Source organism: Sphaerodactylus townsendi, linkage group LG03 (assembly GCF_021028975.2).
Source record: "Sphaerodactylus townsendi isolate TG3544 linkage group LG03, MPM_Stown_v2.3, whole genome shotgun sequence".
NCBI lineage: Eukaryota > Metazoa > Chordata > Lepidosauria > Squamata > Sphaerodactylidae > Sphaerodactylus > Sphaerodactylus townsendi.
Window position 1 is genome coordinate 125188293 of NC_059427.1, and position 70008 is coordinate 125258300.

At 42.8% G+C, this 70008-nt stretch overlaps 4 protein-coding genes and 1 long non-coding RNA gene across 10 annotated transcripts in view; 4 read left to right on the top strand and 1 right to left on the bottom strand.

The window, feature by feature from the left end:
• Positions 1-4235: 4235 nt before the first annotated feature.
• ANAPC11 (anaphase promoting complex subunit 11) lies at positions 4236-7121 on the bottom strand. Of its 5 annotated transcripts, none has more exons than XM_048488085.1 (3): positions 7003-7121; positions 5324-5467; positions 4236-5229 (listed from the first exon to the last, which is right to left on the bottom strand). In XM_048488085.1, the coding sequence occupies exons 2-3, from the start codon at positions 5430-5432 to the stop codon at positions 5084-5086; spliced, it is 255 nt and encodes an 84-aa protein (XP_048344042.1). In that variant the 5' UTR covers positions 5433-5467; positions 7003-7121; the 3' UTR covers positions 4236-5083. The 5 variants fall into 5 exon arrangements, with proteins under 5 accessions (XP_048344042.1, XP_048344041.1, XP_048344038.1 ...); XM_048488084.1 differs by lacking the exon at positions 7003-7121 and adding an exon at positions 6921-6949; XM_048488081.1 differs by lacking the exon at positions 7003-7121 and adding an exon at positions 6884-6948.
• ALYREF (Aly/REF export factor) lies at positions 7043-13077 on the top strand. Its single transcript, XM_048488079.1, has 6 exons — positions 7043-7386; positions 7730-7861; positions 10370-10517; positions 10615-10678; positions 11219-11369; positions 12262-13077. The coding sequence occupies exons 1-6, from the start codon at positions 7159-7161 to the stop codon at positions 12274-12276; spliced, it is 738 nt and encodes a 245-aa protein (XP_048344036.1). The 5' UTR covers positions 7043-7158; the 3' UTR covers positions 12277-13077.
• A 4324-nt stretch (positions 13078-17401) lies between these two features.
• ARHGDIA (Rho GDP dissociation inhibitor alpha) lies at positions 17402-36364 on the top strand. 2 transcript variants are annotated; one of them, XM_048491024.1, is made up of 7 exons: positions 17439-17537; positions 30601-30658; positions 32047-32257; positions 33200-33283; positions 34203-34279; positions 34403-34466; positions 34802-36364. In XM_048491024.1, exons 3-7 carry the CDS (start codon positions 32068-32070, stop codon positions 34999-35001), a joined length of 615 nt encoding a protein of 204 aa, XP_048346981.1. In that variant the 5' UTR covers positions 17439-17537; positions 30601-30658; positions 32047-32067; the 3' UTR covers positions 35002-36364. The 2 variants fall into 2 exon arrangements, with proteins under 2 accessions (XP_048346980.1, XP_048346981.1); XM_048491023.1 differs by lacking the exon at positions 30601-30658 and having other exon boundaries at positions 17402-17537.
• Positions 36365-40372: 4008 nt separating this feature from the next.
• LOC125429936 lies at positions 40373-44773 on the top strand. The gene is made up of 3 exons (XR_007244068.1): positions 40373-40411; positions 41978-42160; positions 44390-44773. It is a non-coding gene; the product is annotated as an uncharacterized LOC125429936 (long non-coding RNA).
• An 8659-nt stretch (positions 44774-53432) lies between these two features.
• The window catches only part of P4HB (prolyl 4-hydroxylase subunit beta), a 24019-nt gene continuing 7443 nt past the window's right edge, over positions 53433-70008 (top strand). Inside the window, exons 1-7 of the mRNA XM_048489847.1 lie at positions 53433-53696; positions 55301-55507; positions 59873-60006; positions 60186-60323; positions 67658-67762; positions 67991-68116; positions 68969-69169. Of these exons, the coding sequence (XP_048345804.1) occupies positions 53537-53696; positions 55301-55507; positions 59873-60006; positions 60186-60323; positions 67658-67762; positions 67991-68116; positions 68969-69169 (1071 nt within the window). The 5' untranslated portion in view covers positions 53433-53536. The remainder of the gene's footprint in view (positions 53697-55300; positions 55508-59872; positions 60007-60185; positions 60324-67657; positions 67763-67990; positions 68117-68968; positions 69170-70008) is intronic.

Consider the following 70008-nt stretch of genomic DNA (forward strand, 5'->3'; position numbering starts at 1 on the left):
GGATAATGCACAGAACCTTTGTTGCTGTGCATATATCAAATTAGTTGAAACCTTTTGGTAAATGAAAACAGTGAGAACCAGTCTCTAGGTTATATTGAACTTCTCTTCAAAGCTATATACTCACAAAGACAGAAGTTGCTTAGGACCAAAGCAGATGTGATGGATTTAGAAAGATGCAACTGTGAATCACTGAGCTGTTTTTTCTTTGCTTCATAACAGCCAAAGAGATTGCTCATCTGATAATTGTCTAAATGGTTTTTACACCCCAAACCTCATTATTAGCCCTGAGAGAAAGTGTCTTTTCTTCTGCAAATCTTTTCTCCTACTTTGAAGTAAAGAAATTGTTGGGATCGTAGATCTCCCCCATCTATATATATATAAATCTAAACGTGTGTTTTTGTCCCTGATGGTCTCCCTCAGAAGCTGCTGGACGGATTGTCCCCAAATTTTCACAGGACGTCCCTCCCTGTTGCAGGCAGGTAATCAGACCTTCAAATCACTGAAAGTTAATACCTGAGCCAGGTAAAACGTCTTTTTCCTGGCGCACTAGGCCATGAAGCTGCTGTGTTTAACTGTCACCCTTAGAATGTTTGTGCAGCCCAGGGGTCCCCAAACTACGGCCTGGGGGCCAGATGTGGCCCCCTGAAGGCATTTATCTGGCCCGCCAGGCATGGCAGCGATTGCTCCATTCATGTGCAGTGGGGGCTCGAGGGAGAGGAGGAACTGGCCCCAACGGCTGTTGATTGCAGTTACATGATGGCACCCCCAAATCTCCATGCATTTTCTGACCCAGAGTTGGAAACCTTACATGTGGCAATGCCTGCTCCGCCCTTCCCTCTCGGCTACTCCATGTGTTGCTCTCAGGCTTTCTGTTCCGCCTCACTCCCATTGGCATCAGCCAGGCTGGCGAATCGCTCACTGGCTGCTAGGGAGGAAAGAACCCAGGAAGATACCTGATCCTGGGTTAGATGGAATGCTTCATTGGGAAAGTTCTGCATTTTTTTTTTTTTACAGTGGAAGATATTCCACAGCCTCCCCAACAATATTTGGAGCCCACCCTGTACTTGACATACTTTGGTCACTGTTCTAAAAATAGACCATGACAGAAAGGCTGAAAGGTGAAATCAAACATTTTACCATCATTTGTGCATAGGAATTTGTTCATAGTTTTTTTTAGTCTGGCCCTCCAACAGTCTGAGGGTCAGTGAACTGGCCCCGTTTAAAAAGTTTGGGGACCCCTGGTGCAGCCTGTTTGTCTGTGGCCCGAGGGCTTAGAATGTTCGTGCAGATGGGCAGAGATGAGCAGTGGAAACAGTACATAGGTAATACTGTTAGGTAATACAAGTGGAAGTGAAACACATACACACTTTGCCGTGTGAGATGTCAGGTGGGGTTCCTCCCCCCACATGCAGGTAACTTTCACTCTCTGTGCCTCACCCACTGCTACCACACAATACTCATCCAGCTCATCCTCACACACCTCACTCTGCCCTCCCTCACATCCAACCACCACTTACCCACTTCCTCACCCATATTCGCCACAGCTCTCTTACTAAAAACGAGCTGGAGTTTGCCTTTTTCTTCTAAGACAATCCGCAGGGTGGGGGCGAACCAACACTACTGGCTCCGCTTCTTTTGCACATGGCCCTTTAAGAACCCAGGGAGCTGGCCTCGATCTGAGCGCCTCACCACCCTGCCTCTGCTGCCTGACTGGGATAGCCTGCTTGCCCCAGTTCTGCCTTACCCAAGCCAGGACTGTGCGTGTCAACCAGCCTCATGGACAGCGGGATTCGAACTCTGGACAGTTCTGTTGTGGAATGGAAAGGGTTACCTTATAAAACAAGACCGCACCATACAACAATGTGCATTGAAAAGGGAAAGAGGAATTCCATTTGACCATCCCAAAAGGCTATGCAGGGTAGTATTGGACCTGCATGGACATCTGTGTGGGTTGCGGACTGTGATGAGGACAATTGCCACAGCAACGTGTGGCCGGGCCCGCTAGTTGATATTTATGTCGCTTTCCAGCAGAAATGGGAGAGAGGCTTTATCAGGCAGTGCTGATTAGATTACACGTCACAGATTGCAATTTTCCTGAAATCTCTTGAAACATTTGAGAATCCCAGAATGCTTGAAAGGTACATAAAAAGAAAACATATTTCATACACATAACATGATGCAGGTGGCATGGGGAGGCGCAAATGCCAGAAACTCCCCAGCCACCTGAAAGTCCTTCATCGGCCAAAACAGCACCTAACACCACAGGCTGGGATGATACTATCCTAAGATTTGAACCTGGCTTTTTTTTTAGCTGTAGGAAATAGCAAGGATCCAGTAGCACCTTCAAGACTTAACAACATTTTAAATGTTTTGTTGCTTCCAGCCTGATAAAGAGTCCTGGCGAGGTGTGCACAATGTTTTGTTTTATGTCATTTGGTCTGTCCTCTAAACATATTACATGATTGTGTTTCTTTTTCTGGATTTTTCATGGCCAACACAACCAATCACACCTTTAAAAAAAACAACCTCAGGTCAGCAACACAACACAACACTCTTGTAGATCAAAATGTTCTGTACCTTTCTGAATACTGCCATTTTTGATGTGGACCATGTATCCTTTTCCTGCTTGTCTTACCTGCTTGTCAGAAGGGCATTTTTGATGGTATACGAATACATAGATAACATATATATTTCTTTCACCTTTATGATGGAGAAAATTTTCCTTTAATAATGGTCAGAAAATCCTGTTCCTATTGTCAGAATCTAATAAGATCTCCAAGGTCCTGCAAGATCTCCAATGGAGGTGGGCAGGAGATCTCTCCACCCTGCTCCTCACTCCCCCTGCCATGGCAGCTAGAGCTAGGTTTCTGCAAGGCTTTGACAGCTCCTTCACTTCCTTCCATAGCAGGGGAACATGTAGGAAGGGAAACCAGAGCCCAGGGCAAAATAGTACACAGGCCTGTCTGCAGCAGCTTCACTTCATGCATGTGATGAAGTAGGCTATAATCGGTGGAAGGTTAAGCTTCAATAAATGTGTTCGTCTTTAATGTGCTGTAAGACTTTTGTAGCACCTTAAAGACCAATATAATTTCCAGGGTGTAAGCTTTTGAGAGTCAAAGCCCACTTTGTCATATCTGATGATGATAGCTTTGACTCTTGAAAGCTTACACTCTAGAAATCTTGTGCTACTGGACATCAGTTTTACTCTTCTACTACAGACAAACACAGCTTCCTAACCAATACAAGACTTTTGTTTTCCTAAAACAGATTAACGTGGCGACCGTACTAAAATCTGCAAGTAGTTAGAATAATAACTCCCAAACTGTGAGCCAGGGTACACTTGAGTGCCATGAGAATAAATAAAGGATTCTGTGATCTAAAGATTCCTATTCACTCACCCACTGTGTCTTTTCTAGCCTTTCCAGCCCTCAGCTGGGGAAGGGTAATTCTGTAGAATCTTTGTTTTGGATGTGAATTCACTGTTGGATGTTGGAGATGTTACTCATTGTAACTCTGCCTGAGTCACTAGTCTGGACCTGCTTCCCTTCAATTATGCGTATACAGAAAAGTGACTCATGTAAAAATACATGGAGGTAGACTACTCCAAGGACATGCAAGTCTTATTCCCTCATACCCTAAAAGCAAACTTCAGGTGTAAAAGTAAAGTCTTGCCACTTCTGTGCCTCTGCTATCGCAAGTTTGGGAGGCAATTAAGTTAAGGATAATGGCATTACTTAACTAATATTGTCTTCATATTTCAGTGATGGGCAGGGCTTTGAAAACACTCTTGTCCTTCTAGATTCACCTGTATAACCTTCCCCTTTGCAGGGTCATCTTTGTTAGCATTATTATTGTATGTTGGAAAGGTCACAGACAATAATAATTTATTAAGAACGTCTCATTTGGTGTTTCAAAGGGTTTCCAATAACACATAGCAGGCGGGGGAGGCAGAAAGGACTGGGCACTCAATAGCCAGGATGAAGCATCAAAAACAGCTGGTCTGTGGGCTGTGAGGCTACATAGCAAAGCTATGGCAAAAACCCTTTTGCTATTGGAGATGGGGATAGAACCCTTACAGATATAATTTAAACAGGACTATTTCTTTACAGGTCACACCTTTCTATCTCACTGTGGATCTAAAGAGCATATGGGCACTGATAAGAATATTGTGCTCTTGGCAATAATCTTTGCAGAGGCTCTGTGTAGGTGAAATACACAGGGGGCATTACAAACGATGAATCACATCACTTATTTATTGGAACCTCCCTGTGTCCTCATTTACACTGTGGGCAACTGCTTGGCAATATGAGAGATCTGGCATTACTGCTTTTGGGAAACCAACACATTGTATTACTAGCCAAGTGTGCAAGAAGATGCAGGCACAAATTTGCAGTTATTCACTCCTCCCTCCTGCCCCTTTCCCCTAATATTCTCTAATACAACGTTTATACTGAAAGGTCACAGATCTGAACCATATAATGCCCGAACTTTGCCAATAACAACAAAGTAGGTTTCAAGATTGTTGCCCACAGGCTTAAGGTCTAAACAGAGGAACTGAGATAACAGGAATACAACTCACAAATGAGATACAGAATGGAAGGGAAAGGTTACCTCAGTTCCCCAGAACATAAATGGCTGAGAATGTGCACTGAATGGGAACATAAATGATTCCCAACTCTTAGTGCATATGAGGCATGGCCTAGGGTATTTCAGGCATTGCGAGAGATGTCTGAGTTTTGGAAAACATGAAAAAGGTATTTATCTACTTCTTTAGCTTTTCCCACCAACTATCATACACAGTGTTAAGTCTGGAAGTCACACAGTGTGTAATATTGCAGAAAGGCATAGAAACCAGAACCACAGAGGGTCAAAGTCCTGATTACACATGGTTGGCAGCATTAGCTATCAATGTGCCAGCAGTACTTCCACTTTCCCCATCTTCCTTCAGTTTTCCTTTCAACAACACTGGAAAGGTAGGAGGTATCTTCTATATTGTGTTCCAGGAGCAGGCAGAAATTCACTCCTTAGCAAGTGAGCCATCCATAGAATCCAAAAGGGGAACAGAGAAAGAAAATTGTCACAATCATTCTTTGAATTTCCATTCCTGCCGGCACATTGGGCAGTGCTGCTGAAGTTGCTGGGAGTTGAGCCACTTCAAAATACAATGCATATGAAAACAGTGGGAACACTGACCCCATACCAGAGGGCAGTCATCTCCGGGCACCTTACCTGCAAAATATAAGCTTAATTAGGAGAAAGCTGTCAAAAGATCATATACATATGTAAATATGAATATCAGTGGGCACACGGCCTTACTACTCACAGTCTGGGCAGCAGCCATTGAAGGCCATCCGGCAAATTCCACAATTCTCATCATTGGCAACCCAGAGCCAAGAAGCAACTCCATGCCAGCACTTGATTTTCACTTTCATTATGTCCAGACCACACACTAAGCTTAAGATGGAATCTGACAGAATAAGAAAGAAGCTGGATGGAAAGTAGGTTCATTTCTATAGATCCTCCAATCCTTAAACAAAGCCGAATGTTGCATTTCTCTATAAAGCTCACTAAAATATCTTAGAACTTTTTTTGATATTAAATAGTGTAAAACATGCTAAAATCAGTACTCAACATTTACAAATAACTAGACTGTGTGCGAAGGCTTGGGAAAACAGTCAAGTATGCTAACAGTTCTTCACTGTTTCTTTAATTCCAGCATCCTCACAGGGAAGGCTGAACAGGGAAGAAACAAAATATTTGTAGAAGCAGCCAATTCAGTTTAAGATGAGCATTTCCACTTTGGTCACTGGGCAGAATGTCAAAAAAGGGCTAAGATCAGCAATAACCATTCCAACCAGCACAGAAATCAGAATTTCTTTGACACATAAAACACAGAGTATTAAAACTTTTAGCACCACAGTAATCCAAGAGTTTCATGCAAGATACTAGCAGTCATGCAGCAGTAAAGCCCTAAATTAGTGAAGGGCAAAAAGATACCCTGTACAAGGGTCTCACAAAAGCACACCTGACTGTCTCTAACAAGTGGCTGCTGCATACATTTAGATCTCCATTATTTATGCAGGAGCATAACTTCACAACAATATAAATAAACACAACATGTTAAAAGTCCACATTTCAGAAGGAGGGAAAAATCAGAAGAGAGACGGCAAAAGAGAAGCCAGGGGAAATCTCAGCAAAAGCAACCAAGTCTTGACAAGGCTAAGACCTGGTTTCCTCATGCCAGAGGACAAGGTGATAAAATGGAACGCTATGGCAGAATGGCATTTCCTATAGTTTAAACAGAAAATGTCTATGTTGTTGCTCCTCCACAGACCTGGTCCAGGCAGCTCGAGTTGGACTGCAAATGACAGTCTGAATGTTAATAAAACAAAACACTCCACACAACTAGAAAACTAGCACATCAGATGAGAAGATGAAGATGCAAGCCACAGATGCAGGTGAAACGTCAGGAGAGAATGCTCCTAGAACACGGACATACAGCCCGGAAACCACACAGCACCCCATTTTCAAGTTGTGTTGATTCGTTAAATGCAGAGAGCTTTTTTTTAACACAGATCACTGCACTAAAAAGTAATCCCTCATGTGCAGCATGTAGTCATTTTTGTACCCCATTCTCCCGCATACACGAGGCATGCCTAAAATGAGTGCCTTGGACTGTCTGAGAGGCAGAGGAGAACCAGACAAACGGAACATCGGATAAACTAACGGGGAGATCTTAATGAAACTACGGATATTAAATAGTCTTTTCCTGAGGAGAAAAACAAAAATCACTCCCTATCGCCCGTCCCAGAAAAGAAACACGCTCCTCTCTCATTTCTGCCTCCCATCCCTCCCTCTTCACAGCTCGCTCAATTGCCCCAACCTTTGCGGCGAAACTCAACTGTTTCTTCCTCTCCTACCTCCTCTCCGTTTCGCCGCCCCCCCGGAAGTCCCGCCCCTCTACTTTCCCAACCTCCCTCACGCGCCCAACTCCCATAAAACCTCGCGTGTCGACGACGGACGCGCCTTTCGTTCACATAAATCGAAGTTTCCACGTGCGCGCTCTTTGCTCTCATTCCGTCTCCACCCTATCCGGTTCCGGACCCGGTGTAGCGCGGCCGGAAGCGTAGGCCCCTGGAGCCGGAGGGAGCCGCCATCATGGGCGACAAAATGGATATGTCTTTGGACGATATTATCAAGCTGAACCGGAGCCAACGTGGCGGAGGTGGCCGAGGTGGCGGCGGTCGAGGCCGGGGAAGAGGCGCCTCTGGTCGCGGTGGCGCCGGCCGAGGTGGTGCCGGGCGGGCAGGAGGAGGCGGACCCCTGCGGAACAGGGCCGCCCTCACCCGGGGAGGCGGCAGAAACAGGCCTGCGCCTTACAGTCGGGTAAGTTCGTGAGCTAAGATGGAGCCCAGTTACAGTGGGAGGCAAGTTAAGCTCTTTTTTTTAGCGGAGCGGGATTCGTTCCCGCCACTTTCTTTTAAAATACTGCTTTAGGGAAAGGATAAGCTTTTTGGTATGCCCGGATCTTTGGGGTAGGTTTTTTTTTTAATGGTGTGATTGTGAGTGAGGGGGCGGGGAGGTTAAGAGCTTTGGTTTTGCATTGAAATACCGCGGCTTTCGTGGGCGGCCCGCCAAGGGAGAGGAAGGATCGAGAAACGGTGGGATGTGGTGAAGAGTTGTTTCGTGTGTTGGGATCTACGTCCTGAGTATGTTGTTTCGCTTACAGCCTAAGCAACTCCCTGAGAAGTGGCAACATGATTTGTTTGAATGTGGCTTTGGTGCTGGCGCTGGTGTAGAGACAGGAGGGAAGCTGCTTGTCTCTAATTTGGATTTTGGTGTGTCGGATGCAGATATACAGGTAAGTGTTAACTTTAGCTTATAACTGGAGTGGTCATGACTTCACAACTATTACAGCTGATGTGGTGGATTTTCCTTGTTGTGCCTAAAAGCGTCTCTTTTTGCTTAGTGCAAATCATATAATAAAGCAATAGATAGATTTAGTTAGGGTCTGCATTCTCGGTTTATTTGTGAAAGTTTACGAGAAAGCAGTGGTTAGTGACTGATAGGTTCTTCCAAAACAACTATGGTTCTTATTTTAATTAACGTGCTTTAAGAGCAGGGATGAAATTGGGAACTTATAAGCAAGGTGGATTTGATTTACATCATGGTTTTCTACAGAAAGACTCATATTTGTTGGTATAATCTTAACATTTGACAATCAGATGAAGGCTTCATTTTTAGAATAATTACTTTTCAGATTAGTTTTGCAGTTATATCAAAATATTGATGTGGTTATACTATTAGAAATACACAGATAGATAATTATGAAATTATTGTGAAACAATTCAGGCCACCAGGCCTTGCATTTCTTTGTTGCATTGTTTGCATTTTGTACACATACCTGTCTTACTTATAGGTAGAGGAAGTTCATTAAAATATCCCTAAACTGGATCTCTTTTATGCTCTGCTGCCTTTATAGAGTTGCTTCTTCAAAGAAAAAAAATAAAGAATCTCGGCCTACACACACAAAGATCCCAAGACTTTTGGAGTATTCTGTTAAAAATATTCTACTTTCATTTTTACTGCTTGCTTCTCCTCCCTCACACTTAGCTCTATGTGCAGAACGATTCCATTCTAATTTTCTATTCATTGCACTTTTTGAAACTCAGTACTTAGGGGGTTAGTTCTACGTACATGCGTTCACAAAGGAACAATGACATTCAGGTCTTTTTCTCAAGTCTAGGTATTTATATTGTAACATTTTTGTGGGGAGAGGAGTCTTTTCAGACTCAAATTCAGTTTTCAGAACTCCAGACCCAAACATTGTAACAATATCTTCTAGAAGGAAAAATCCCCCAAAATAATCATAAAGAAACCTTTGGAAAAGGATGGCATTATAAATGTACTAATGGAATTCATTTAATAAAATAAAATATTGCATGAATATACAGCCTCATTCTACATAATTACAAACTGATCCTTATTTCATCATGAATAATCCTTGGACTACTGTTATCTTAAACCGAAAACTATCTTTATATTTTTCCTCATAAAGCATTTTATTTTTTAAAATCCACTTTAAATTTAAAAATCCAATTTTAATAAAATCTTTGATTTTATCCACCCTGCATATTATTGTTATTGTTATTATTATTCGATTTATTAGACCGCCCTACCCCCCAAAGGGCTCATTTTTGCCTCAGTCTGATAACATTTAAAAATAAACATTCAGTTCTGTTAGAATTGGTTTCAAGATGCTAAGATGCCTTTGCTTTTTTCCCCTATGGCTGTAAAACCACTGGCTGTAAAATAAAACATTTTGTGATGTCATAATTAGAGGTGCTATGTTCTTCTGCATTGTTTCTTCTCCGAGTATTAATTCTCTTGTGTGATAGCAATAAAATTATTGCTTTATAGCATCTTTGGAGAAAGGAATGCTGTAGCATTTCTCTGTATTTTATTTAATGCTTGAATTAATTGAGCATTTTCTTGCAAAGGAATCATGAACATGTAATGAAGGTTCATTAATCCCCATTTTTCATGGTAGTGCTGTAATCTGAATTTTTAAGTGAGTCTTAAAGCAATTTCACACTGTAGGTCTGTATTCTTGAGATTTTTGTATCCCTTTGAAAACTCTATAGATCTAAAAGTACTTTTTCAGTATGTGAATTGCTTGGGGTGGCAGTTCTGGAGAAAACTAGATGTCCATTGGTTGCTTCATCGCTCTGAAACAAATTTTGGTGAAGAGAGGATGATTAAATACTAACAATGTAAAAAAAAATCCCTGCCATCTACCTTACCTCAGGTAGGTCGAAGTTCCTCCATAGGAGGAAGAGTCATTTAACTTGATAGAAAGTTCTTATCCTGGTGGATACATCATACATTGCTTCGCAAGGTGATAGCATACATATCTGTGTTTTTGTAGATTAAAGCCTGTGGTTATATATTTTCACTTCACTACCATCCTTAATTTGGTTGCATCACTTGTCATTCAGAGGTGGTAGTTTGTTTGGGAGGGTATATAATGGTAGGCAATGACCATTACGTACAGAGCATATTTCACTTTAACCCCAGGCTATAAATTCAACAGAGGAGGAAATAAAGATGATTTGACTGCTGCCATTTTGTTTAATCTAGCCCCCTAACAAATAGGATTCTGTTTTCTAAATGGCAGAATTTGGCAAATGCTGTTTTGTATACTTAAAGGGAGAAATGGGCTATATAGGTAACATACCATAACAGTATGGCACAAGGTTAGATTCTGCAGTGTAAAAGACCGCTTATGTACTTGTATGACTGCATTAGTTAATTTTGTAAGACCTTAACACTATTCAGGCTGTATGATGTACCTTTATTCCCTTTTCAGGAGCTTTTTGCGGAATTCGGGACATTGAAGAAGGCAGCAGTGCACTATGATCGTTCTGGTCGTAGTCTAGGTACAGCAGATGTACATTTTGAGAGAAAAGCAGATGCTCTGAAAGCTATGAAACAGTACAATGGAGTCCCCCTGGATGGTATGTACATACTTTTCATCAAGGTATTTTCTCCATGGCTGGGAGATGGTCTGACTCAGTCATGATTATTGACAGAAATTCTTTTAATTTTTTCTAGGACGTCCCATGAACATCCAGCTGGTTACATCACAAATCGATACACAGAGGAGACCAATACAGAGGTAGGAGAGTTATTTTTGATGACTGCAATTGTATCGCAAGGGCTAATTTTAGCTTTTCTTATTAAGAATTATCACATGCTTGCATCCTTGATTAAGAGTATATAAAGCTTGACGAGAAGTCTTTGATCCAGTATCCATGTGGGTTTTTGAAGTTTGAATTTTTAATTTTGACAGATTTATTTTCATAAATTTTGACCAGTTGTTTAAAAAATTGTGATTGCAACTGATGCGTTTAGATTGTTTTTCTGTGTTCCAAAAGGCTGGATATTGTCGAATGACATGCAGTGCTCAGAGCACATCTAATAAACATCTGATGTCCTTGCATAAAAATATTGCTGGTTTCTGATTGTCTCCAAACTCAGCAGAGTTCTCACCTTTCCCTTGGGTCTGGAGAAAGGCAGAGACTCTCCCTGATGCTGTGTTCTTGCCAAGTGACAAGATGTGTGGGCCCTTGCACCTCAACAGTCATGCTTAGTTTGTAGAGAGGGTTTTTGGAGTTACTTGTCATGTAGCTTACTGGGTTTTTTCTTTTGATTTTAGCGTAAACAGAGGAGGTATGACAAGAAACCGTGGTGGCAACAGACGAGGTAGCCGTGGCAACAGAGGCAGAGGCAGAGGTGCTGGCAGGAGTTCCAAGCAGCAGCTCTCTGCAGAAGAATTGGATGCACAGTTGGATGCTTATAATGCCAGAGTACGTAATAGTTGGTGGCCTTTTCCAGTCTGCCGTAAGATTGAAATAAATTATTGCTTTGCTATAATATAAGGAAATTGTCATATCTACGTTTATCTGCATGACTTCTAACAATGCAAGCCTGAGCATGCTTACCCAGAAGCTTGTTCGTGATCGAAGCCTAAAATTGCTTACTACATTAATTCTGTTTTAGGTTCTGGTTCCTGAATATAAAATGCAGCTTTGACATATATTTTTGCCTTCCCTTACCTGACTTACTACAGAATGTGAAGTAGTATTGAATGGAAACTTTTCTACGTGCCATGTTTATATAAAGCCCTTCACCCTCAACTTTTAATTAGCGGTGTGGCATAGGCCCTTTCCGCACAGGCGGAAAAGAGCGTCCCTGGGATGCTAAAAACAGCGTCCCTGGAGAGGGGTTTGCATGGCGGCTGCTGCTGCCAGCCTCGCAACCCCCAAGCGGCGCGAAGATGCTGCTTCCAAACTTTGCTCCCTGAGCGAGGTTTTTTGGAAGCAGCGTCTTCGCAGCGGCTGGAAGGCACCATTCCCCCCCCTTCCCGAACACGTCCGGCGCGTCGCACAGGCCAGGGAGCATGCCCCCCTGACTCAGGAGCGGTCACGCAGGGCAAGGGCGGCATGTCCCCTGGCTTCGGCGACGTGCCGGACGGTCGCAGAGATGGCAGACATTCAGGAGACGATCACTACCATCAAATGGGGAGTCGTGAAATGATATCGAAGGTATTGTGGTAGGCTACAGAAATACCCCCAGGCATGTATTAAACCACCTTATAAAACACATGTTTTTAAAGAACTATGTATAACAGATGTTAAGTAGTGACAACAGGTTGCACTGCCAATGGTTAACCAAATAACTCCTTTTCTTTTCTTCTAGATGGATACCAGTTAAACCAGTTGGCGCGTTTTGTGCATGGAAAGGACTGCAGACATCTCATTCCATGCTCCCCAGGGGGAGGGGAAGGGTGTATGGCGGCTATTAATATCAAGGATGGGATTTGTTTTACTTTTAAGTTTTTGGAATAGGTTTTAAACTCATGTAAAGGTTTCTTTCTTTTTTTTTAAATTCTGAAACAGATCTGTTTTGTACCGAGTTATTTTTGGGAAAAATTTAACTGGTTGCCTGTTGGGCCTTGGTGGCTTTTTCACCTTGGCAGTAATAAAATAGAAATGTGTCTAGAGCTGTAAATGTCTGCTTCCTGTTGCAGCTGGAGCCTAGCGTTGGGGCTGCAGCCAATATGTGTTAGGGAAGCAGGTATCTGCCTGCAGGCCCCCTAGCAACAGAGTTGGTGCTGAGTTGCCCTTCCCATGAGGAGGGATTCTGCTCTCTCTCAGGTCTCTCTCCTCCACTGTGTCCCAGTAGGGGCTTGTGAACTTGTGCATCCCCCTATCTCCTTTGTGCCGACTCTTCTCTTTTTGTCTGTGCTAAAGCCAGCCAGTGTGACTACTTTTTGCAGGGAAGTGGTGTTGGGGTTCTGCAGTAAAATAGCTCCACCCTCTGTTATGGAGAGGGAATTAATTTCTTGTTGAATTCATTTTTGTATTTAAAACTTGATCCCAAAGTTCAGTGCTGGTCCCACTTCAGTATTTTTACTGTACAATAGTTGCTGTGAATTCAGTGACTCCAACATGCCAAGTAAAGATTTAGTCTTTCAACTTGCAATTCCATAATGAATTCCTTTTTTGAAGTAAATCTGTTTGATGGCATTTTTTTTACAGTGCACACTGTTCTCACAATTTCCTGTGCTTTGGAATAAAATTATTTTTAGGTTTTTCCGTAATGGGGAGGATGGGAATGTGCGTCACAGTAATATGGCCACGGTTTTTAACTTGTGTTGGGATAAATCCAAAGCTGATGTTAGAAAAGTAGTGCCAGTCAGTCCCATCCAAGAGCATATCCCATATTCTAGTACTCCAGTCCATTAAATAATTTTTCCAGTGGGAAAAAACTTTCAATTTCAAAGACGCAAACGAGTTTTTCATGGTGGTTGGGGCAGAGAGAATAAGAAAACTTCAATACCTTGAAAAAAAGCGGATGTAGCAAAATACCAAAGTTTGTTCCATACAATGACCAGCATATTATTATTAAACTTGTACTCTGCTCATCCCTGGCCACAATGTATGAGGTGATGTATCTGGTAATAATTTTTATACAGCAGTGAAACAAACATAAGATACTTGCTGGATAATGGCAGCTATCAGTAACTTGATATTGACAATTTGTTTGCTTTCATATCAGTTTTTATAAACATTAATATCATTGTGACAATTAGTGGATAGACTTCTTTTATGTGAGAACCTTGCATTGTTCCACTGAAACCCTGTAATTATGATTTTGTATGTGGAAGACGTGACAGGGTGTGTAAAGTATTATGTCTGATTCCATACCAAATAAGAGGTAGTGCGCCATTAGATATTATCCTCATAATATTTAATACTTAACCTTTTTGTGACAGTTAAAACTTTCAGAAGAAAACCTGTTCCCATTAGGCAAAATACCTCTATTTCAATTAGTTTTCAGATCTATTTCTTTGTGACAGGTATTCCATATTGCTAATAGTGTGGAGTCTGTTTCCAAAATTAATGCTCTACACAGATGTCCATTAGCTATGTTTGCTGACAGCTGGGAAACTGTGAAACTTATTTTAAAAATTCTCTTCTGCCATAGTTTGTAGTGGTTAATACAGAAAGTGCTGTTAAAACAGACCAGAAGGATTTTAAAAATTTAACTGTAGCAGAACACTAAACAATATGTTCAATAAAATCAAGAATTTGACTAAAAGCCTAGCTGGAAAAGAATGTTTGGGAAAATTGGAATCTTCACTTTCTTCCTGGATAACACTAAATTAAATTCTTGGTCTTAAAGGAAAAAATATTCACTGTGTAGAAATCTGTAAGTGTTGTAAGTAAGCTTTTGAAATATTCTTCCAATAGAAAAGCTTTTTTTTAAATAGCTATCAGTATATTTGAAAACCTTAGCACTAGCTTCTGCAGGGTGCTCTGTATTGCTTCCCCTTGGTACTATTCTATGTTTTCCTAGAAATCAAAAATATAGCAAACTGTCACTTAACATGTCACCAAAGGAAGAATGGGTAATATCTGTGTGCATCATTTGGTATGTATGAGTGGATATATACCTTAAACTGCTCTTTCTTCCATCTTTAGTAGTCTTAATTGAAAACAGATACATGGATATGGTCAATGGAAACTTACAAAATATGTAAAATATAGAAACTGCAAATCAGCCATAAGTAACAATGCACCAAGTATAGCTGTAGTAAATAACTGATTAGGTTAACAAAAATATTATTAATTGGAGGTCATACAGTCTAGAGAACAAATATGACAGGCTGTAGCAATTACCTAGTTTGTATAGTTCAGTTAGTCAAGAAATCAGACAGCAACCTAAATACTGAATTCCACGCCTATGTTCAGTGGTCTCAAGAACAAACTATGGAATGTTACCGTTTGTGTGCTGATTTAAAAGTGATGAATGGAGGTTCTTTTCCTTACCTCTTTTTGGAACAGCAATTTGCCATGGGTATATCCTCACATAAGCTACTTTTGCTCAAGATTTCCAAAGCATATTTATTAGGAAGCAAACACCATTGAACAGTGCAAGGAAGTATACTGCATCTCTGCATTAGTATCAGCTCACCAGTGGAGCAGCAAAGTTTATTTGATCTGAATCCTTGAGTCGTTACAGTTGGATGAAGTATCCCATGTTGAAATTCTGGAATGCCATCTCACTGGGTGACCCTGGGTCAATCTCTCTACCCAGCTGAAGAAATGGATTGGGAGAGCCACAGTTGTATCCAAAAATTCTACAAGAGAAGACACAGAAGTAACTACCCATGGTCGTTGCCTGCAAGCTCAAATTGGTACAATGCCCCCATAATGATCTGCATCCCCATCCGAATAATATTTCTTAAAATCCTTATGAGGCCAACCTTCCTTTGGTTTAAAACACCCCTAACATAAGCTTCTAACCAACAATGGGTCACCTAATGAAGACAAATATCAAAATACCCTGCAACAAATTAAGAGGTTAACTTAGCATTCATGTACAGTTAGGCAATGTTATAGGATCCACTAACAGCTGAATGAAAGTTGGACTCATTCACCTCATTATCCAGGATATATAGGCTGTTCTGTTAACAGTGCCTCTCTGCTGTCTATATATAGGTCAAACTATTTAGTCTGGAAAAGAAACTGATCCAAATCTGACATTAACAAAATAATGACATTGGTTCACATATTTCACACTACGGCCCCCCAATCTGTTCCATCTCCTTATGAGTGTGTTGTACATTAGCAAAATCTGGATTTCCCCTTGTTTAACTAGCTTATTGAAACTAAGGCTTTATTCACTAGGTTTGAATTTCACATTATTTCAAGGCCTCTTGACCCTTCTCTTCATGCATAAAATGTCTATGTTGTGAAACTTCACATAACTAAGAATTGGGCTTCACAAAACTGTGCCATCAAGTTGCAGCTGCTATAGAGTTTGAGGCAAGTGGGTAAGCAAAGGTGGTTTGCAGTTGTCTACATCAAAAGTATCTGGTAGTCTTCCATCTGAATACTGACACTTGGCTTCCTAATCTGTCTGTATTATACCATTCCACATATCCATAAAAGGTTCAACAATAAAATTTTGTTAGTCTCTAAAGTGTCCTGTTTATTTCAGCATCACAAACTTGTGTGGATTACATGGGAGGGACTATAAGAAGGCCATCCTGAGGTTGGAGAAAAGGTGCAGAAATATAGATGGCTGTGTTGAAGGGATGTACCAATGACAAGATTGCCAACTTGATTTCCAAGGGTTGTGCTGAAATACAAGTTAAAAGTATTGTCGAAGGTGCCAGCCACAGATGCAGGCGAAACGTCAGGAGAGAATGCTGCTAGAACACGGCCATACAGCCCGGAAACCACACAGCACCCAAGTTAAAAGTAGTTGTGTTAAAAAATGTGGAACAGATTTAGAGACCTGCTGTGCACCTGGAATGTTAGCCCCCAGGGTGGAATAAAAGTCCTTGAATTCAGAAAAACTGCAGGGAATGTAATGACAGTTCCTGAGAGTGAAATCTGCTCTTGGATGGGAACATCAGATTCCAGAATAGAGTAACAGTCCCTGGGACTGGTCCTAGGGACTAACATTCCTCTTCAAGAGCAGTTTACCTTGTCACAGGGACCCCCCCCCCCCATTCTACTGGGGGGAGCTATCATTCCAGCAGCAGAATACTAATGCTTATTTCACGGGACGTCATTCCACTCTGGAGGCCGTCTTTTCACTCTATATATGTATAGATCTATAGGCCTTCAGGTATTCATTTTATGGTATTGGTGCTAACCGTACTCCTCTGGCTGATGGCATCTGTTAGCCTACGATAGCTCTTTTATTATTTTGGGTACTCAGAATAAATGGGCAATTTCACTGTTCCCAGTGGGCATCGCTGTCATCAGTTTTAGAACATTTTGGTATTGAACCAAGACCTAATTTACATAGTTAACCCATAAATGAACTTAACTCCTGCAGTTACAGCAGGCTCGACTGGCGGCGGGGGGGGGGGGGGCTGAACTATTATTATGCCCCGCTTTCTGCGACGGTTCTAGAAGCGGAGGTCTCCATTACCTCCCCGCCTTTACGGAGGAAGCTTGACCCGCCCTATAATCGCAGGGGTAAAAAAGCCATCCCCGTTCCAAGATGGCTGCCGGGCGGGTAAAAGGCAACGAGAGATACTCTAGCCGTAGAATGTGTTGTCTATGGTCAACTCCCGCCTGTTTCGGTTCCCTCTTCCTCCGCCCCCTGAGTAGAAAGTGCCTCGGTACTGGAAAAGAGATGGATGGACTCAAGGAAGCCAGGGTCCTCCATTTTGCAAGCTGTGAAAAAGCGGACGGTTTGAAGAACGTTAATAGGCAAGAGCTCCATCAGTCGGAACTTGTAGCCCGACGGCAAGCATACAGCATACAAATGAATCACAGAGCATACGAACGAAACGGTCCGCTCACCGGAAGTGACGTGCCGCTGGACTGTAACCCCGCCCTTCTGCCTAGGGGAGTCGCGGAAGTGCGGGGGCGCGCGTGGGGTGGATCTGGGCGGTGGCGGGCGGCAATTGTCACTGGTGGCGGCAACAGCAGCGTTAGAGCAGCGAGGTAAAGTGGAAGCCCGGGCTCGGGAGCGGTCCTTTCGGTTCTTGCCGGCCGGAAGGTTGCAGCTCGGGGGCGGGGTGGGGGGCTCGCTTTTTGTATGTTGGGTTCTCTCTTGCTCTTTTCTGCTTCTTCCGTGGCCGCCGCCCTCTGTCGGTTGTGCTTTAAGACGGCTTCCCTACCTTTCCCTCTCGCCCGCCCCGCTTCCTTCTCAGTTCTTTACACAGCTCCGTTATTTGATACATCTTTTTTTTCTTTTCGACCGTTTCCTCGTTTGAAGAGCTGTGAACTTTACTCGCCTTCATTCTCGTGGCAAAGCTGCTACTTCCTTGCTCCGCTCTTATCTCGTTTCCTTTCCTTTGCTTGGCATTCTCGCTGTTAGAGACGCTGTCGTTTCTCCTTTGGGTCGCTGCCCTCGCATATGCAATCGTGTAGTCGTTATTTTGAGTATATAATGGTTTTTTTGTCATTGGTGGAGAGTTCCTGTTCCCCTGTCTTGACTTCTTTAGTATCTATGGCTTTGGGAATGTAGTATAACGGTGTGGCTGTTGAAGTCCTTGCACGCTTTTCTGTTCTTCCTAAACAACTAAATATGTAGGACATACCAAACCACACAAATCACTTCACGCTGTGCCATGGAGAGAAACACAACTGACCACGACATGCCTCTGAAAAAGACAGACAAAGATATGGGTGAAACGCTAGGACAGGAGTCTGCAACCTGCGGCTCTCCAGATGTTCATGAACTACAAATCCCATCAGCCCCTGCCAGCGCGGGGGCTGATGAGATTTGTAGTCCATGAGCATCTGGAGAGCCGCAGGCTGCAGACCCCTGCGCTAGGAGCTAAAACCACCAGGCTGCCACCGTGCAGCCTGGAAAGCCCACAATGGCCAGTTTATTCTTGCTGTGAAAACCTTCTACAATGCTGTGTACTGTATCAATTGTAAGTGGCTCACTTACAGTCAGATTCTCAAGTGTGTCCTCCATACGTTCCTCTTTGGGAAATGTGTCTGGATAGTTCATAGTTTAATCTGCAAATCTTCATTTCTGTGCCATGGGCTGTCTCTGAGCATATTCAGAGTGTGTTTTTTCCATGACAAAATAAATTACATGCCCAGGATTAGAATGAGGGAGGTTTCTGGGATAGAGGAAATGATGTCAAAGCAGTTCAGACTATCTTGCTATTAAAGCTTGGTGTGCTTGATGTTAAAAGAAAGCACAGATCGTTTCTTAAACTGAGTTACACGCTGGTAAGGGGTGTGCAAGGCTAGAAATCATGTGTGCTGAATTCAAGAGAAACTAATAATGTGTAAGTTTTAAATGAACCCCCCCCCCCAAGGATAGCTATATATTGTATTGTTCTTAAAAATAGTATGTCAAGGTAGCCCATGTGTAGTATAGCCATAAGTAGCAATCCTGTTAAGCTTCCTAGTAAGTTTTAAAAGTGTGTAAAAATGACCCTCACTTGGGGAAGTTACTAGAAGAGCTTGTAACTTTGTTCCATACTTTTATACAAATCTTTTATTGAGCATATTTGTAGGCTTTTAGCTTGTCTTGACATGAGCTAGGCAATTACTTTCAAGTTGGCTGTCATAGTATTCTTTTGGGCATATACTGGCTACACTTCTAGAGAAAGGTTAGAGGATACGCTAGAGCCGTGGTGGCGAACCTTTGGCACTCCAGATGTTATGGACTACAATTCCCATCAGCCCCTGCCAGCATGGCCAATTGTAGGGGTTGATGGGAATTGTAGTCCATAACATCTGGAGTGCCAAAGGTTCGCCACCACTGCGCTGGAGGGTGGGAACTGGACAGCATGCAATACTAGTAGGCCTGCAGTATAAACTGTTTTGGGTCTGATTAGAGAGAAAAATTGCATATAAATTAAGGAATGAGAAAGTATAATGTGTAGCATGTTATGGATAACAGCAAGAAAACTTGTTCATGTCATGTTGTTTTCCTGGGATATTTATTTATTTATTCAGTTTATAAACTGTCCTTCCTGTTGCCACGTTTCTGGCTGGGGGCTACTGAATACAAGAGGCGGGGAAATATATTTTCTCTTTTGTGTGAGGCTTTCCTTGTTTCAGTCTTTCTTTGACCATCAGATTAATGATGGGGAAAATTGGAATAAGATGACTGGGGGGTATATGTAGCTTGTCATACCACCAGTTGAAAAGATGTGTGGACCACTACTTAAACTAAAAGTATTGTGAGGCAGAATAATTTTAGTGACTGGTAGAAGCAGAGAGGGGAGGAAAAATACAGCTTCTGCATTTACATTATTTACTAGACTTGCATAAATTGGTCAGAAATTAACACTTGTATGTGAAGGGGGAACCCTTATACTTAACATAAAACATGGGCTCTAAAACAGTATTCTTTAGTTCTGTGTTTAATAAAGGAAAGCAACTTAAATTCGTTATGTGTCTTGTCTGTATCCTTGGTCTAGGTGTACTGATAACCTTTCGTATCCTTAACAATCTACATGCTCAGTGTGTTTCTTCCAGTATCTTAATTGCCTAGCCAAGGTTTGGTTAGCCAAGTCTTGTATTGAACCTGTCCTTCAGGATAGATGTACAAAAAGTAAAAGTTGTTATCAAATAGGAGAAAAGTCAGTTGCAATGGATTAGGAAATGGTTACAAATTAAGCCTGTACATGAATATGCCATGTTAATTGAATGCATAATATGAAACTAATCTCACCCGAAGCTTTGAAGAACAGGATCTGTTTTGTTGTTTAAATGAGAACATAAATCATGACAAGTGGATGACTTCCACAGGGAGCACAGCCATAGAAAAATGTCCAAAATTGTGAGCTCCCAGAGGAGACCTTCAGTGACTATCAGCCTGGTGGGCAGTTTCATAGGTAGCGAAAGTGGTTTCTCAGAGCATTTAGGATGTTAAAGGTCAAAACCCCCACTTTGGATTGTGCCCGGAAACCAACGTGGAGGCCAGTTAATGTTTATAAGTAGTTGAACCATTGCTGCAAATTCTAGTTAATAAATTGGCTACCATTTCAGACACAGGGACATCTTGAAAAGTCTTGATGGTGCTGGGTGAGCTTCTCAGTGTAGCATAATTGTGTGGTAGAAATGCTGCACTGAGAAAGCCCTTCTGAGACTGGTGACTGGGGATGTCTTACGCTTTGGGGGAAGGTACCCATTGTTGCCTGAAAGCATTGGGAGAATTAAAGGAACTTAGTAAAAGGATGAGTTGGTCATGTAGCTTAACTATAATAGCCTAACTGCTACCGGGCCACGAACTGGTAACCTATTGACTTAGAAATGGATTTCTTCCATTGTGTCCCAGACTTGTAGCTCTATTGGTAAGTATCTGTGCTCCTGCAAACTCATTCCTGTCTCCTTCACCCTTCAAAGCTGTGCCACTGCTGAATACTCACCTTTATCTCGAATGATTTCTTGGCTCAACTGCTCTTAGTAGCCCAGCCTAGATAGGCATTGTAGTACTTCCAGTAACAGCTCCAGTAGGGTTCCTGGTGGCCCGTCCTTTTTTAGCATTTAAGAACATAAGAACATAAGAACTAGCCTGCTGGATCAGACCAGAGTCCATCTAGTCTAGCATTCTGCTACTCGCAGTGGCCCACCAGGTGCCTTTGGGAGCTCACATGCAGGATGTGAAAGCAATGGCCTGCTGCTGCTGCTGCTCCTGAGCACCTGGTCTGCTAAGGCATTTGCAATCTGAGATCAAGGAGGATCAAGATTGGTAGCCATAGATTGACTTCTCCTCCATAAATCTGTCCAAGCCCCTTTTAAAGCTATCCAGGTTAGTGGCCATCACCACCTCCTGTGGCAGCATATTCCAAACACCAATCACACGATGCGTGAAGAAGTGTTTCCTTTTATTAGTCCTAATTCTTCCCCCCAGCATTTTCAATGAATGCCCCCTGGTTCTAGTATTGTGAGAAAGAGAGAAAAATTTCTCTCTGTCAACATTCTCTACCCCATGCATAATTTTATAGACTTCAATCATATCCCCCCTCAGACGTCTCCTCTCCAAACTAAAGAGTCCCAAATGCTGCAGCCTCTCCTTATAAGGAAGGTGCTCCAATCCTTCAATCATCCTCGTTGCCCTTCTCTGCACTTTTTCTATCTCTTCGATATCCTTTTTGAGATGTGGCGACCAGAACTGAACACAGTACTCCAAGTGCGGTCGCACCACTGCTTTATATAAGGGCAAGACAATCCTTGCAGTTTTATTATCAACTCCTTTCCTAATGATCCCCAGCATAGAGTTTGCCTTTTTCACAGCTGCCATGCATTGAGTTGACATTCCCATGGAACTATCCACTAAGATGCCCAAATCCCTTTCCTGGTCTGTGACTAATAGCACTGATCCCTGTAGCATGTATGTGAAGTTTGGATTTTTTGCCCCTATGTGCATCATTTGTAGCTGGGTTTCCAAGGTGAGCGTTTGTATACACTGCAGCTTAGCCAACACGTACTGCCAGTTCACACAGTGGTAGGGCCAATTATTCAGCAGGTAAATGCAGACCAGACATAAAACTCTCTCACTTTTTCTGTCAGATTAAGGGCCTCGATTTATTACCTGGCTTCCCACCAGTAGCATTCTTGCAAAGATAGGCAGTAGTTAGAAGTTACAGAATATTAACCAGGAAAGTCTGTGAAAGGATCTATGCCACTTAAAAAAAAATCTTGCCCATCCTCTTAAGGAGTTTTGAGCTCAAATTCTGAAGGCTAATGATTCTCAGCAAAATATTTGCTACTGTGTAGGACAAGCAGCATATGTTGACAAAAAGCATGTGTACCAAGGCTAAGTCCAGACTCCCCACTGGTCCTGAGCTCCCTGGTTGCAGCACACTGCATTATCTCTAGGCTAATGGGATCTCCAGTTTGTTCTGATGAAACCTTCTGCTAAAGTGAATTAGTGGTTTAGCCTTGGGGACCATTCATATGAGAAGCTTCTGTTTTTGCCTTCTTTCAGTTGCAGATGATGATCTCCCTGGTGGCAAAGCCTTATGCATTCCCTCCCGTGCTGAATATTCTTCTGGTGGCAGTGCAGTCTGATTTCTCAGAAGACTTTCACGCTTAATTTCCAGTGGAATGCCACCTTCAGAGATCTACATATAATGAACATATTCCCTGAATGTAATGTTTAGGGAAGCAGAAACGGTCTGACAATAGAGAATGGAAAGGAAGCTGCCCTAATGCAGCAGAAAGTGGTCTTGTTTACATGGCAGACCCAGGCCAATTTTCTTCATGTCAGATGAATGACTGCTTGGTGTGAGGGTTTCTTGTAGCGTGGTATCCTGTGCAGGAATGTTTTGTTTTACATCTTTACATATACACAGAATGGGCACATACAAGCTGTCTGATGGACGTGTCAGCAAAGGTACTTGGACAACATATTGTAACTGTGTTGCACAGTAAATTCCTATGGGTTGGGTCCAGATTAAGTTGTTAAATTGCCACAGATTCCCTTCCTGCTGCAGACTCCAAGCCCCCTGTCCACCAGAAGCAAGATTTTGTAAACATCAGAGGCATGGAGGAATGCAGGAAAGTTTTATCCTACAGAACATTTAGTCAAGATGCTTGAATACAAATGTGTTCAGGAGCTCCAGTCTGTTGAATTGATACTGGTAAGGCCAGAGTGGTATAGTGGTTAGTGTGAGACAAGGATCTGGGAAACCCAGGTTTAGATCTTCAAACTGTCATGGAAGCTTACTGGGAGACCTTGGGCCAGTTACACTCTGTCAGCCTAACCTACCTCACAGGATTGTTGTGAGGATAAAAGGGAAGAGAGAACAATGTTAGCTGCTATGGGTCCTAATTGCGGAGAAAGGCAGGATATAAATAAAGTCAACAAAATAAATTGTCTGACCAGTATACTTGTTCAGTTGTATGCGAGAGGCTTATTTGGTCTGTCCTTTATCTGTCTGCCTCGGTGAATAAAATTATGGGTTAATGCTGCATGGAATACATAGCTATCCACTGCAAGGCCAAGTGGGAATTGAACGGTCATCCTTTATGGATGTAGAGTGTATCCTAATTACTTAGGGGCAGGCAAGCTTTTCTGTGCATTGGCATTTTTTCCTAGAGTACCATAGTTGCTGCCTTGAAGCTTTGGATTCAAAGTGGGTTAAGATCATAGCTTTTGGGAGTTAGCCATATTAATTCAGTAGCTGATCTTAGATTAGGTGTGCGAGGGAACATTCACAGGATTTCCTGTACTGTTATGCCCCTGCTCCTTGAGAATTTGTGTGTCAGTTCTATATTAGTACAAAAATAGTCCTGGGAGGTACAGTTCTAATTAATCTGCTCTTCCTGAACCTTCTTTCCCCCCACCCATGGGTACTAAGCAATGTTAGGTGGTTTTGCAGGCTTTCCAGTTCAGCCAGGACAGAACTGTAGTGTTACATAATTCACTGTGAATGTCTCTAACATTGTATTTCTTCTAGAAGGTGTGGGATTACTGCAGTTTTAGGGAAGAACTAGCTGATTTTTGAAAGGGAACACTTGTGAGAACTGGATAAAAACTCATTGGCTCTGTGTAGTCCAATACAGCAAATACATGCGTATATTATTAAAAAAAAATTTTTTGCACAGTATGTCTGTACTCTAGTAGTTTGTGGTTGATTCTTGAAACTAATATGCTTTGTTGATACTTTTGGTTGAGCAATGTGGTGCCCACAAGAGTAAGTGTGAGGAAATGACTTTCCAATAGTTTCTTCTTGCAAAGTCACTTTGCTAGCAAGTGATTGAATCACATACAGGAAATGCGGCCTGTCAGACAAGCAGGGGCAAACTTAGAAATGTAACTGCTGGCTGTTTGGAAGGCCATATCTGTAGGCAAGGAAGTTGTGGTCATTGTGCTACATTAGATATGAGTCTACCCCATATGAGATGGCTGTTTTCTTTCAAATCTGTGCTAAGAAAACATGCCTCAGATCAGGAAATACAGCAGCATTTTCTTTCTTTCAAGAGCTAGAATTATTAAGCAGTTGGGATAAAATAGGGTGTAGGAGCCATAGCAAGTTGAACTTTGAAGATGGTGAGAAGGAACAAACGTTAGGAACAAGATCCACCAGACCACGGCCACACAGCCTGGAAAACCCACCAGAACTAGAACACCTATATTGTTTGGTGGTGGAGAGACACAGCTGACTTAACGGTGATCCTGTAGGCTTTTCAAGGCTAGAGAGAAGCAGAGGTGGTTTGCCGTCGCCTGTCTCTGCATCGTGTTCCTGCTACTTTTTGGTGGTCTGCCATCCAAGAACTAACCAGGATCAATTCTGCTTAGCTTCTAAAAAGTGGCAAGATTGGTCTAGCCTGGACCATCCAGGTCTGGGTTATGAAAACTATGCATCCTCTTGAAATCTTGCTTCCATACACAAATTCAGAGCTATTTCTTGTAGCTAAGTTGAAACATTTTTTTGAAATGAGAACTGTGATTCTCAGGTTGCTCCTTCTGAGTGGGACATATCTAATAGTAAGGTGTATTTTTATAGGATTAATATTGTTACCCTTGGCTTGCTCCTCATGTGAATTTTGCCTGTCCATATTCTAGAATATTGGTATTGTGTACTAGAACATCTTCCTCTGGATAAGCGCTTTAGTTACTGTATATACTCGCAAATGTCGAATTTTTCAGCACATTTTTTGTGCTGAAAAAGCCCTCCTCAACTTATACGCGAGTGAGGTGTATTTTTAAAAATATTTTAGGATTTTTACTTTGTCGGCCGCCAGGGGGCGCAGTTTTTAAGCTAGTGGCATCAAAATTTCAGGGTATCATCAGGTGACACTCCTGATGATATTAGCCAGGTTTGGTGAAGTTTGGTTCAGGGGGTCCAAAGTTATTCACCCCCAAAGGGAGTGCCCCATCCCCCATTGTTTCCAATGGGAGCCAATAGTAGATGGGGCTACATTTTGAGGGTCCATAACTTTGGACCCCCTGAACCAAACTTCACAAAACCTGGGTGGTATCATCAGGATAATCTCTTGCTGATACCAGCCAGGTTTGGTGATGTTTGGTTCTGGGGATCCAAAGTTATGGATCCCCAAAGGGGTGCTCCCATCCCTCATTGTTTCCAATGGAAGCTAATAGCAGATGGGGCTACCCCCTTTTGAAGGTCCATAACTTTGGACCCCCTGAACCAAACTTCACCAAACCTGACTGGTATCATCAGGAGGGTCTCCTAAAGATACTCTGAAATGTTGGTACTGCTAACATAAACATTCCTCCCCTGACAGGCACCCTCAACTTTTCCCAAGATTCTCCCTTTAAATCACCCCCCCCCTTCTGAGTGGATTTAAAGGGAGAATCAGGGCTTACAGAGCTAGTTTACTGTTTTTCTTTGAAATAAATGTTCAAAAACATTTAACTTACTGATGCCTCAATTAATGTAATTTCATTGGTATCTTTTTATTTTTGAAATTTATCAGTAGCTGCTGCATTTCCCACCCTCAACTTATATGCAAGTCAATAAGTTTTCCCAGTTTTTTGTGGTAAAATTAGGTGCCTCGACTTATATGCAGGTCGACTTATACACGAGTATATAAGGTAAATTTGTTTTCAAAATTTCCTGGAAATGCTGACCACCAAAGAATAGCAGGAACACAATGCAGAGACAGGCAATGCCACATGGTTGTTTTTTGTGGTCTCTTCTTCCCTAACTTCTTCCCTAGCCTGTGTCTTGCAAGAATTCACATGTTCTTGGCTCCCCTCTAGTATCTTGAAGAATCTATCAAACTATACAGTCCCCTATAAGTGTCTTCTGGGTTGAGCCCACAGAATTTCTTTTTCCACTTCAGATATTGTGAGCAGAGCCTCAAAGAGTGATTCAGATCATTCCACTAATGTTTTATTTCCCTACGACCTGTAAATGGGGGTGGGGACCACGACCACAATAAAACGTCTTTTGTTCTCTCCAGCCAAATTTTATCCTACTGATTCTTAATAAACTAGACCAGAGGTGTAGCTCCGGGGGGAGGGGGGGGTGCACCGGGCGTGCGCCCCTGTGGGGGTGTGGCAAGGGCATGGCAGGGGCGGGGGCAGAGGATGCACCAGTGCACCAGGCGCTTTCCCCCCTTGCTACGTCTCTGAAATAGACGCTTCAAAGACATTTAGGAGATTGGGGTAAGGAAAATAGGCTTCCTCTGGCTTTGAAGCTGATCCTGGACTTGCAGCTTGCATGTGAAAGAAGGCTGTTCCCTGCTTTTCTGCTGAAGTCTACCTCCCAAAGGCTGCTACAGTATGTTACGGCTACACAACTTGATTGGCTTTCTGCATACAGAATGGCCACTACAGATCTGCCTGTTCTGCGATCAGCAAAGCAGCTGTAGCTCAACTTCCTAGACCGAAGCACTCCTTCATAATCTGTGGGGACAAGTTGTGGTGCCGGCCTTCCTTGGGAATCTTGGCAGTCAAAGAGGCTTTCTAGGCTGCAGTTAACAACAGTCTTTAGAGGATTAGTGTCTTAGCCTGGGGGTGTGAGAGTTGTGGATTCTGATCCCTTGCACCGGTGATCCTCATTCCATGGTACATCTATTGAAGAAATTGATTGTGACTTCTGTTGTCTTATACATCATGTGAAGAAGAAAAATTTGGATTTATATCCCCCTCTTCTCTCCTATAGGAGACTCAAAGGGGCTTACAATCTCCTTGCCCTTCCCGCCTCACAACAAACACTCTGTGAGGCGGGTGGGACTGAGAGAACTCTGAGAAGCTGTGACTCGCCCAAGGTCACCCAGCTGGCATGTGTGGGAGTGCACAGGCTAATCTGAATTCCCCAGATAAGCCTCTACAGCTCAAGCAATAGAGCAGGGAATCAAACCCAGTTCCTCCAGATTAGAATGCACCTGCTCTTAACCACTACGCCACTGCTGCTCCTGTGTGCAGAGTACTCTCTGTATTTCTGTCACTGTTCTAGTTGCTTCATTTTGCAGAACAGTAAACAGGTGTTTGGCTCTCTAGACTAGCAATTTTGTTCCAGCATGTAAACATTTTGTACATACTCATTGCAGTAAACTAACACCAATGGTATTCTGGAATCATTTTGTGGAGTGTGTCACTTTCCAGAGTCCTTTCCAATACTTGATGCATGGGTGCATTGCAAAGTGGGAAGTGGAATTGATGAAGCCATGCCCAGTCATTCATCTGAGTACTACTTTGCTGCGTGGGTGTGGGGGAGGGAGGCAGCACTGAGCCTAGTGATGCAGCTTGAGGCCACAAGATGGTGGTGTAATAACTGTGTTTCCTAATGGCCAAAGTAGAGTGCTGCCTTCAGGATATAAGGAACAGGCAGGGATCTGGTAGGCAGCCTGATTCGGAGGAGAAAACAGTGGAGCTGTGCCAGCGGCTGCTGCTTTTCAGTGTCATGTCCAAGGCATGTGGCCACACCCTTGGAAAATGAGCCAACTTCTTGCTGAGGGGAGGAGACTTTTGCTGCTTTCTAAAGGAGTGGGGCTGGGCTGCATCTTGTTATCCTTCTAGTCACAAGAGCAGGGCACTCCCTTCGGTAGGAGAAGAATATTGTTTGCTGAAGGTTCCCCTTTCAGGACCCAGAAGAATTGGTGCCACCTTACACACCAGAAAACACTTCTGGATGAATGACAAATGGTTCCTTATTCTGTGTTTAACTGGACACTACATGGGAACTCTCTCTCTCCCCCTCCCCCCAAGTGTTCTGGTAATTTTGAAGCTGGTGCCAGCTCAGTGAGTTCTGGGAAGAGTTTTTGCTAGGGGCAAAGAAGGGCTAGTGGTAAACTGCTGTGGGTTAATGGGCTGATGCTGCATACAGTCTGCCTTGTAAGTAATGGGAAGTGTGCCAGTTTACCAGGGCCTTCCCATTCCTGGAAAGCTCCTGGCTTCTTATCGCCAGGCAGTTCCTGTTTTGCTTTAGGATGAGTGGGGCTATGTTACCCTCCCATGTCTTTATAACTAGCTGGATTCAGAAGCAACTGGCATTTACTACTGTAAAGGAAACTGCTTCTCCTCTGGGCTCACCCTGTCTGCCAGAAAAGGGTGTATGTGTATCCTAAACATGCTTCACTTCATGTGAGACTGCAGTTGAAAATACTGGTATTAATGCAGAAGCCTTGTAAACTACTTGCTTCTTCGTAACACAACTCAGCTGCAGATGGGGTGAGTAGGAGTTCATGAAAAGCTTGAATGAATGGTTTTGTAGTAGTAGGTAACCTCTGCCTAAATAAGTTTGATTTGCCTTCGTGTGCAAATATATATATATATATAAAAAACAACCCTAAATTGACCATGGCAGCCATCTCTTTAAGAAACTTTTATTTTAAAGAGAAGAGTGTTAGAAGGGAGTGTCTCTTTATGCTATGTCTCTCTGCCTATGTCTTGTGGCTGCTTCCAGCCTCCTCAAGTTGCAAGAGCAATTAAGCATTTTTGATGAGGAGAAGCAAGTGAGTTAGTGTGCCCTACCAAACTTTCAGGACCACTGTCACCTCTACTTCCTTTTTCCTAGGGAAGCCAAAGTTTCATCCTGTGTGGTTTGTGCCCTTCTCCTTGTCAAAGGATCTATATATTAGCTATGTGTAGTTCTTTTTGTCAGCAGGAGTTAAGAGTTCAAAGCTACATAATGTAATTTTGCTCTTAAAGGACACGCGAGGAGAGTTGGGGTTATAGTCATTCAGTTCTTCTTTACTCATTTAAACAGATGTAACACAGCCAAGATAAGGAATAAAAACGAGAGTTATCACAAAATCACTGCTGCCTGCTTTCTAATTGAATAGCCGTCTGTGGCAAAGCTCCTTTTGGTCTGTCAGTTCATTTTCTCTGCCTCCTACTTTTCTCTCATTAGTTACCTGTCAAATACTTTAAATAAATAAAATTCCAGTCTTCCTAATGTCCTATTTTCTGCAGCTGTTACTACTACAAATTTCTTTGAGCTTTTCCCAAATATTTCATGTTTGCTTCAGTTGCCCTGTAAGCTACCTTGTAATATATTGGAATAGACCCGTGGTGGCGAACCTATGACACTCCAAATATTCATGGACTACAATTCCCATCAGCCTCTGCCAGCATGGCCAATTGACAGAGGCTGATGGGAATTGTAGTCCATGAACATCTGGAGTGCCATAGGTTTGCCACCACGGGAATAGACCCTATAACCGTTTGCTTCCTGATTTAGCAAGTAGGGGAACAACAACGCGTGTAGATTTTTTTCCTTAACTTTATGACTTTGTGGGCTTCTGCTCAGTTTGAAAACTGCTACTTCAAAGTGTAAGGTTTACATCAGGGGTAGGGAACCTGCGGCTCTCCAGATGTTCAGGAACTACAATTCCCATCAGCCTCTGTCAGCATGGCCAATTGGCCATGCTTGTAGGGGCTGATGGGAATTGTAGTTCCTGAACATCTGGAGAGCCGCAGGTTCCCTACCCCTGGTTTACATGTTTTAAGTTACTTCTGAAGTGGTATGTGAATTTTTGGGTTTTTTAAATTGTAAGCTGCCTTAGAGGCTAACAAGTAGAAATACAACTAATTATTCTCGTCTGAAATGTGGGGGGAAACCCACTTATTTATATCATTTATGCCTTCCATCTCTCTTAAATGGGGATCAAATCAGCTTACATTATTCTCTACTCCATTTTATTTTCACAACCACCCTGTGAGGGCTAAGAGTGAATGGCCCAGTGTCACCAGCAAGCTTCTATGGCAAAGTGGGGGATTCAAACTTGGGTCCCCAAAATCCAAACCTCTACCACATTGGCTTGCAAACTATGAACTTCTATAAAATGAGTCTGGACATCCTAAGGAATTTAGTTCTATAATTTGGTAACTTCTGGTTTTCTAGTACTCCTAAGTCCTTTTCAGATATTACTAGAAGCCTGCCAACCAAACATATTGAGAACACATTCTGCCTGTAAGTCCTTCTAATACATGCAGTTGCCATGTTGTGAACTGGGGCAACATGCATGCTCAGCATGGGTGTAGAAGTATTTGTACATATGAACACAACCTATTGGTTCATGCTCACTGCATCTCTACGACCACAGTAAATTTATATTTTGCCCCTGTTAATGCAGTATGGTGATAGTGCTTTTTCTCTCTCAACACATATAGATGATGGTAGGTTCCTGGTCCCTGCAGTGATGTCTGAAAAGGTCCCAAGAGATAGGAGGTATGCAAACTACCTGTGCTTTAGATCCAGGAGGACTATTGGCAGCACTAGACTCAAAAGGCTCAAGAGTAAGAGAAGTCCTATGTTGGAATCTCAGTTCAGTGTTAGGTTATAAGACAAAACGTCTCCAATACTTCAGATTGCTGAAGTTACTGGGATTCGTGTAGCATTCCCCAGCATCTTTCCATTCCATAAAGGAACTGGTTCTGCTTTACTTTGAGTCATGTGTGTTTCTCCCTGTTTGATCTTGTTTCCTCTTAGTTGTGTAAATGAGAAGTTAGTACTTCGGAAGCAGATTCAGGTGGGTAGCCATGTTGGTCCGAAAAAACCAAAAAAAGTTCAGAAGCACCTTTTAGCAAAGTTTTATTCTTGGTATAAACGTTTATGTTCATGCGCACTAAGTCGTTGGTCTTAGAGGTGCAACTGGACTTAAAACTTTTCTCTACGTTGGAAGCAGTCAGTATTTTATCCAAGATCTGGTGACTTCTAGAATTCAGTTGTTCCATGCTTTGCCATCCACTAATGTTGGCAGCATTTTAACCCTTTTCTGACCTTCTTAGAGCTACTTTGCAAAATTATACACAGGAAAAGCACAAGAAGTAGCATTGGAGGGCAGAGGAAGCAGGGGAGAGCAGCTATCTCCCTGCACAGCATCCTTGTAAAAACGGGTTTGCTTTCTGCCACCACCTTGACAAGGAAATTCTAAAGCCTTTGAAAACTGGAGAACACAACCTCAGATTCTTTTTCAGAAAACCCCCTGGAATACAGTGACTTCAGATATAGTTTGCAGCGTGTGGAGGAGTTGGGAGGGTGTAGGGTTTATAAGAGCAGCAGACTTTCTTAACTGTTATTACTTTTGCTTAGCCACATAATAGCTTCCTATTCATAATTTTTAGTACCTGCAGCTTATTACCTCTCCCCCCTAGCTAACAGCAGCTGCATTAGCTAGTCTCATTTAGCCTTGGATGTTCAAAAGGGGCTCAGCAGTCAGCTAGGACAGCTAGTGCACCCCTCTGGCAGCTGCTAATACTAACCTGCCTTCTTTGTACGTCTTGGAACACTTTTTGTTGGATGAGATAGTGTGTAGTATAGAGCAGACCTGGAAGCAGCGGGCATGTTGCTGCTCAGTTGGCTGCCATTAGAACTTGATAGGGGGCCAGGACTCAGCTAGCAAAAGAAATATTTGCTCTAGCCGCAGCAGGAGGGATGAGAGTGTTTGAGCTGGGAACACTGCTATCTTGCTCTCTTCCCATGGATGGGCCATATTTCAAGCTGACCCCTTGAAACTGAAAAACAGTATCTTGAGAGGTTTCTCCATTAAGGAAACTTCACGGTCAGGGCTGCTAGTGCTCACAGGTGACAATTCATGTTCTTGTGTTTTCCTCTAGACATAGGTTGATCTTGCAGAGATGGCTGAGCAAGAACCTACCCCTGAGCAACTGGCGCAGATTGCAGCTGAAAATGAAGAGGACGAGCACTCTATCAATTACAAGCCCCCTGCCCAGAAGAGCATCCAGGAGATTCAGGATCTAGACAAAGATGATGAGAGTTTACGAAAGTACAAAGAGGCCCTGCTGGGAAATGTAAACGTTGCTGCTGGTGAGTTCCTTCAGAGTATATCTTCCTGTTGTTAAAAAGTAGAACTCTTTAGATTTGCCCCCCCCCCCTCCAGTTTATCTTTAAGGCGGGCTTTCATTTCCCATCTGGATGTAGGTGAGCAATCCAGCTGGCTAAAGTTGAGCATTAGGGTCTTGAAGACTTGCAGATGGTTCTGGCCGAAACAGATCCATCTGAGAGAGATTAGCTGCTTAGTACATGTAATCTGCTTTTGAATCAGTGGTGTATATCAAGCAGGCTTACAATTATTTATTTTATTTCTATTCTGCCCTTTCCCGATGAAGTTAGGCTCAGGACCGCTAACAGTACATTTGTATGCTTTGTAAATATAATCATAAAACCAAAGTATACAATGTAACAGAAACGTAGTTCCTTAAAACTACTTAAAGAGCAGCTTCCTAAGCAAAATTTCCCCTTAATAATAAGCTTTATTATTATTTCTAGCCAAGGTGAACCATATTCCTATGAGTGAAGAATGTGCCAACAGTTGGGGAAGGAAACACTTTGTTAGGATCCAGCAGGGGAGGCCATTTGGCATAAGACTGTCGCTGACCCCAGCCATAGGCAAAAGGAATCTTAATGTAATCTTTGTCCTTGTGGAAGATCCTGAAATGGTAGGACTGGCAGAATGGCGGCTAAGCGGGTCATAAAAGCTATCAAAGGAATAAAAGATCTGTGACTTGACAACCAATTGAATTTCCTATCCTCTGATTTTGATATCATTTAATGCTTCTCCACAATCCAATTCTGGAATGTAGGATTTTTTTAAATGAAGGTAGAGGATTCCCAGGTTTACCAGTCTTGCATATCACAAAGAGGCCATGCCGTAATCGAAGAAGCTGATTTTACCTGCAGTGATCAGTTGAGTGAACAGGGTATTGGTTTGCAAAGCTGCAAGTGCTTTTCATTCCTTTTCTGTTTTAGATCCCAGCATTCCAAATGTGGTGGTAACAAAACTGACTCTGGTTTGTGCCACTGCCCCTGGCCCATTGGAGTTGAATCTCAGAGGTGAGTGGGTTATGTCCAAATAGAGGTCAGTCCCGTGAAGGTACAGTAGGCTGCTTTACTCTGTTTTTTTGCACCCATGCTAGCTTTTCTGGCCCTTGCTAGGAGATAGGAGAAATAGGAGTGGCCTTCTTCAGAGTTAAGCTTCTGAAGAGACCCCCTCCCCCCCAGCAGAGTTGCAGTTGGTATAGTTTAAGACTCATCTTGTTTCATACAGAGCAGGCTTGTGTGCAGGCTACTTATAGAGGCCAGGATACTTCCATTGGCATAGTGAAATAACTGTCATATCTAACCATTTCAATTTGAGCCTGCCTGCCTGCCCCCCCAGTAGTCTTTCATGTAAAAAAAACCCAACAAAACCTCAGATAGCGCTGATCATGTTGTCTGTTCTGTGGGTGGAACATCTCTTGTTACGGTAATTATGTCTGCTGTGGTATTGAGACGAGAATTTCGCAGCAGCAGTGGCGTAGCGGTTAAGAGCAGATGCATTCTAATATGGAGGAACTGGGTTTGATTCCCTGCTCTGCCGCTTGAGCTGTGGAGGCTTGTCTGGGGAATTCAGATTAGCCTGTGCACTCTCTCAGACGCCAGCTGGGTGACCTTGGACTAGACACAGCTCTTCTGAGCTCTCTCAGCCCCATCCACCTCACAGAGTGTTTGTTGTGAGTGGGGAAGGGCAAGGAGATTGTAAGCCCCTTTTAGTCTCCTACAGGAGAGAAAAGGGGGATATAAATCCAAACTCTTCTTCTAAATCTCCATTATGTTGTCTGTGGCCTTGTTGTAACAGTTTCCAAGATTTAGACTACTACTGAAAGCAGAAGAGTAATAATGCCTGCTTAATAGAGATGAGGCTGAAATTGAAGGGACTGTCTTGCTCAATGGGCAGCAGTTTCTCTCACTCCTGCCATCTTTTGCCATCCAGGTGACTTGGAGAGTTTCAAGAAGCAGTCCTTTGTGCTGAAGGAAGGTGTGGAGTACCGGATAAAGATCTCATTTCTGGTAAGGTCTCGTGAATGGATAGTTAAACAAATATTAGAAGATGGGATCCTTCACTGGCTCTGGCTGTGTGAAAGATGCTTGTCAGTTAAGTTCATGTTGGCTGACCTCTTCTGTCTGTTTTAGGTGAACCACGAGATCGTTTCAGGGTTGAAGTACATTCAACATACATTCAGGAAAGGAGTAAAAAGTGAGTGCGTGCAAAGGGGGAAGCAGCCTTATACTGTAGATCTCTTACCTCTTCTGCCACTTTCAGGCAAGAAAGTGCCGCCCTTGCAGCAAAGTCTGTTTGCAAAGGAGCTTTTCCTCCTTGTCCTGAAAGCAGACGGCTTAAAAACAGAATTTGGGGCTAACCTAATGTAGTGAGAGTGTAATTTTTTTGTGAGTACCAACTTCAGTGGAGGCAGAACAGCAATGAGCTGATCATTTGAGAAGGCTCAAATGTTGCTGTTGATGGAGATGTATTGACTTGTTTCAAGAGTCTGTTTTTGGTGGTTTACTGTCCCTGTTTTTGTCTTCTTCCAGTTGACAAGACTGATTACATGGTTGGGAGTTATGGGCCACGTGCTGAGGAATATGAGTTCTTAACACCTATGGAAGAAGCCCCCAAGGGTATGCTGGCCCGGGGCAGCTACAACATCAAATCGAAATTTACAGATGATGACAAGTCAGACCATCTGTCCTGGGAGTGGAACCTGACCATCAAGAAGGAGTGGAAGGATTAGTCTTTCCAATGCCAAATCCTAAATGTTGTTCAGACAGTGGCTACAGTAGAAACCCCACCCTGTACCAAAGTGCTGGCATTGGATACCCTTCCCTTCCCCCTTCCCCTTTAGCTCACCAAGGAGACTTCTTGGCTCAACGCCCCCATATTCCCTTTGAGAATCACAAAGAAATTGACCAAACCTACCCCGTCTGTCCCTGAGTACAGAGCAGGCATGCTTCATGTCCGTCACCTGGGCTCGTTTCATTGCTGCTTCTTACCCATTGGAATATATTTCATGCAGGTTCTAAAAGGAAAGCAGTGTCCCTACTTGTTGCGGGGGGAAGGGGGATTTGGAAGCATTCCTGTCTCTCGACAAGAGGTGAAGTGCTGAGGAATCATGAATCCATGCAGAGCTGGCAACTGCCTGCTGCCCCAATTGTTTCCAGGCTCAATCATGTTCATGGCCTGCCTTCTCCCTTCCCTCTGGGGTGGGGCATAGGCTGGCTTTCCATTTGTGATGGTTTCTGTAACCATGATGCCTTAAAGTGTGTAACATACATCCCCCAGGGAGGGGCCCCCAGACCTTGTTACACTTTTTTATATGTGCTCCAGTTCTGTCCATACACATAGTTCCTTCCCTTCTGATTTGCATCTTCTGGCTACACCATAATCCTGCTGAAGCTGATTTCCCCAAGGCCTTAAGCAGGGTTCTGGCTGCTACACTCTCCCCATGGTCAGAGAAGCATTTGCTTCCAGCCAGCGGGAATGGGCTTAGAAGTTACTAGTTCCACTGTCATTTCCTTGTCAGTTCTGTCACATCTGTTGCAAAGTATTGAAGCCCTTGGGGCAGCCTCTGGGTTTCTGGGCTGGAAGATGGATTGGCCTAGCTCAGCTGCTCCTCCTCTGATCTGAACAAAGAGCTTGCGATGGACAAATGCTGAAGAGCAGTGAATGCCTTATGTATCTGTTCTGCCTTTGAAATTTTGTGCCTGGCCTGTCAGTATTTATTATTGCCTTGATTAGATTCCTTTTCTTCATGATACCTGAGCAGCCCCAGAAAAACCTCAGTGACCTGGCAGTGGAGGAAGCAGGAGGTTTGCAGAATCTGAAAATCTCTGCTTGCCAGGCAGGCGTGTTCCCCCACCTCGGCAGTCCAGCTCAGTGGGCTGCTTTGAGTCCCCAAACTGTGCTAGAACTGGGACCAAGTGTGTGGTTCTTTCATAGCTATGTCTCTGCCCGTACATCCTCCTCCCTGCTCCTTTCCTTACAGGAGATTTTTGTTTGATTTGGCACATTTTTGTCTGTAAATCTTAGACACGGTTTAACAGATTTGGAACCATCAGCTTCCCCTTCTGACAGTTACAATAAAATCTTGAAACTTATCATGGGTTTGGCCTTGTGAAGTTATTAGTAGTCAAAGTAGAATTGGCACCCGAATGTTCTGTGAAACAGTAGATGTGCTGGGGGTTTAAAAATCTCACTCTACAAATGCCATCTTCTAGTTCCACCTGTCCTTGATCCTTCAACCACTTCTGCATTTATCTAGCACAGTAGTCTGTAACCTGCAGCTCTCCAGATGTTCATGGACTACAATTCCCATCAGCCCCCGCCAGCACAGTCAATTGGCCATGCTGGCAGGGGCTGATGGGATTTGAAGTCCATGAACATCTGGAGAGCCGCAGGTTGCAGACCCCTGATCTAGCAAGTGCTCTTTTCGGATGGTCATTGCTGTCTGACACATGCCTGTTGTCACTTCTGCATCTGGATCAATGTCTTCCTAACCCATTTCACAGATGAATATCTGCTAGATAACCACAACTCCCTTGTGGCTTTATCAGATAATGTCTTCCGCCAGGGATGGTTTCTGCACATGTTAACAGCTACCGTGTGCTTGACTGAAGTGATTACTTCATGAAGCAGTTACAGTATTTGAAGCTTTTAGAATCATTGGGATATGGCATAGAAACTCTGCGTACTACATTTATTTTGCTGTTCCTCCAGAGAGCTGAGTGCTGACAAATGATTCTCCCCTTTATCTTGCATTCACAAACAACCTCTGGGGTTTTGTCGAAGGCTTTCACGGCTGGAATCACTGGGGTGCTGTGTGGTTTCCGGGCTGTATGACCGTGTTCTCTGAAGATGCCAGCCGAGAACTTCTGAAGATGCCAGCCACAGATGCAGGCGAAACGTTAGGAGAGAATGCTGCTAGAACACGGCCATACAGCCCGGAAACCACACAGCACCCCAACCTCTGGGGTTGCTTGTATGTTGAATTGAGTGTAACTGACCAGAGGCCACCCAGCAATCTCAGGCTTTGAACCTGAGTCTTGCTAATCCTACTCCAGTTCACTAGCCTCAGTATTTTGTGGCGACTCCAAAAACTTTCAAATAGAAGTCCATCCTGGACATGGCACATGCAAATGAAGAATTCGTGCTTCTGGAGTGCTCTGAGCAAAGTGAGAATGGCAGCCTTTCTGGGTGGTATCCCTGGCAAATTAAGTAAGCCTCGCTGGAATTTTCAGCTACTTGTTTGTAATAGGGACCAGCCAACAATCCTATGTATGTTTTGCATACCAGTACCTAACATTGAGAGAGAGAGTGGTATGGACCATGGCTTAGCATTTCTGCAGGGGACTTCCAAGGAACAGGATTTTAGGGGGTCTTTTAGGCTGTTGGGGAGGAATTCTTGCACCTCTGGGTTCGAGCTTCTGCATTTGAACATAGGGACTTCATTAAGTTGCAACAAATTTGCTCTCCATGAGTATCAAATGCTAGACACGTACATCAGAAGTGATATCATAGCTCTTGGGTATACAAAAGCAGGGCATCTGACGAGCTACTGATAGAAATGGTAGTCAGAACTTTATTGGACTAGAACATTTTCTAGGCTGTCAGAAAATACCTACCATGGCAGTCTTATAACCAGCCATGGATAGTAGCCTACAGATTGGAAACTCCTTGTGAATACCACTATGTCCTGCATTTGGCACGGTTGGCTGCAACCACTTATTTGTATGAATAGTTCCATATTGTTCCTAATAACTCAGATAATTGGCAAGTTGTAAATACAAGAACTTAAAATTCTTTATAAATGGGTAGGTGAGAGCCATGCCTCCTATTGGTTAGACTGCATGTAGATGGGAATAAGTTTAAGATCGGAAGCAGGATGAGAGAGAGTTAATGGAATGGGGGGTAGCACAACAAATGAGGGAGGACTTTGATTTCTCTGTAAAAGAAAGGGAAAGAGCAATCTCTAGTGCAGAAATATGAACTCTTGGAGATGGCTCTGGAAAAATATAGTCAGGGTTAGGAAGGAAACAATTTCTGTGCCAAGTAGTGAGATTTAGAATACACTATGCATATTACATTAGCATAATTAGTTACACTTATTATAAATTCTTTGTTGTTTCCAAAGATGGGATGCCTGGGAGTCAAAAGGTCACATATGCCAAAAGAGTGCACATAAATACAGAGAGGGAAGGCAAACAGTGCAGTTGATGGAAGCTCAGCTTGCTGGGTCTGAACTATGAGCCTTCAGTAGGTAACCAGTTGTGAAACATGCTACATTTTTCTACAGGTATGCGTAATGTAGGGCTGGTTATGAGTTTGGAGGATTTCTTCCCCTTGCCCACCGGGCCTTGCTCATGCTTCCCTTCCCACCCACTGCTGCCTATGCATCATTCCCATGCCCACTTGCAAGCCTTTCCGCCTGCCTGTGTGCCTTTCCTGCAGCTTTGCTGCATATTGTACGTGGCTGGAAATTCTGCAGTAGCAACTGCTAGGTAGCAGATGCAACTAGGAACATTGGTGGCAAAGCAATCACAAATGAGTGGGCTGTAGAAATTATGCTGTATGACTTGGGAGGGGGGCATACAATATCTTGGATGGGATGTTTCCAATACCCGGAGTGCCTTGGATTAGATCACTGTGGAAGCACAGTTTCGCTTCCCATGTACTACTCCACCCTAAGACTAGCAAATTTGTCTGCAAGCGTAGAGGCACAATACTGAATGTTACTGCCCATCATTTCTATATTGAAGTGCTTGCCTCTGTTATGGCTTAAATCTATTAGGTTTTAGTTGTCAAGATATTTACATTAGCTAAACCATTCTTGTCCTGTTTTTGGTTTTCTCTAATAACTGGGGAATCTTGGCCTACTTGTGGCTTTCAGAATTCTAGCTTGTGTAGGGAAGTCTTTCTGCAAGTCTGACTGGGGCCCTTTCAGATTACCTTTCTGAACTGTATGTTATCTGTGTTGTCCTGATTCCAAGTGAAGCAAGGTATTTCATACAGCTAATTTCAGCTCATCTACCAGCCATCTCTAAAGTGCTTTAAAGAACAGGACTGTGCTTCCACCTTCACCGGCACTTTTTCTAAGGTGTGTTTTTTTAAGCCTTTTCTTTAAAGTTCTAGGATTAGTGCTATGCATCCAAGTGCTGGTGATATAGCACTGACTTGCTGTATCACTGGCATTTGGATGTATTGGATTGGTACTAGAGCACTAATTTTAAAACTTTTTTTTGAAAAGTTGAAAAAGAATGCACTGCTCTAAAAGGCAGAGGGAAGTGCTCCAGACATTTTAAACAGCACACTGTAGCCATTCAGAAGTGCAAGGAAGAACTGAAAATGGAAGAAAGCAGTTTTGTAAACAGCTGAGCCCAGGGGCGTAACGAGGCAAACTATAGCCCTGGGCAAAACCTGAGTTGGATGCGCCCCCCCCCCCCATGGGCAGCCCCATCCCCCATTCTTTCTAAGGCGATGGAGGCTACCCTTTTGAGTTATGGACCCTCTGCACCAAACTTGGGGGGTGTCATCATGACAGTCTCCAGATGATACCCTGAGATTTTGGTGCTGATACAACCAAAAAGGCACCCCCTGCAGGAACATCCCAGAAATTTGCCCAAGAATCTTTGTTTTGCATTGAGTTTTCTGCATTGCTGTCAATGGGGGTTGCAGGCTTGGGGGAGGGGCACATTTCTGAAGGCACAGTCTCAAAACTTTCAGGGTCTCATCAGGAGACTGCCCTAATGATACCCCCCAGGTTTGGTACAGTTTGGTTCTGGGGGGGCCAAAGTTATGGAGCCTTAAAACTGTAGCCCCCATCTCCTATTAGCTCCCATTGGAAACAATGGGGGATGGGGTCACCCCCTTTGGGTGTCCATAACTTTGGATTCCCTGAACCAAACCTCACCAAACTTGGGGGGTAGCATAAGGACAGTCTCCTGAAATTTTGGTGCCGCTAGCCTAAAAACTGAGCCCCCTGCAGGCAAAAAATGGAAAACCATTAAAATACCCAAAAAACGAACCCTGCATTTTGATGCCCCCCACAAGGTGGTGCCCTGGGCAACTGCCCACCTTGCCCAATGGGCATTACACCCCTGGCTAAGCCCCAGGATGCCAACGGGACACAAGTGGGTTCATCTGAAAAGGTAAACAAAAATCTGTTCGCAAATGGGTGCTCAAAGAGATTATATGGGCAGTTTGAAAAGGGCTTCTGTGTGACAGATGCATCTTGAGTCCTCCATTATATATATATAAATATATAAATATATAAATATATATATATATAGGAAAGCAAGATGCTATGTACCCAAGAATGACCCATGAGTCTCCATTTCCAGTTCCAGTTCCATTTTTAATGGCATATAATTTCAACCTTTAATGGCATATAAACCCATGAGTCTCCCAGAGCAGCTACACTGACTAGGTGATGCCTGTGAGGCAGTGCACTGAACAGATGCCAGTAAATGGGAAGAACTTTTCTGCCTGAACCAGCCTGTTACTTTCTGTAACAGGAATAAATTGAGCTAACTGTTGTAGGCATTAAATTGCTGCTGGTAGATTAAATGTAACTGGCAGCAACAAAACCATCTCCTCCCAGTATGGTCATCAGAATGGAGAATAGGAAAGACTTCTAACTGCTACTCCATAGAATTCTGCTGGAAATTCTGTGGAAATTGGACAGTGACCAATTGTTGAAGATTGACTGGGGTTTTTTTTTCTTGATTAGGGAATAGCTTCCATTCTCTCTCAGGAGGACATGTAGAACGATGTTGCAGGACATGCAGTTTTGATCAGTTTGCCTGATGCCCAGCTTTGCTGATAGATTCTGCTTGATGAGGCATAATCTCTGTTCAACTCATTGTTCCTAAATAAGTCCGTGTAATATATTATCCCTTTTCCCAAGGCCTTCGGATATTTGGCTAGTATATATGATCATTAGATATTCTTGCTCCCTTTAAAAACAAAGTTTAAAAGCTGAGCTACTTAGCTGTATTGGGGACATACAGAAGGCTTCATTAGGAAAACTTTTTTATTTAAAAGGTAAAGTAAAGAACAAGAAGGGTTATGTAAATGTTATGGATTTTGAGAGATCCATAGAGAATTTACTCTGACCTGGAGAGCTCAGGCAAGCCTGATCTCAGAAGCTAAGCAGGGTCAGCGCTGGTTAGTATGGATGGGAGACCACCAAGGAGGTTGGAGTTGCTAGGCAGACGCAGGCAGTGACAAACCACATTTGAACTTCTCTAGTCTTATAAACCCTGAAGGTTGCCTTAAGCCAGTTGTGACTTGACAGCAAAAACAGAAAGTAGAAAGAAGTGAGCCCATAGCTGGGAATAAAACAGCAAATACCAAAGCCTTGTTATGTGTATTAAAAAGCAGAAAAACCTGACAAGAGCATTCACAGTAGTCACTCTCTGTGATGAATGCACATATTATGGAAATGTCTGTGTCACTTCGCCAGCTTTAAATCGCCAGCTTTAAAATGTTTCCTGAAACAAAAATGGTTGCAACTGATCCCAGATATTGTATAAGCAGATTGCTGTTTCCTACATGGCCACTAGAGACTGTCAAAGAGTAATGTTGTGTGCAACTTTTACCCTTGCCAAAATGCAATGTTTCTGAAAGCAGCTACTGCTCTGGTGATGTTGATGCACAGTGTGGCTCATGAGCTGTTTTGTGAGATTAACTTTCTAAAATTTTGGTCTTTCCAGGGTGACAGGGTTGCTTACATCAAAATGGATAGGACTGCAGGACTGTTACCATTTAGGAGAGTTGATAAAGACAGAAGTTACAGTTACAGCACTAAAGGCAGAAAGGCTAGAGAGGATGGTGCATTTAAAATCCTAAAGCTGCAGATTCCATGAAAAATATTGGGAAATGCAAAGTATGGAATGGTAAGTTATAATGAAATTTTAGCATTATAATGAAATTTTAGCATTTAGCAGCCGATTATTTTGAAATAATTGCCTGCTAGCCTCCTTGTTTAAAAGTGATATTATTGGGGCGTGTATTGATGGGCATGTGGAAATTTGACTTGGAAACAAAATGTTAGGCTTGGACTTGTTATGTTCCTTCTGCCAAACCAGGGTGCATGTATCTTGACCTCCAAACATTCTCTGGTGGAAGGTGGGTGTTCATGCAAGAGATGTGCTGATTTTTGTTAACCTCTGAACCCACGTTGACTCCTGGAGATGCTTTTTTGGATCTCTTGCACTTGGAAATCCTTACCACAAAATTGATCCAACCATGGTAATTTCTTCATTTATATACTGTTCTTTGTGTTATGTGCTGACAAGTTGCTTCTAACCTATCCTGATCCTATGAGTTAATGACCTCCAAAACACCCTGTCATTAACAGTATTGCTGAAGTTTTGCAAACTGAGGGGCATGGTTTCATTTATTGACTCAATCCATCTCATGGCTTCAACTTTTCCTACCATTTTTGTCTTTTTAAATTACTCTTCTTATCATTTGAACAAAGTACAATAACTTCAGTCCAGAAATTTTAACATCTGATCTGATCTAGTTCTTTAGCTACTGTTTATTTTAGTGATTAAAAAAAGACTTGTACTGCATTGCTTCAAGGTCAAGAGACAATATTAGTTGGAAATTTTAAAGCCACAAATTCCTATTTCAATCCTATTCCTGACCTTGTTATCTAATTTTCATCAGACATTTGCAAGTAATTATTAACACTGTCTTCTTAGTTGGCCTGTTTCTCTTAACTGTTCTTCCATTACATATGTGACACCTTCAGAAATTCTTTGCAGGCAGAACAAAATTGTGCCATCTGCAAACTTTAGCAGACTTATTTGTCATAAACTAGATTTTATGGATTAGATTGCAATCACCAGCTAATATTATGTTTTAAACTGGGATATTCTTATTTTCAGTAATTTGCCTGCTACTTCAGAAGCTGAGAGTATATATTTAAAAATATATATGTATGTTACTTTAGAGCAGTGGTTCTCAACCTGGGGGTTGGGACCCCTTTGGGGGTCGAACGACCCTTTCACAGCGGTCGCCTAAGACTCTCTGCATCAGTGTTCTCCATCTGTAAAATGGATAAATGTTAGGGTTGGGGGTCACCACAACCTGAGGAGCTGTGTTAAAGGGTCGTGGCATTTGGAAGGTTGAGAACCACTGCTTTAGAATGTATACCTTTCCATCTTATCAGTACTTCCAAAATATAAAATAAACACATTATTGTGTTTGGTACTAATTCAGCTCTCTCTGCATGATACAATCAAGGCAACTGCTTATTTGTCCTTCCAGGATGCCAGGGAGGTCTCCACTTAACCCATTGTGCTGTCTCCAATTTTCTGACTGGGAACATGTGTACAATCTGAAACTGAATCAAGAAGGAGCCACATGACCAGTATCAATTTGCACGCAGGGTTTCTCATCCAATTAAGGATAGCCGCTTGGGAGATGGCTTATTTACATATATACCCTGAAGCTGCCTCAAGGCAGATGAAATAAACAAAGATATCTGTAAATCTAGGGCTGTTTTGCTTTAAAGTGCGAGTGCTCATAAATAAGGTTGGACTGGTTTCTACCAGTTTCTCCAATTGAACTTATGAGAGCCCTGAAAAAAGGTGCTGGTATTCAGTACTAGTTAGTACAGTACTATTACTTTTTTAAAAAGTCCTTTGTAAATCAAATTGGCTTAGTGTCTGGGTTGTGTTAAACCTAGAGTCTATTTGGCCCTCAGATCAAAGCTACCCAGCGTGGTAGCTGGACTCAGATCTGCTTTTCCTTGAAATTCCCAGTTTCAGACCGCAAGAACAAAAGCTATTTCTGTAGAAAGCTGATTCAAGGGGAGCGAGGGGGAGGTGTGGAAACAAAATTAGCCACACAGAGCTTAGTGAGTGTATCCAGCTGGGAACAGCTGGCTAGTTGCCTCTAATGAATCAGAGACCAGACCCATTCTTAAATCTCAATGCTTTTCAGCTATTGATTGTTATTACCTCCTGGGGTCTGCCACAAGTGTATGCATGGGAGAGCAAACCTGGTATATGGATGAAAAGCTATGACATCAGGATTTGCAATCTAAACAGCCATCTGCTGGTGTGGTTAATAAAGGGAAGGATTGATTATGGATCTCAATATTTTCTCCTTAGGGATGGTGTTTCAGAACAGCCTGTGGTGTTGGTGTGGACTGTGTACTACACACACACGTACACACATAAATATGAATTAAAAATGTATACATATTATGTGTAGTGTTGCAAAGATTAACAACTTTACTCAGTTCCGGTGTGCTTTGCTTTTGTGGTATTTAGAATCCGTTATGGATCAAGCTGAGGAGTTAACGGCTTCACTCTTGCTTGGAAGAGGAACAAGGCCAGAACTTTCTTACATCATCCTTCAGCTTAACACTGATCAGAAACACTCTTCTTGCTTAAGACCAAATTCCTCAGCTTTGAATATATTTTTGTCAGGAAGGGAGGAGGAAGGAACCTTTGCACTCACCAAAAAGCAAGGTTTTAGAGGTGAAAAATGTTTCTGGGGAAATGTATCTGTTTCATACGTTACAGACAGAAGTGTTCCTTCTCCTTTCTTATACATGTCTTCCATCCTCTGTCCTGCCAACTGCAACTGTCATATTTATATAGTGTTCATAAATATACAGATAAAGTTAAGAATCCTGAAGCACTTTAAAGACTAAAAAAAAATTCTAGCGTAAACTTTTATGATTCAGAGATGCTGGATTTGTTTCATTCTGCTACTAACATAATTCCCATCCAGAACAATAATATTACAGGCTTCTTTTTTATGATTTTTTTTGGGGTGTGTGTGTGTGCAATGGTTTGCTGTTTGGACCATTTGATGGTGGCAACTGAATTTGATGGACCATTTGATGGTGGCCATTGAATTTTCAGGTTTTCATTAGATGTGTGTTTTGCCAATGAAGACAGGAACATTACCCACTCCATGCGCGTGCACACACACTCTCTTTCAATGGCATCCCCAACCAGGCTGATCTACAGATGAAGCTCATTTTCTACATGTTTTACCTCATAACGTTATTGAGAAGGGAAAGGGCATGACAAAAACGTAACAGAGAGTGAGTGCCTGTAGAACAAGTGTAGTAAATCTTCTCAAGACAGATTTATCATTGACTGGGATACCTCTGCAGTTTATCGTGTGCTTCTCTGAAGATGCAGGGAATATATTATGGCCAACATAACAAAAGTATCTGAGCTGGGTCTGAAACGCATACACACTTTTACAGTTTGAAGTCTTTAAGAGGCTTATAGTCAGTAATACTGCAATTGACACACTGTTTTTGAGAGGAGCAGTAACAAACTCTGCTTACCTACTAACTTAATTAAGTTCTTACGAGACTCTTGGCATAATCAGGATACTGATAACTCCTCTGGCTGAAAAATCTACTCTTCAGCCAACTCACCAGTTGGTCAAAAGTTCAAATGCCCCGCCCCCCGAAATCTTCCCAAAAGAGAATAATATACTAGGAAAAGAAACTACAGTAGAGGTACATCCTTGATAAATAAGGACAATTAGAGCATTACCCATATTTCCATGCAAGTGAAAAAGGCAATAGGACCCCTTCGAAGTAAAAAGGTTGTACCAGTTGCTTACTTCTAAAGTGCCAACTTGTATAATCTTTAGTGCTTATTTGAATTGCATCACCTCTGTAATGTGGGATTGGTAGGCATAATGCTTTGATTTGAAAAGTAAATTGGTTTGTAGATGCAAATTTCTCTGCATTGAACAGGAATACATTAACAGTGAACACACAAATTTTGCAAGTTGGCTATTTTAGCATATTGCATCTCAGAAGAAGTAACTGTGCTCTTATATACTTATTACTTCTTTGTTTTGTTTCAGCCCAGTATATTGTTTGTAGATCACACTTGGATGCCACAGGGCATTGTAAGAAGTTAAATAAGTATTCCAGGTAGATCTAAAGGGGTATCAGAAATGAACCCTGCCCAATCATTCCAAAGTGTGCCCTGGTTGCTGTGACCAGCCCAACACATAGCAGGAAAAAAATATTTATGTTAACTGCTGAAGCATGAAGTGGAAAACATGATGAAACGGAAATGCTCTGTGAACAATGGGAACTTTGCAATGCAAAGCACATTTATTATTAGGAAATAAAATCCAGTTAATGAAGATTTGCTTCTGAGTCACTGCGCTTAGAATTGAGCTGTACGTAGCGCATATCTAGGTCTAAGGAAACCCAAGTTCAAATTCCCCAGTCTGCCTCAACCATAGAGTGTTACTTTAGGCTAGCCATTAGTCCTGGCAGGACTACCACGGGTATTGACTAGAATGACATAAGTATTACATTCTTTAATTTCTCCTAAACCCCAACACTACTGAAGCCTTGATTGTGCTTGGCCTTTTTTCATGCTGACTGCTAGCCCCAGCCCAGTTTGGCAAGCTTTCTGTATTTATCTTATCAGCTTACGCTGTTTTCTTTTTTTTAGTAGGTCTGTGCCCTTAATAGCTACCTGATGTTCTATTGGTTGACATGTCTCCCCCATGATAATGTCGTGACGGGGAGGAAGCTACATCTGTTGGATTCTGGTCTATCACACTAGTGTTCTTAAAAACACAGCAGATCTGTTATGAAAAAAAATGTGACAAGACCACCAGCAAATTGGATTGAAAGTTCATAGAACAACCCAGGCCACTTGGATCAAAAAGTGTGGTCAGACTGACCTGAAGAAGTGAAAGGGAAAATTATAGCCTTTGTTTTTAGTCTTTTACAATTGCACACTTTGCATATTCCCCAGCTTTTATGCCTAATAAAGGTTTTTGGATTGGATATTCCCCAGCCTCTTTCAATTGCCTTGTTAATGTTTCATCCTGCTCTGAATTTTTTGGTATTCCTCCCCCACCCAATGCTGTTGAGGGAGCATTTTGATCTCTAATTGCTGAACAGTGAAATGTATTTATTTAGTAGTTTTACTTCACCATTCCTCTCAGGAGCCGAGGGGAGTTTACATAATTTTCTTCTCTGCCATGTTGTCCTCACAACAACCCTGTGAAGTAGCTGAATGTGAGTGACTGGCCCAAGGTCTCCCAGAAAGCTGCATGGGTGAGTGGGTATTTGATCCTTGGTCTCCCAGGCAATCCTCTGCTGGATTAGTAATGTTTAAAAACAAAAGGCTTGCATTTCCCAACTTGAGGAAATAATGCATCCACCCAAGGAATTGTTATTTGTTGCCACTGCTGAATGCTAGAGACTGGTCTATTTGAGAAATGGTTGAGTGATAATGGATTGATAAGCTGAGCTTATCATTCGTATGTTTGCTTTATGGAATCTACTTTGCTCCCAGGTGGAAAAAGAGCACGACAGAAATATAACCCTTTCTCTTTCTGCTTTCTTGCTTCAACACAGGCAGGTCAAAGGGGCAGGGCAGCTCAGCCAATGACAGCTAGCCACCTCAGGCCTTTTGACAGCTGGCTGCTTTCCTCAGCTGTGGACTCTAACCTAACAGGTTAAGACACGTCCACCCAGAAATGAGGAAGCCATCATGTGGTTAAGTGGTCTGGATTTTTATAATCTGGAAAACAAACGTTGGAAAATGTGGTGGTGGAGGAGGAAAAAGATGGTGATTGCCGTCCTGGGAAGTGAATGAATTTTTCTCTAGACATCTTTATTCAGCTGTGGTTTTGCTAACATTAAATAGGATTCATGATTATGAACTTTACTGTGACACAACAACTTACCTTCAGCTTCATTCTTAGGTGGACTTTCATCACTAGAGGAAAAGGGGTTTGATATAAGAAGGTGCTGAAACTGTACAATGTATTCTAAGACAGTAATTCTGATCATACTTATTTAGAAGTCTCACTAAACCTATGGGGCTTATTTCTGAGTAAATGTAGCTATGCTTGGCCAGGAAAACATATGAGACCAACATGAACCAGTCTGGAAAGATGTAGCAGTTTCTGGTGACTCCCAAGTTTTTTGCCGGCTCACTCCTGCATTTATTTAGAAGAAGCCCCTTATGGTTTGCTGCACTGCCTTAAGGCTGGAAACATAATTTGTATTATTACCAAGGTTCCGCCACATTTTAGCCGTACCCATCACAACGGAGCCTACAGCACTATTTAGGCAGCGGCTTGCTCCAGTTAGCCTGTTGTCCCCAGAACAACAGGCAGGCAGGACTTTGAGCTGAATTGCCTTTGGCTGGCATTGGGACTGAGGCACCTGGCAAATGGAACGCTTGAGGATGACGTGTCCCAGTATTACCAAGTCTAACAGGCTCCTCTTGCAACCCTGAGCACACACCCTTGTGAAGAAAGAGGACAAGCCTGTTTGCACAACTAAAACAGCTTGTCTTCAGGAAACACACTTGCATCTTAGAGTGGGTTGACAACAGCATAAAGGACAATGCAGTTTAGGATTAAACATGGAACCTTGTGTGTGTAAAGCAGATACTCTGCTATTGAGCCATGACCCCTCTTCTAAAGCATTAAAAATATAATGTAAACATTTAACTCTTTTGGCTTACTCATGCCTCCTCTTCACTTTTATGTTTCTCCGAGATTTTCTAGGAACTCTCATCTCTTTATAGTGTACACTTCCTCTGTAACAATATACTAAAAATCATATGTGTGGCAAGGTCCTGCCTGTATTACAATTTCAGTTAACAAATCCCATGCTTGGAGCACATGCCATAGTGTTACTACCATGCTGGACTCTCAGAATGACATGTGATATAGTTCAGTTGAAGTAGTTTATTTAAGGCAACAGATTCAATTTCTAATGAAGTACTTTGAAAAGTTGCAGTGCATGTTCGGTGTTGCCACACATTCCTGCTCCCTTTTTGTCTTTTTCCATAGATGAACATTAGCGTATGTGTTCTTCTTATTATGAAGGTACAGTATTTTTTTTCAGCCCAATATATGCTTGTTATCAGCAGGAGCTCAGTACAAAATGAAAAAATCTGCAAAGTTGATTTGAATACAAACATTTTCTACTGGGAAAAACACACTTCTGTCAGCAGAAAAGTGCAAGAGAAGGGATTCCTGACAATTCCCCCTCCCACTGCAGAGGGGGAAGAGAACATTTTCTGCTGTGAGTGCTGCTCCTCTCACACTTGATAGGATCCATGACTGTGGCATATTTAGGCTAATTATATCACCTAGTTCCTTCAAGTGCAACGGATGTCATCAGCTAAAACAAACCCAACGAATTAGACATTCAACTGCCTTCAGAATAATATTTATTGCTTAAGGACCTACAAAACTGAAGTACAACACAAATGATTCATGACATACACAATGTGGTTATTGAGTTACCTTTACTCTGGCTATAGGATGCAAACAAAAGCTGTTGTAGAGCAACAGATAAGCACAAATGTCTTCCAATGTGATCACCTGTGCAATCCTATGCAGTTGTTCCAGTCTGTTTTCAGTGAGCTTACATAGGAGTAACTCTGCATAGGACTGAACTTGTATTGTAGAAGAAGAAGAGTTTGGATTTATACCTCCCCTTCCTCTCTTATAGGAGATTCCAAGGGGCTTACAATCTCATTTCCTTCCCCGCCCCCCCACAACAAACACCCTGTGAGGTGGGTGGGACTGAAAGAGATCCGTAGAGCTGTCACTAGTCCAAGGTCACCCAGCTGGCATGTGTTGGAGTGCACAAGCTAATCTGGTTCCCCAGATAAGCCTCCACAGCTCAAGTGGCAGAGCAGAGAATCAAACCGGGTTCTCCAGGTTAGAGTGCACCTGCTTTTAACCACTACGCCACTGCTGCTCCTTTTCTCTGTAGGAGAAAAGGTTTCTCCATCCATATTCTACAAATTCTTAATTTCATAAACTTCTATAAAAAGTTTTCCTTCTAACAATTTATCGGGAGGTAGGCATCAGGCCAAGGAGTCTAATTTTGTTTACACTCTCCAGATCTTTTATTAGAAATTGGTATTATGTTGACTGTTTTCCAATTTTCTGCTAAAAAAGGTCAATTTCAGTGACAAGCAGAATATTTGTAACAGAAAACCTGCTGCGCCTGTCAATTTGTCAGTTATGTTTGTCCAGATCGTGTTTTCTTTGACTGTGTGACAATTTTCTGACACCTTCCCTGAAAAATGTTATTTCTGCAGTTATCTGATGGACATAGTCTGAAGTGATATAAAAAGTTCAGCCTCCCTAATTTTTAAAAAAATCTATTAAGTAATTCTGTTACACTGAACAGTCCAAGTACCTCCCTTGATAGGTTCTTATTCCTCATGAGCTCAAATAAAAACTTACACTGTTTTAATGGTTTCAGCAATGCCACTTGCTTTATTGACAATTTCATTTGCTTTGCAAGCACACATGGTCATTTAGGCAAGACTTCTACAATATAAAGGAAGCCTTTTTGCATTTTATAGTTTTCTTGATTCTGTCTGTTAATCACATTTGTCTTCCTCTTGGATTACTTTGTCCACTGTCTAGTTGTGGCATACTCCATTTGAGCTTTTATTATAGCATTTTACATAGCATCTGAAAGGTCTGACTCTCCCTTTCACAACCTCTGTTGAATGTCATATGATGTCCCATCACAGACTTTATTTTTTCTTCTTTCTCACAATTCCTGTAGCATAAGGTGAGGAATTAGACTCTCAACTCAGCCATGCTTTCTTATCTTACTGTTCATTTCCAGAAGTAAGGATGTCAAACGCTTAAAATGAGAAATGAATAAAATACATGGCATGCTTAAATTTCATTCTGAAATGACTGATTTATTATGGTTGTTTTTCACAGTGTTGCTGACTACAGGAATGTCTATTATAGGTATTAATTTATTTAGGTATGGAAAATGATTTTATTTTCATTAAATCCAAGGATGTAAGCTCTGACTCATAAAAGCTCATACTGAAATAAATGTAATTTTTTAAAGGTGCCGCTGAACTTCTATGCTATAATAGACTAACACAGCTACCCCTCTGGAATGATTCTGAATCTTCCAGCACAGCTTTACATTCTACACAAATTAAGTGATCCTTGTGCACCCCAACTCTGAATATGTGCCCCTATGACTCAGGATATTCAGGGTATGTATGTTTTTGCTGAATGTGGTAATTTTCGTTTTCATTTACTTTTCAACAAATTTATAATGGGTCTGGAAAATGGGTGAACCATGAGCAGTTTTGGCAACTGAGTCTCACAGGTTGCATCCAGGAATGATTAAGGGCATATATAGTTAAAACAGGTACACCCAAGTTATCCCAAGTAACTACAGAATCCTACAGAATACAGTTACAAAAACAGCACTACACAATTTACCAACAACCTGGTTAATTGGAAAAGGAACAATTTAAAAACAAATGCAGTAGATTAATCAATCTCATTGCTTCAAACGTTTTCATGTGAAATCACTGGCTAGTACAAACATTCTTTGTATTGTGGACCAGTAGCTTAAAAATAAACCTTGTACACTGGAGAGGTATTTGTTTGTATTAAAATTAATGACATCCTTTATGATTATAAGAAACATCTGTTTCAACAAAAAATATGATACATTTAATGGATGCCATACACATTCTTATATCATTTGGCAGGAGATATGATGACAACACTAGAATCGACTTGTCAACAGACTCAGGTGAAACAATCACTGTTCTAAAAAATATTGTAAGACAGCAACACGGTATGTGAAGGTCAATAAACTTAAGTTTAATTACACAGCCAGTAGACCTGTTGTGGATGGTGCCTCAGAAGGAGTTAATTCTATGCCTACACATGGAAACACAGGTCCCATTTGCCGCATGTACCATACTTCCTTTCACCAATGTTGGTTGTGGCACCAACTAACAGGCACAATGACTTTCTAAGAATGTTCTAGGACATTTTGAACTCCAAGAACATTCTAGAAAAAATTCTAAGCAGGTTTACGTGGAAGTAAGTTCCATTTTGGTCAAAAGTCCTTACTTCCAGAAATTCATGGTTAGGATTACAGCCTCTGATAGTGACCTGAAAAATTACTATTCAATGAAACAATTTAAGAGAGACTCTAATAGAAGACTGGATTTATCTGAAAATTTGAATGATTTAGATCTCATTTGCGACCATTTTTTCTCTCTCAGTACGTTTTATTCTGCATACACTATTGTGAATCAAATAGTCCATTCAAAGCACCTAAGCAGATGGTATTGTATTTCAATTACCCCTGAAATTAAGGGTGCTTTTTGTATGCGTGTAGGCTTTACAGAGACGTCTCAAGTCTGTACCTCTTGCATTTCATTTTGACCTCATTGTTCACTTATCATTTCTCCTTGTGCCTATTATGTATGCGTCTGGTAATCATGCATCTAAATAAGTATTTTGTTCTCTTCTGCCAAATAACATATCCCTATGCAAAATTACTCAGGTCTAAGTCCACTGAAATCAAGACGGTAATGTAAACTTGATAACAAGGTCCTATAAAACTCTTTCCCCCGTCTTTAAAATAGAGATTGTTCTGCCCAACAAAAAAGTATTCTAGTAGAATCCTAGATTACATATTTAGATTAATTTTTTGTCATTGCAATATATGAAAAGGCCACGGAGCGTACATGTATTAAAAGTGGATTGCACCAGAGTGAAAGAAGTCCTCCCAAACAGTCTTTCTCTGCTTAAAACTTACACGTTCAAGGAACATTAACTCCTCCCCCTCAACCGTCTTGCCGGTACCTTTTTGCATACAGTTACTCAATAGCGCCCCCCATTTCCCTACACGCCCGGAAGTGCTTGCTAATTCACTCCTTTGCCTTTCCAGGTCACTTATTAACCGCGGCCCAGTCAGAATCAAACACGAACAAGATTTCACAGCGGCACGCAAAAACGCATGCGCGGCTGCCGCTACAGAACGGGCGTGTCTTTCAATGCCACGTTCCAAAGGAGAAAGGTGAAACGACGGAGGGCTGGGAGAACGGGCTTTCGTTGAAGTTTACCCAATCAGAAGCACTTGTGTAGCGGTCCAAGAAGAGAGATGTGATCCAATCAGAGACGGTAATGTGATTAGATTAGCCAATCGAAGACGATGGAGCAGGAGAGACCCAACAGGTCTGTTTGGAAATGGCAGGAAAGATGACGTGACTGTTTGGGTGACCAATCAAAGCTTTCGGGCGGGCTTAGGCGCTGCGCCAGCTCAATAAGAACAGAAGGAGTAGGCGGCCTGACGTAGCCAATAAACGGAAGCCGGAGAGGGAGGGGGCGGGTTTATAAGCTGGGGGGCGGGCGCGTCGGGTCCTCTTTGCCGTGGATTCTCGTTGTCCTGTCCCTTCGCCCGCGATCCCGCCGCTCTCCTTTGTGCCGCCATGAAGACCGCCGTGCTCTGGTCTCCGCTGATCTGTTTGCTGCTGCTGGGCCGAGTCTCCGCCGACGAGGAGATCGAGGACGAGGAGGGCGTGCTGGTGCTCAAGGGGGTCAACTTCGATCGGGCGCTGGAGCAGTTCCCGCATCTCCTGGTGGAGTTCTGTGAGTGGAGGCATCTCAGGGCAATGAAGGGGGGACTCGACGTCGTTTGGTGGGGAGGGAAAGTCACGCCGAAGGACCCCAAAGGATGTTCCAGAACGTGAGGGAGGCGGCGAAGCTGCAGTATATCTTCATAGTTGCGGAGGTTTCTCTCTTAAGTAACCATTTCAAACGTTACATTGTTCACGTGGGTAGGCCGCTCGCATTAGGCGTTTGCCTCTGGTGACTAACACCCTTTGCATTGATTGAGAGAGGGGCCTGCATGGGTTTTTTGGTGGGAGGGAGCTGTTGCACTTGGTCCAATGTGAAATGTGCATAATGGCATTTGATAATGACTCCAAAATAACTTCTGGGTGATCAAAGCATTCAATAGCTCATCTTAGCCTTTTATTTCCAGTGGTGGTTGTTCTGGGTGGACAGTAGGTTGGGTAAAAGCAGGCATAGTAGCCTGGTGAGGACACGAGTATGTGTCAGGTAAATTAGTCTATGTAAAGTATAGGAAAGCATTTCAGGTGTAACATGCCCTACCTGCTTGCGTTGTAAAAGTGTAAGCACTATTACTGGAAAGGGTGTGTCGCTGAGCTGTGGGAGCAGCTGTATAAAGGAGGCCTTCCTTGATATGGGCCAATGTCAGATGCCAAACAAGCTGTAGGAAAGTACTGAATGAAAGGTTGCATCCACTCTGCTAGTAAGGTATTGCGCTAGAGCAGGGGTAGGCTACCTGCGGCTCTCCAGATGTTCAGGAACTACAATTCCCATCAGCCTCTGTCAGCATGGCCAATTGGCCATGCTGGTAGGGGCTGATGGGAATTGTAGTTCCTGAACATCTGGAGAGCCGCAGGTTCCCTACCCCTGCGCTAGAGGAATACGTTCAGAGTATGGTATGCTTAGGGTAAGGTTAGAGGACACATGTAGCAGTTGTGCTGAAGCTAAGTAGATATGGGCCTGGTCAACATAGGAAAATCTCCATGAGGCCCTATGGAAACCACCTTGGTTTTTATGGTGGAAGAAAGGTGAAGAATCAGTGTATTAAATAAAAATAATCTTGTGCACGTTTTCAAGATGTATGCAGAATGAAATTGGCTCGTAGTGGCTAGGGAAGTATGCTTGTTTGAAGGGAAAAACTGTTGTAAAATTCTACACGTCTGTTTCTTTTATATGGCAGAGTAGAGTGAATAAACTTTTTTATTCTAATTTTCTTTCTGTTGTACAGAATCTTGTTGAGATGCTCTCAGTTCTTCCATAAGTTATGGGTATTAAACTGTGTATTTATCAGGATTTTCTAGATTATTTGGTGTTAAAGGGGCGTAAATTAGATTTCATATGTCTCTTAGAATATCCTATTCTGGCACTATTGGCTGCGTTTGCTCTTTGGTGCAGAGATGTGCATCGTAAAGTGCCATTCAAGGGTTCGATACATTTAGTGATGTGTGTGCCAGGGTATTGTGCTACAATGTGGTGGCAGGTAGTGCTTTCTTGGCTGTAAAGGTGCTAGCTTTCATTCTGCATGAACTTTCTACATTGGAATATTTGGACTTATTGTTGCATTTCTTTGGGTTGAAAAAGTTGAACACTGTAGTGACTGTTTGGATACTTATGTTTTTCAGATGCACCCTGGTGTGGTCACTGTAAAGCTCTGGCACCAGAGTATGTGAAGGCAGCAGCAAAGCTAAAATCTGAGGGCTCTGAAATCAGATTGGCAAAGGTGGATGCCACAGAAGAGTCGGATCTTGCCCAGCAATTTGGGGTTCGAGGCTACCCTACAATCAAATTTTTCAAGAATGGAGATAAATCTTCCCCCAAAGAATACACAGGTGAGTTAATGGCTAGAAGAAGAACACTTGTAATGGAGGACTGAAACCTGTGAATAGATGTGAAGGTCAGAAGAATGCTCTGAAGCCATACAGTGGAATATCATATTCTGTGTCTTCCAGCACAAAATGACATTTCTTGGCGTTAGAATAGCTAAAATATTGGTCTGTATTTGTCTGAGTGTTCAGATGCTTTGTGGTTTTTATTTTAACTCCTTATTCTTATTGGTATTCTTCTTTAGAAAGTCTCAAATATTGCCCCAATCAAAAGTGGGTGTTCATTTCTTTCCAAGGTGAACTTTAAACTTCTTTCCTTTGAGGTTGTCCAATGTTTTTCTCTATAATCTCTTCTTTTTTATTTTTCTTAGTTCTTCTTCTCTTTTCTGGCATTTATTTACCGTTACGCCTATTCTTAGTATAGGTTATGTCACTCTAGCTGTTAATCCCCTGGACTGCTGTTTTGCAGTTCTCAAAATCTACATCTTCATTGTTAATTTGCTGAGTATCTGCAGCCTTTAGGCAAACTATGACCGCATCTGGTTAAAATTGGCACTCTTCTTGCAATGTGGATTGTCATGTGGCATAGAAAGCATCCTGTCATGTTCTTCTGGAAGAAGCTGAGGGCAGTGACTTCATCGACATGCAGTGAATTGAGAAGTCCACCAGTTCGCTACACAACTTCATGAACAATACACTGTGCCTAGGATTATAGATATTTAAAACACTGTATGTACAGCAGATGCCCTGGCCTGGATAGTCCAGGCTAGCCTGATCTGGTCAGATCTTGGAAACTAAGCAGGGTAGTCCCTGGTCAGTAGTTGCAAGGGAGACTACCAAGGAATAACAGGGTCATGATGGGAGGCAGGCACTGGCCTGCCATCTCTGTACATCTCTTGCCTTGAAAACCCTGTGGGAGTGGCCTAAGTCAGTTGTCACTTGGGAGTAAGAAAAAAATGCACCAGATGCTTGGAAAGTTAGAAGTGGCAAGGGAAAGCCTTTGAAGTAAGGACACGACACCAGGAGTGTTCTGGTTTTTATCTTCTTCCTGTCAAGCTGTTAAGCAAACTGTCACTTGTCTTGGGATATGCATAGGGTCTGGAGTTCCTGCAAAACATATACTGTGCATTTAGTGTGGTTTATTCTTGAACCTTCCTCTTCCTCCTCAGTTCCCACATCGCTATTGTGCTGTATTGCAGTGCATTCTTTTGCATCAGTTTAGTTCTGCTGGGCTAGTGGGACTTGCTCCCATGAAAACATTCGCAAGGATTGGAGCCTTAGGCTGGGATGCTGTTGAACAATGAAAATTGGATTTTTGTTTTCTAAACAATGGACTGGAATTAAATAAAATTGTAGTAGTCGGCAGTTGGATCATTATAGCATGGAACTTGGCTTGAAAAATATCCCTGTATTGAGTTCATACAGTGGGAAAGTTGGATTGTGTGTGTTGGTGCAAAGACTGAATGACACGCTTGTGACATGTAGTCTTCCGTCACCTGTATAAATGTGTAGCTTTGAAAACATAAAGCCATATATCACAAGATAAAAATGTTGGATAATGAGTGTCTAAAGTATATTTTTGTATCTGTAAAAGGCAGTCTAAAAATTCAGGCAGAGCTGCAGAAACTGCATGTACTTGAAATATACTTTCTCCTGCAAATAGAGCAACCTCCATAAAGTTTGTTGACAATGATGGAGTGCAGTGGAAGACTTGGATAATTTTAAACTTGTGAAAAAGTTTTAATGCCATGTGAATTTACAGCTTTGGATGAGCAAGTATGTTGTATGACCTTATTAATGGCCAGTGTGGATAAAAATCGATGCTTTGAAATATATTATAGGTTATTTATCGTGAAATAAGGATTCTATTTTAATTATGTAGCATGAGGCCATATATTCATGCAGTATTTCAATTTTTGGTAAATGTGTGCCATTAATCCATTCACAATGTCATTCTGTTTCTGAGATTTCTGTAAGAGGATATTATCCCAAATGCTTGGTTTTGCAGTTCTCAAAACTGAATTTGTGTCTGCCTCTTCTTCATAGCAATAATATTATAATATAAACTTACAGAGTTGAGAAAAATACCTTAATCTCATTATTTCTTTGCAAGTTTGTGCTTCTGGAATCAACCCTTTACCCTTTAAGTGCAAAGTTTCAAGAAGTTTAATGAATAGAACATTGTTTGGAGTGGAGTAGATCTGCCCAAGGAGCTAAGTCAGGGGTAGGCCATGCTGACAGAGGCTGATGGGAATTGTAGTTCCTGAACATCTGGAGAGCCGCAGGTTCCCTACCCCTGGTCTAAGTGTTAGGAGGGACAAGCAGTAAAAATGAAAGCAAAACTTTTTGAGCAGAATACTGCACAAGTCTTGTGAGTCTTTGTGTGTATAGCTGAGATTTATTATTATTCTATTTCTGGAGGAGAAAACCTATAATAACATCAGGCTGCAAAAGTTTAGAAAACCATGATTTACTGATTTAAATGAAATGTATTGTAGAATACAATCAGCTGCAATGAAATTAGCTTTTGCGGCAATGATAGGCTTCCAATTTACATGCTCATGAATTTTGGCTTGGTTTACAGAGCATTCCTAAATAGTTACACCCCTAAAAGTTCATTAACTTCAGTGAATGTAAATGAGAGTACTCTTGCTTAGAATTACATTGCTACAAATGGAATATGGCAGAGGTGGAGCTACTAGGGGGACCCGGGTGTATGCATTGCACTGGGTGCATGCCTGGGAGGCACGGAAAATTGCCACGCCCCCACACTTAACCTTAGTTCAGCCTGAAAGTGCAGGCTGGAAAAGTGGTCTGTTCTCTTGAGGCTGAAAACGGCCTGGTGGGAACTACACTTTCCAGGAGACCTTGTGAGGCTGAACTAAGGTAAGTGTGTGTGTGTGTGTGTGTGTGTGTGTGTGTGTGTGTGTGTGTGTGTGTGGAAGGCGCAGAGTGCACACAGGTGCAGAATGGCCCAGCTATACCTCTAAATATGGTCTCAAAAAAAATCTACTCTTGGCATCCAGAGCGTTTCAGATGTTCCTGGATGAAAAAGCACAGGTGTATAATTCATGGAAAGTGCTGCCCTTAAGGTTTGGTACTTGAAGTGGAAGGTCAAACTATTCCCCCACCACCAATTTCTCTGAAAGGAAAGTGATTTTCAGATGATTAGAGGTTGGGAGCATTTCCCTCCTTCCTCTGCCCTGCAGTCTGAAGCAGCTTAGTGCTTATGCTGAAAGGTATCCCTGAATTAAGGTACACTTAAGTACCTGAGGTAATCCAAAAGGATGCGGAGTTTTTATAATGTGAGTGGTGAGTGGTGAGTTTTTATAATGTGAGTGGTGCTGTGCTCAGTTGCTGAAACTTGACATAATTACCTTCATAACAAAGACTGCTCCAGAGAATCTCTTGCTACTGAAATAAGTACCAGGCTGAAGAAACATGCCCAGTAGAACTATGGGTGATGCCACAGAGTTCTTAAACAGTAAAGAACTGATAATACAGGATCATGAGCAAAAACACCTTGTTACATGCAGGTAGATATTTCTGTCCTTGTGAATGAGCCCTTTGCCTGTCAGTGTGGTAAGTGCTAAAAGTGAATAAGGTTGTGTAGTTGTAATTTGTCTCTTTGGGCCATGATCTTTCCCACCTTTGGAGAACAAGTTACCTAGATGTGTGTTTGGCAGATTTGTTTACCCTCTATTCCCTGCACTAGCATTATATATGGCAAAGAAGAAAATGGTGTGAGGGTTTCTCTACATGCATTTGTACATGGTGAATGATTGTGTCCCTTCTCTGCTTGGTGGAACACACAGTATTGGGTCCTTATAAACAGGCATCAGCCTAGTTACTGATTAAGTATTTCTTGTATACTGATTATACAGCAATAAATATTTTTTGTGACTCCTGTGTTTTTTCAGAGCTATTGGACAAAACAGGAGAGCCTTGAGTGAATTAAAAACACAGGCTTAAAACTGAAATGCTTTCATGGTTCTTGAATTCAAGGGCTTGGGCAAGAAAGCCTGAGTAAAACTTGCATTCTCATTTCCTTCACCCAAGCAGTGGAATTGTTAGTGTCAAAATGCCTCTTTCTGGCAGAAGTGCTGCACTGCTGATGATGTGACCAAAGTCTAAACGTATTTCAGCCTGACAAACAGCATTGTCCCAAACAAATGGGTTTAGGGCACTTTTTGGCTCAGCAGTGCCTTCTGGTGGCTGCTAAGCATCTTGGGAATCCAAAGGGTAAGACGGTGGTTCGTACAGTGCAAGCAGTACACTTGCTTCCCTGTCAGCGCTCACAGCTCAGGTGCTTACTTTTCATGGAAGTGGGGAGAGGCCATAATGTCGTCTTTTTCCCTTCCTCTTGTGTAGCTGGCAGGGAAGCAGATGACATTGTGAACTGGTTGAAGAAACGCACAGGTCCTGCTGCCGCCACCCTGACTGATGTAGCTGCTGCTGAGGGGCTTGTGGATGGCAGTGAAGTTGCTGTGATTGGATTCTTCAAGGTAGAGTTTGTTTCCCTTTAGGCCTCATTTGTAGTTTGGGAGCTTAAGCTGGTCTCTCATTACCTGCTTCAGCAAGAACCTTATTCTGTTCTATCTTGGCTTTTTGTTTTCTGGTCTTTGCATGAACATTAAGACATAGTGATTTACTCAGCATTCTAAAACTCCTTTTTCTCCATTAGGATACAGAGTCTGATGCTGCCAAACAGTTCTTGTTGGCAGCTGAGTCCATTGATGATATTCCTTTCGGGATCTCTTCCAGCAATGAGGTCTTTGCCAAATACCAGTTCAGCAAGGATGGCGTTGCCCTTTTTAAGAAGGTGAGTGGCTGAAAAAAAATCACACTGTGTCCTAAGTCTTGGCAGTAGTCTATAAAACTAACATTGGTCTTTATCCCAATATGTCTGTCTTCATGATTTTGGAGGAGGGCTTTGTGTCAAAGTTTGACACATTAATATTGCTATAAAAGAGGGATGATTTTGTTGGATAGAGATAGAAGTTAAGGAGTTTAAACTAGTTCTGGATTCAGCAGACATCAGTCTTATCTATCTGGGATATCAAGTCTCTTTCCTGCGTTCTGTGAACGTTCAGATTTCAGCCTCTAGATCCCCTACTAGCTGCTCCCAATAAGCCGTCCTGGTAAAGTAGTGCTTCTAATGATTACTGAACCTGCTTTATCTTGGGCTTTCTGTACGAGATTGACAGCACAAGTGATTAGGTGACAGAGAAGCTTTATGTTACTTGCTGGGCTGTTTTTGCCATTCTGCTCTCCTTTGGAGCTAATGACCGTTTAATAAGGTCTGCCCTTTCATCCCTTCCAAGCTTAGTGGTGAAAACCAAAACATTAGAGAGCTTTGTGAAAGGAGAACTGGAAGATGCTGCTTGGTAACCTAGTCAGCAAGTGGTTATAGCTGACTGGCCTGTTAAAGTGGTAGAACCAGAATTGGCCAAGTGGTGTAGATCAGCCTTTTATGCCAGCAAGGCGTGTATTCTAAATAAGGCATGCATTTCTTTGGAGTCTGAAAACTGTCAAAGTCTTCTTGTGAAGTAGACAAAGCGAGGCCCACATTCATTTTGATATTTATATTTCTGAAGGGCTGAGTTGTAGGATTGTTTCAAAAAGGACAACTACTGAAACAGAAGATTTCTCCTGAGGTTTTCTAGAATGTTACAGAATTGGGTTTGGAACAAGCTTCAGTTTGTCTTTTAGCACTTCTACTGTAGTGTTCTGGGTTAGAGGTGCAAGAACGGGTACTGGATTTTAAGAGGTGGAAAGGGAGGACTTAAAGGGGGCGGAGATACTTGGGAAACTTTATCCTAGAAGAGTAGAAGAGTGCTTCAACTTTGATCCTTAGGGTCTTAGAGACCCTTTTAGAGGCAATGCTTATTGCAAAGTTTAAGGATTTGTCTTAAACCAACCAACAAAAATAAACTGGAGTCTTAGATCAGTGAGTCAGTAAACCAGAGACCCTCTCAGGGCTTCTAACCAAATCAAAATAATACAGTATGAACTTAGAAGCGAGGCATACAACAAACCTTGGACTAAAAGCATACTATCAACAGAAGTTTAAAAGATGCAATAGTTAACTACCTGGATTTAAAAAAAATGTTTTGGTCTGGGACCTGAAGGAAATCTAAGCAGGCACCAATTGAGCAACAGGGGAGATGATATTAAAAAAATGTGAAGTGCCACCAATGGAAAAGCTTTGTCTTCTTGTGACCTTTCTCACCTTTCCAGGGGCACAGAACTGGGGCTTGGAAAGATCTTAGTTGTTGCTAGTCATAGTCTCCTGCTTTTGTAAACATCAATATTTTTTGTATCCTAAAACCTTGAAGGGAAAACTCCTTGTCCAGCTAACAATTCTTATGAGGACTTTTTCTTGAGTGAGTTGCACACTCGCGCAGGTAACCTAGGAAGTGTCTGTTTCCAATCTGGTTATTGTTTGTTAAAAAGGTTCTCTCTTCTCCCTCTATGCGGGAGGACATCTTTCTGGGTAATTCCCACCATTGATCTGGGAGGCAGGACTAAAACTTTCAGCTTCCTGTTTCCTGTGGGACTTCCCCAGTCAGCTTCATTTCCAGTACTCCCAATAGCTGTATATGTCTCTTCATAACTAGTCCGCTCCAGTTCTTTTCCTGCCTTATGGGTGAGCAGATGCTTCTTGCCTGCACTGTTTCAGAATCTAGATAAGATATTTTTCCTTTTCTCTGTTTCTTTTTTTAACCATTTTTTAATTTTCTCAACGTACGCTGGAACAAAAAGCCAAAAATAAATGTAAACTCTTTCACGCCACCCCTCCCTCTGTCTGTTTCTATTTGGTATTTTCTTCTTTTGTCTCCCTGTTGCCTTTGGGTGTGCCTTTGCTGCTCCAGCCCATCCCTTTGGTCTTTAGTGGGCAAGAAAGAGCTCAGGCATTAGGATGATCTGTTGCCTTTCTGGAGCTGCTCCTTAGCTACCATTGATATGCAAAGGGAGGACAGTGTTGTGAGTTTGCTTTCCAGAGCAGAGGAGAGCCCTTTGACTGTGGTTGGAGCTGCATGTGATGAAATCCAGACGGGCTCGGCCTGCACTGACTTTGGAAAAGAGCTGCTTTGACTGCGATGGGAGCCACATATAGAGAAATCCAAGGGGTCCTGTCCCAAGCATAGTCTGCACCATCCTTGAAAAGAGCAGGGTGGTGTCATCTCCGTGGGCTGCAGAGCACGCAAAAATAGCACCAGAGCCTAAAATGGCTGTAGGAAGCGCCATGGTTGTGCAAAAGACATTCTTTTAATATGAAGGACACAAGCTTGTATCAGGCAGGGGAGCTTCTTTTGGGACTTCACCAGCAGCCCAGTTGGAGACAGCGGAGAGTGATTTACATGCCAATTACTCCGACTCCAGGTCTTTTAACTACCCCTCTGATTTAGCCAGGTTCCTCAAGCTTTTCCCCTCAATAAGGGGAAAGCTTAGTGTCCTTATGCAACAGGCAGTTCCCGTATGTGCTAAAACCTCAAAATCTGCTCATCCAGCCCCTCTATGTCAAGAGAGAGCACCAGGACAGAGGCGGGGGATTCCTCAAAAGGGCCTGCTGGGACTGCAAGAAAGAGGGATCGGGTAAGTCCCCTCAGGCTCTGACAGAGCCTTTGATAGTGAGGACTTCCCAGAGGAAGGGGAATTTGTATCTGAGGACGAAGAGGACTGTGAGGAAGTACAAGCCCCAGAGAATGTGACCCAGTTTTTTTTTTAAGGAGGAGGATTATCACTACTTATTGTCAAAGACCATGGCACTAGACCTCAGAAATCCACCAGGGGTTGATGAGGGCTCAAAAGCTGACCTGAAGTCAAAACATGTGGGGAAAGAAGAATTTCGTGCCTATTGTTAATTCTGCAGAGGCTTTTTCCCTTTCCCCAGTCATTCAAAGCCCAGCCCATGTCTCAGTGGGCAAAGCCAATGGCTAATAAGCAGCTCACTGGTGCGACCAAGAAGCTGTATGCCCTGCCATCCTTTGCTTCTAATTTGCTACAGGTTTCTTTGGCGGATGCCCTCATAACAGCACTCCATGCCTAGTGTCTGAGGATGGAGTGGGGCATCTGTGGGAAAGCATTGACAAGAAAGCCAATCATTAGGCCATGACTATGGCCATCAGGCCTCAGCTGCAGTGTCATTAGTGGCCAGGTCAGCCATTGTTTGGGCAAGGAAGATGATTCAAGTTGCATCAAGAAGAGGACAAGTGTCTACAGTGGGGTGCAGAGGGGCTGCAGAAAGCAGCATCCTTCATAGCTGATGCCATGCAAAATGCAATTCTGTTCTCTGGCAGAAGTCTGGTGGTCAGTGTGGCTACCAGGAGACTTCACTGGCTTACAGCTTGGCCAGTCAATTTTAAATTAGTATAGTGGCTAATTACCCCTTTTAAGGAAATAAGTTATTTGGGAAGCCCCTTAACCGTATCTTGGTGGACAATTCAGAAAGAGGAGGACCCTCGATACTCTTCAACACCTCATCCCAATTGAGGCAGTTGAAGAGATTCCAGTCCAGGATCAGGCCAAGGGGGTTTATTCTTTCTTTTTCACATTTTCCAAAAGGAATGGGGATTGGTGCATGATGAATCACTTCATCCAACTGAGGCATTTTCAGGTGGAGACTCTGCAATTGATTGCTTACTCCCTGCAACTGCAGGAATTTCAGACCTTGATCGACCTTACAGAGGCATATCTTCATGTGTCCATCCTTCTGAGTCATTGAAAATTTCTGAGGTCCTGTGTGCACAGCAATACCGTTTGGCCTCTGCACCACTCCTTGGGTGTTTTCAAAATTACTGGTCAACTTGGTGGTGATTCTTCGAGAACTAGGTATCCACACAAATCCTTATCTTTATGATCTCCTGATTCGAACTCAAGCCTTTTACCAGGCACAGATCAGCACCCAGAGGACTATGCAGTGTCTACAACAGCACAACTTCTTAGTGAACTGCTCCAAATGCTCCTTGCTTACAGCCTGATCTTTGGAGCATTTAGGGACAGTCACCGACACCTATAGGAGGTACTGTTCATTACAGATCAAAAAGCCAAAAGATGAGGAGTACAGTTCAGCTTGTCATTGCCAGTCACACTTCATCTCTGATCCTCCTCTCGAACCTGATGGGTCTGCTACATAGTTCATTCTGTTTTTCCTATTGTGTTACGTTGTACATTTTTCCTGTCTGGTTAACTGGCTATGAAGAGATGTATACAGCTATTGGGAGTACCAGAACTGAAGCTGACTGGGTAACTTCTCCAGGAAATAAGAAGCAGAAAGTTTTAGTTCCTGCCTCCCAGGTCAATGGTGGGAATTACCCAGAAAGATGTCCTCTGATGTTCAGAGAAAAATGACCTTTCACAGTTAAGAACCACCGGTAATTCTCAGCAGGAGTTGTAGCCTCATCTTTGAGATCAAGTTTGGCTGAGTTAAGAGGTAGCCAGACTCAGATCTAAGCAAATCAACATCTGTTCGAGATGCTTGCATTTTCCCATGCTTTTTTCTTGCCTGTTGCTGTGTGACATTGCTGCAAAGCTTTCTGGTCCATGAGTTCTAGGCATATGTGAGCTATTACAGCAGATCTTCAAAATAGGCTGAACTTTGGTCATACAGGAAAAGCTTATTGGATGTCCTTCATCTGCCTTACATTCTGTTGCTTAAATTCCATAGTGCCACAATAGTCCTATAAATATCGCTTGAACCTGTCTCAAAGTGAATAAGTAAAACATGATAATTAAAGAAAGGTTTTAAAACAATTTGTCATGTACACTTTTCATAATTATGTCCAGGGCAGTCATTACTATGGGTGTATAAAGCAATTCATCTTTCTTCAGTGACTGAGGAAAACACACACCCAGGAATCTTATGATCTCCTCACTCTTGGACTTTGCTAAATCTGTAATTGTTGGGTGGGGGCAGGGGCATATCGCCCAGAGGGACATAGGGGTGCAAATGTCCCTGGGCGGCACCTATTTAATCCTGGTGGAGAGGTGCCCCCACCTGGTGGTCCCTCCTCCTCCGCTGGCCGTAGTTGCTCCCTCTGGGCTCTCCCGGCCTGCTGCAACCTTCCTGCCTTCAGTGCACCCGCAACTGACCTCCCCTCGCCTGGCTCGGCCATCCTGCTCCAGAGGCCACTTTGGCTGGTTCGGGAAGGTGGGTCCCAGGTTCCTGGCCCCCCACTCCCAAGTCCAACAGCAGAGGCAGTTCAGCGGGGGGCGGGGGGATTGCGGGAAACTCAATTCTTGCCCGGGCTCCATTTTATGTCGATACTCCACTGGGTGGGTGGGGGGGTTATAGTTCGATGATAGTGTGACTAAAAATGTACATGGCTGTGATACCATCTGTTGCCTCTTAGCCAAGCTGCAGACAGCTTTGGTAGAGCCAGCTTAAATATACTTTGCAGGTGAACATTACATTTCTTGAATACCCAGAGAATGCATATAAATCAATGGTACATTTTACAGAAAAAGGCAGGATCTTGAAACATCTGAGCTGAAAGCATTCAGTCCCAGATAAGGTTACATGAGATGTAGTTTACAGTGCAAATTTTCAAGAATCTTTCTGTTTAAAAATTTTGAGTTGTCTTGCTGCGTTCTAGTAAATCTCAAAGGCAGATTGTGTTCATAGTTTTTCATAGTAGCCTCACGGTAGCCCCATCGAAGTACCGTATTACATATGTAGGATTGCCTATAAAAGCAGTGACTTGCATAAGATTGTTGAGTTCCAGCAAGAGATTTGAACCAGACGTACATCTAACAGTGTGTAGTCTTAGTCATTGCATTGTAACAGCAAAGCCTATATTTTAGTTTCCTTGTGCTGTTGGTAAATAGTTTCAGGTTGTTTAGAGGTAAGTCAGTATTGTGTTGCTAGGGAGTGGGATCAGAGGAGTCCCTTGCTTGTGTCTCATTGTGGTTAACCTTGATGCTCCTGTTTCTTCCCCCGTGTCAGGTGCCAGGAAAGGCTTTGAAAGTCTGGGCAGAAATATTGTTGCTGGTCTAGAAACTTATTCCTGGCATTGGTGTTACAATGTACCAGCAAACAGTTATTGTGTCACTAACAATAGCCCTGCAGGATTATGTTTCCCTCTGAGTAAACTGCTATTTATTTAATGGTTTTATGGTGTGTATTGGACTTCTTTTTAATGTGTTCTTCTATCATGACTTGTGTTCCCTCTGGACCTTGTGGCAGCTTCCCCTTATATTGCTAAGGGCTGTTCCAGATTGTAGAAAGAGAGAGTATGTGTAGCTTTAGGAGTTCGTGCCAAGCTGCCTTCTACGCCACTGGGAGCAGCAGTGGCGTAGTGACTAAGAGCAGTGGCTAAGAGCAAGTGTGCTCTGATCTCGAGGAACCGGGTTTGATTCCCAGCTCTGCCGCTTGAGTTGTGGAGGCTTATCTGAGGAATTCAGATTAGCCTGTACACTCCCACACATGCCAGCTGGGTGACCTTTGGCTAGTCACAGCTTTTCGGAGCTCTCTCAGCCCCACCCACCTCACAGGGTGTTTGTTGTGAGGGGGGAAGGGCAAGGAGATTGTCAGCCCCTTTGAGTCTCCTACAGGAGAGAAAGGGGGGATATAAATCCAAACTCTTCTCTTCTTCTTCCTTCTCTGTTTACTCCTATGGAGCCATGGATTTCAGTTCCTCATGAGAGGACAGCTTTGGTCTAGAATTTCCCCTAGATTTTGACCTTAACATTCTTTGCCCTGCTTGCAATGTCAGTTGAAAATGGACAACTTTGGGTGGTGTGTAACCTTGTTCTCGGAACCGTGTATGTTTTATTCTATAAATCTCTTAAAATTCTACATCAAAATTACTGAGTTTTGGCTGCTTCATTTAATTTCGTGTCACTGCATCTTTTTGTAAAATTGTGGGAAGGGGCAAAGAACTGTGCAGGCTGATAAACTTTTGAAACCTCAGCAGATATGGCTCATACACTTGCATCTTTCAAGCTTTAAGCATTGTACACCTTAAATAAGTTCATATTCTTGACAGGCTGAAGCCTGTGCTAGGTGCTGCAGGACTGTAGCATAACCCAAATTGTTTCTTAGGAGTAACCACATTGAGTAGGCAGAGGCTGAACAGCACATCTGTGGAACTGATTAACTTTCTCCCATGTTAAATGATCCTTCTTTGTGTCTCTGTCTCTACCACCCCTCAGTTTGATGAAGGCCGTAACAACTTTGATGGAGAGATTACAAAAGAAAACCTGCTGAACTTCATCAAATCAAACCAACTGCCTTTGGTCATTGAATTCACGGAGCAGGTATGGAAATCACTCCACAGGCAGGCTATGCATGATTAGTATGGAATTGGGTCGGTGATGCAGCCTTGAGGGAGTCTTCTAGGAGTCTCCTAGCAATGGAGAACACCAGGAGTCAACTTGCAGTGCATATATAATGAACTGGCAAAGGGGGGAAGTATTGAGCAGAAAAGTAGAGCTTTGGTTTCCTTCTTAATGCCCTTATGCCTAGCAATTGTGAATTTCTTCCAGACCGCACCCAAAATTTTTGGAGGCGAAATCAAGACCCACATCCTCTTGTTCCTGCCCAAGAGTGTTACGGACTACCAGGGGAAACTGGACAACTTCAAGACAGCAGCTGAAAGCTTCAAAGGGAGGGTGAGAAGTGACTGTTAAATTCTTCCTTGCTCCTAAATGGTGAATGCTGCCTTGGTGCTATGAAATCTCATCACTCCATCTGTTTGCACATTGCCAGAGACAGCATGGGCTGGAATCACATGACTACAGTTTCTGTTTTTAGCATAAATCAGATGTTTCTCAAATGTAGTGTTGCAGAAGAGTTTTGTGGATACCATGGATGGCCAGAAAGACAAATCAGTGGGTTCTAGATCAAATCAAACCCAAATTTTCCTTAAAGGGGAGAATGGCTAAACTGAGACCATCGTACTTTGGTCACATTATCACTGGAAAAGACAATAATGCCAGCACAAGTTAAAGGCAGAAGGAAGTGGAAGACCCAACATGATAATTGACTCAAATGAGGAAGCCATGGCCCTCAGTTAGCAAGACCTGAGCAAGGCTGTTAAAGATAGGATGAAGTTTTTTCTGTCAAGTCACATCTGACCTGTGGTGACCCCTGGGGAATTTTCAAGGCATCAGAGGTGGTTTACCATTGCCTACCTCTGCATCAGGAGCCAATTACTCCTTGGAGGTCTCCCCTACAAATACTTGCCAGGGTTGATCCTGCTTAGCTTCTGAGACCTGGGTTATGGAAATCATTAATTCATGGGGTTGCCGTAAATCAGAGGCAACTTTATGGTACTTAACACATTCAAACCTTAAGGGCTATAAGTTACATGGTTAACAAGCCTGAAACAATGAACATGTTATCCAGTATGAAACCCAGGGAAAGAGGGGGGAGAAGGTACAGTTTATGAGGGCAATTCAGTAGAGTTTCTGCTGTCCAACATTCATTGGTTTAATTGCTTGCTTTGACTCTCCTCCCCAAAGATCCTGTTCATCTTCATAGACAGTGACCACAGTGACAACCAGAGAATCCTGGAATTCTTTGGCCTCAAGAAAGAAGAATGCCCTGCCATACGGCTCATTACCCTGGAGGAAGAAATGACCAAATACAAGCCAGAATCAGATGAACTGACGCCAGAGAATATCAGAGACTTCTGTAACAAGTTCCTGGAGGGCAAAGTGAAGGTAATGGTGTTAAATGTGGCTTTGGGGTCGGCACTTGTGCAAGGTGATCCCGGCAGCAAGACGGGCGTGGAACTTGAGAGCCTTCACATGGCTCAGAAGCCTTTCAAGTTGGCTTTGCAGCACATCCAACAGTGCAGCATTTAGAGCTTCATGCTGAGAAACCCAAAGGGCAAAGCCAGCAGGGCACAGAGCCAGTATGTAAATAGCCCTACTGTGCTGTTAAAAGTGCGCTCAGTAAATCTGTGATCTGCTTGTAGAGCTGACAGTGTCCGCCCAATAACTATTTTCATCTTATTGGCACAGTGGAGGAGACACGACCCTTCCCGATTGCACAAGTGCTTAGGGATCTTCCATCTTAATCCAGCGGGGAAAGCTGTTGAGCAGAGCCAGCTTCTGTGTCTGTTCGGCTCTACTCCTGAATCTTGATGGGATATTCCTGAGCTCTGCTTTTCTGTCATTCCTGTCCCACTGTATAGATCTGACACAGCCTTCACTTTAATTGCTTGGATGCAGAGGCATACTGGTGGAAAATGGCGCCTGGGGCAACACCTGCTCTGGGTGCCACCGCCCCCCCCCCTTCCCCACTTATCTTAGCCAGCGGCAGTGGTCCTGAGCAGCCTAGTGGGGCCAGGCCAAAGGGCGCCTGGCGGACCCGCAGCACACTTCCGGCCTGGCTGCTCCTTCAGGGAGCCTGCTGCGGGCCCACCAGGCGCCCCCTGTGTGATCTAATGGAAGGCGCCCAGGGACAATTGACCTCCCCCCATGTCCCTCTAACAGATATGCCACTGCTTGGATGGTATATGTTAAAGAAATCAGTAGGCAATGCAGAATTTTTAATA

What these genes read in the sequence shown, in the direction of transcription:
- ALYREF (XM_048488079.1), top strand. Translation starts at nt 7,159, where the DNA reads ATGGGCGACAAAATGGATATGTCTTTGGACGATATTATCAAGCTGAAC. An exon ending in GGCCTGCGCCTTACAGTCGG is followed by an intron (nt 7,387 to 7,729) that starts GTAAGTTCGTGA and finishes TTTCGCTTACAG; the next exon opens with CCTAAGCAACTCCCTGAGAA. An exon ending in CAATGGAGTCCCCCTGGATG is followed by an intron (nt 10,518 to 10,614) that starts GTATGTACATAC and finishes AATTTTTTCTAG; the next exon opens with GACGTCCCATGAACATCCAG.
- ARHGDIA (XM_048491023.1), top strand. Translation starts at nt 32,068, where the DNA reads ATGGCTGAGCAAGAACCTACCCCTGAGCAACTGGCGCAGATTGCAGCT. An exon ending in ATTGGAGTTGAATCTCAGAG is followed by an intron (nt 33,284 to 34,202) that starts GTGAGTGGGTTA and finishes TTTGCCATCCAG; the next exon opens with GTGACTTGGAGAGTTTCAAG. An exon ending in ATTCAGGAAAGGAGTAAAAA is followed by an intron (nt 34,467 to 34,801) that starts GTGAGTGCGTGC and finishes GTCTTCTTCCAG; the next exon opens with TTGACAAGACTGATTACATG.
- ANAPC11 (XM_048488085.1), bottom strand. Translation starts at nt 5,432, where the DNA reads ATGAAAGTGAAAATCAAGTGCTGGCATGGAGTTGCTTCTTGGCTCTGG. An exon ending in CAATGGCTGCTGCCCAGACT is followed by an intron (nt 5,230 to 5,323) that starts GTGAGTAGTAAG and finishes TATATTTTGCAG; the next exon opens with GTAAGGTGCCCGGAGATGAC.